This window comes from Ictalurus furcatus, chromosome 21 (assembly GCF_023375685.1).
Source record: "Ictalurus furcatus strain D&B chromosome 21, Billie_1.0, whole genome shotgun sequence".
In the NCBI taxonomy this organism is placed as follows: domain Eukaryota; kingdom Metazoa; phylum Chordata; class Actinopteri; order Siluriformes; family Ictaluridae; genus Ictalurus; species Ictalurus furcatus.
The window spans coordinates 13,067,331-13,139,419 of NC_071275.1; the positions used below are offsets into that span (position 1 = coordinate 13,067,331).

Below are 72,089 nucleotides of genomic sequence, written 5' to 3' on the forward strand. Positions count from 1 at the left end.
GCATGGATGTCATTCTGGTTGCATTGCGACTCCAGGGTTTCCATATACTAAACTACCTGGATGACTGGTTAATTCTAGTGTGATCCAGGGAACTGGTGATTCAACATTGAGATGTTGTTCTCACCCACATGAAGAGCTTGGGGCTCAGGTTGAACCTCAAGAAAAGTATGTTTTCTCCAGTGCAGAGGACAACTTTTCCAGAGGCTATAAGGATTTTACTATGATCAGGGCATTTCTATCCCCAACATGCGTAGGGTCAATCCTATCAACATTGAGCAAGACAAAGCTGGATCTCTGCATCCCCTCCAGTCTCTACGAGAGACTGTCGGGGCTTATGGCAGCAGCAGCCAATGTCATACCATTGGGCCTATTGCACAGGAGACTGTTTCAATGGTGGCTGAAAAGTCAGGGTTTTGTCTGAGATTAATCAGTGTCACGTGGCGATGCCTACGTGCTCTGAGAATTTGGAGGTGTCCCCGGTTTCTAGCCTCGGGTCACACTCTAAGGGCGTCTCCTTATCGCAAGATGGTAATGACAGACACCTCCCTCACAGGATGGGGCACGGTCTCTGGAGCGGCCCTCATCTGGAGTGGCATATAAATCACCTAGAAATGCCGTGTTTCTAGCACTGAAATTCTTTCTTCATCAACTGAGAGTTCACCATTTGTTAGGTGTGACAGACAACACAGCAGTGGGCTCATACATCAACCACCAGGGAGGACTATGTTCGCACCCTCTGCTGAGGCAGGCACAACTAATTTTTCTCTGGGCAGAGGGAAAGTTTTTGTCAGTGAGTGCTATGTACATTCTGGGCAACTGGAATGTGGGGGCAAACATCTTGTTGAGGCAGGGGCTGAGGCCCAGGGATTGGTGGCTCCATCCACAAGTGGTGGAGTCCATATGGCGGAGGTTCGGCCAAGCAGAAGTAGATGTGTTCGCCTCCGAGGAGACAACACACTGTCTGCTGTGGTTTTCCCTCACCCCTCCCACACCACTGGGGCTGGACGCCATGGTGTACATGTGGTCGAGGTTACATCTGTACCTTTTTCCAAATCGCTCTGCTCCCACAAGTTCTCGTGAGAGTTCGCCAAGACTGTCTATGTCTGCTGCTAGTAGCATCTTATTAGCCAGCTTGAATATGGTTCTCAGAGATAATATCCCTTCTGGATGGCACTCCTTGGGAGATTCCCATCCACAGGGATCTATTGTTTCAAGCCAGAGGGCTGATTTATTACCCTCGGCCAGAACTATGGAAACTGTGGGTCTGGCCTCTGAAGGGCACCAGTTCATAGATTTTGGTAGAGACCATGTTGAATGCTAGAGCACCATCCACAAGGAAATTGTATGCATTCAAGTGGCAACTTCTTGTGGTGTGAGGAACGTCAGCTAGACCCAGTGAAATCAACAATGGCGATTTTGCTGTGTACCTTCCTGGGACCTTTCTGTGGTCCTGGAAAGTTTGTCAGGTGCCCCATTTGAGCCCTTAGAGTCAGCCTCAGAGAAGCTTCTGACTCTAAAGGTAGCTTTTCTGCTGGCCCTGACATCTCTCAAGTGAGTAGGAGATCTACAAGCTCTCTCTGTTGCCCCTTCCTGCCTTGACTTTACCCCTGGATTAGCCAAGGCATTCCTATATCCTAGGGTGGATTATATTCCTAAAGTGCCTACGTCTGCAGGCCAGCCAGTAGTGTTGCAGGCTTTCTGCCCTCCTCCGTTCCTCACACCAGAACAAGAGAAATTGCACCTACTGTGTTCAGTAAGGGCTCTCTATACTGACGTCCACCGCTCCGGCCAGTGGCATAAGTCGGACCAGCTGCTGGTCTGCTTTGGCGGCGACAGTAGAGGTGATGCTGTGTCGAAGCAATGCATCTCTAATTGGATAGTGGGAGCAATCTCTATCACATATGAGGCTCGTTGTCTCGCTACGCTTCTGGGCATAAGGGCTCATTCCACTAGAGGGGTCGCCTCCTCGAAGGCTTTTTCCAAAGGGGTACCCTTACAGGATGTGTGTGCTGCTACGTGGTGGTCTACGCCACACACATTCATTCAATATTACAGCCTGGATATACAGTCCACACCAGGGTTAAGTGTCTTGCAGTGACCCTCGGGCACGGATTTTTTTTTTTCAGGCCATACCCTCAGTATGACGGAGTGGGTATTGTCATTCCCACAGCGTGGAGCTCACGCAATGTTGTTCCCTCTGAAAGGGAATGTCTGGGTTATGCACGTAGCCCTGTTCCCTGAGAAGGGAACGAGGCGTTATGTGGCTTTGTCATACTGGGGCATGCCTGTGAATTGCGTCTTCGCTTAACATAATAGAGGCTGATGGTGTGGTTCACAGGTGCCATTTTTATTTCACGTGACATGCTTAATTGCCATGTCACCTGATCATGGCAGGCCTATCAATAAGCATGATGTTACACAAGCTTCAGATATTGGTCACATGCGAGGGCGCTTCCCACAGTGTGGAGCTCACACAATGTCTCATTTCCTTCTCAGGGAACAGGGTTACATGCGTAACCCAGACATTTTTTTTGACATATTTGGACAAGCAAATATTTGATTCTCTTTGAAAAGTGCTTATTAATAAAATATATACACTCTATCAAATGACATGAAATTGACATTTTTTAGTAATTTCACATTTTATATGAACAAAAAACAGATCAATCATATGGAAAGTAATCACTCTTTGCAACTGTAGTGAGCAGAAAAGTGTCTCAACGTTGACAACTACAGACCTGTTTCCCTCCTCCCTTTTCTTTCCAAAACGCTTGAAATAGCTGTTTTCAATCAACTCTCCAATTTTCTCACACAGAACAACCTCCTGGACACCAAGTAGTCTGGCTTCAAGAGCAATCACTCCACGGAGACTGCTCTGCTTTCCGTCACTGAAGCCTTACGACTAGCAAGAGCAACCCCTAGATCATCTGTCCTCATCCTGATTCAGAATGCAGCAGCATGCCTTGTCTTCAACCATCTCAAGAGAACCCATGTCACACCCCTCTTCATCTCCCTCCACTTGCTTCCTGTAGCCGACCGCATCAAATTCAAGGCCTTGATGCTCACCTACAAGACCTTGTCTGGAACAGCACCCTCCTACCTCAACTCTCTCCTGAAGGCTTATGTTCCCTCACGCAATCTGCGATCAATCAACGACCAACACTTAGTAATCCCTACTCAGCGCGGCTCAAGGTCCCTTTCAAGAACATTCAAACTAACTGTTCCTCAGTGGTGGAATGAACTTCCAACCTCAATCCGGACCGCAGAATCTCTCACCATCTTCAAAAAACAGCTAAAGACCCACCTCTTCCGTGAACACCCAACCAACCCATAACCCATTAAAAAAACAACAACAAAAAAACAATTTTACTCTGGCACTTACACCTCTACTCTACACACTTTGCTTCTTCTGGAACTCAATTAGTGGATCTTGTATGGTAGCACTACTTGTATTGTTCTCTGCTTGATATATCACTTTGCTTGTATTTTCGCATTTGTAAGTTGCTTTGGATAAAAGTGTCTGCTAAATGAATAAACGTAAATGTAACATGCACAAAACACCAACCTTGAGATGGATGGGCTACAACAGCAGAAGACCACATTGGGTTTGACTCCTGTCAGCCAAAATCAGGAATCCATGGACACAGGCTCATTGAAACTGGATAGTTTAGTAAGAACTGTATACATATTTACAAAAAGCACTGTAATATCTTACTAGTATAAAATAACACATGAATCACAATAATTGATTCAATGCAAGCTTTTAGTGTGAGTTAATTCAGTGGTGGAGGTGGTTGAATCAGTGTAAGCTAGTAGAGCTAACTGTGGGGCCTCAGTGGTTAAGGCTTTGAATCACAGATTAGAAGGTCTGGCTTGAAATCCCAGCACAACCAAACTGCCATGGTTGGGTGCTTGAGCAAGACTCTTAACCTTCAGCTCAGTTGTATCCTGCATCAATTATAAGTTGGTTTTCTTTTTAAAGTATCAGCCAAATGAGCAAATGTACTGGATTATGTATTATTTTACACAAGGTAAGATATTAGTACTTTATTGTAAACATGTTTACAGTTACTTCCCATCATATCTGAACAATTCATGCCTCATGTGTTACATATATTTCCACCGGCAGTGGCCAAACAGTCTGCTGATTGGACAGTGAGAGACCAGGATATGGAAAGAGGAGATGATGATGAACAAATCTCTGACACTTGCCAGGTTTCTCTGTTATGCCATTTAAATGGTGTCTTTAATAGACAGCATGAGGAGGTGTGAGGCTAGCGTGCTTAGGAGCGTTCAGTGTAATATCATGATAGTGTGGTTATGCATGTTAAATATAAATTATATGAAATATAATTGACAGTACAGAAGTGATGAGTTTTCATATTATTTTGCATTAAAATTAAGTTCTTTTAATGGGTTGGTCCATTGTCCTACTTGACAGCTTGGTAAACTCAGTACTAAACAAATACATTAGTAAACAACCGACTGAACTGCTTAGTAAAAAGCAGGTGATAATTTTATTATATGTTCGCTTTAACACAATCTCTTGATATAAAATAATCAACAGTAATCATATTTTATTTTGAACATTCCGCATTGTATGTAAAGGTAAAAAAAAAAAAACATTATAAACACAGGTAAAGTGTCCTTCACAACAAGATTTGTGTACGTTTCAGATAAATAACTTTAAAATAATAATATAATATAACAAAATATAATCTACAACACAGCATTTTCTCCCTATCCCAGTCCAATATTACTTTACCTTGAGATAATTAAAATACTTAAAATATTACTTTTGTGTGTGTGTGTGTGTGTGTGTGTGTGTGTGTGTGTGTGTGTGTTTGTGTGTCTGTGTGTGTGTGATCCATTTAACATCTCATGCTTGAAACATCCTTTAACATTAGTCATCTATTATCATTTATGAAAAATGTACATTTTAGTGTTCCACAACATTCACTCAAGCCTGTTACATGAACACATTCATTCCTTTGAAATGATTGGAATATTCCACAAGTCACATGTTCAACAGGAAGTTGCATCATCCAAATTTCCTGAAGATCTAAAGAAAGAGAACTGTTTTGTTATATCATTCTTTTTTCTTTATTTTTTTACTGTAATAGTGACTGATGAAGTGACTTTAAACCCTGTAACCCAAAGGACAGCCTGAAACTAAATTAAAGAAAACGAATATTAAGTAAGTCTTTAGAATGTATTTAATGTCATCTTGCTGATAGCATGTATACATCTACTTGTATTTGCTAATTCATTGCTAAAAAAAAACAACCTTTGCCCCTGTTACTCATTTAAAAGCAAAATTTAGCAATTATTGCCAGAAAGGAAAACTAAATAATAATATTTTCTTTGCCTGAAATGTATTATTTATTTATTTTTTACAGTAATGCTATCTCAGATTCAGTGTTGAAAGAGTTACAAGCACCCCAATCAGGGAATCACGCTAATGAAAAGCAGTGAGTATTTTTTTTCCCCATGAGGATTGCCTGCATACATTTATTAAATGGGCTGCTTGTCATGATAATAGATAAAACAAGAGAGAACAGAGTTGTCCTTTTTTTAAAAAAATAATTCATGCGTAAAATATTTTGCGAAAGAAGGAATATACATAACAACCCACCAGTTGTTTTCTTTAGAAATGTATAATCCTGTCTTCTTGTTGTAGATTGTTGGTCTTTGAACAAACAAACAAAAAAAGCAATTAAAGTGCTGGAAAGGCTTTACATACGGCTAAAATCCACAACGACTCAGAATGAATTACTGTATAAATCTCTGCAAAAATATTGCCTTTCCATTCTACTTCATCTGTAAGTATGCTGATTGATATTCTGTGCATGGCACCACAAAACAAGCAGAAAAGGGAAATCTCACCCGTTGCTGCTTGCAGTAGAAGAGGACAGTGATGAACAGTAGTAATAAGCAAGCAGATGTAATCAGGAACATTGTGTATATAGAGAGATGTATACATTGGAACGCTTTTTCCCCAGAGTGTCTCTTTACAAGATCTTTGGATCTCTGATCTGACCTGTCTTCAGTGCCTTTTTGACATCTGGAATCTGAGAAAGACCAAGAGGTTTTATCTATTTGTTTCCTACATGGAAGTACAACTCTACCAGAAAGGTATCCAAACTTTAGAAAGCTAAGGGTCCTTAAGGAATGCTTTTTTCCTTTTGACTAAGATTCTAAGAGAAGAAGTATATGTCATGTTCAGTTGTATATTTTGTGTTTTAACCATGCACGCTAACAAAAATATTCTTTAAAGGTTCTTTGGAGGTCTCTCTGGAAGAAATTCTAAGTAGAATCCAACACATATCAGGAAAGGTTCCAAGCAAAACATCTTACATAATGTGTTTGGTGCATCTATACAAGTGTTTCTTGTTTTGTTCCTTTCAGGGAACAGTGATAGGCTCTTTTTCCCTTTCAGAAAAAGTTTCAAGTAGAACTTCTTTATGAAGCAAAGAACCCTTAACTATCCAAGGATGAATCGACTTTAAAGAGTGTAGATTTAACATAGCTCATGTTGATCTGAAGAATATCTGTGTCTAATAGCTGTGCCTGTAACTGACCACTTAAAAAGGATTGCTGTCTTGAACATACTGAATGGGTTAGTTATGGCAAATGTTAAATAAACCTCACCATTGCAGTTTGATTCCTTGCTGTTGATGATTTTAAACACATTCCCTGGTACGGACTTGTCTATGTAACGATGCATCTGGAGGTGTGTAGGACTGTTCTGTTCAACATTTTCAACAGTAGGTTTTTCTGTTTCTTCAGGTGTGATGTGAAAGAGTTTGACCTTCTTATTCTTCCTAATTCCTGTGGTTTCAGTAATCCAACTCCAGAGAAGTTCAGAGTAGGAATCAGACAGCATTCCTTGCTCTCTGGTATCTAAAGACCTCTTGGCAAGTCCTAGTACTGGGTCCCTTTCAGCGCTCCCTTTTAGTGGTGCATTTCTTTTTTCAGAGGGCTGTGATGTTGCTGATTGAAGAAGAGTTCTTTTTGGCATGCTTGGTAAATCACTTGAGGATGCAGTGGGAGAGGACACAACTGATTGTGGCTCACTTCCCAAAGCTACATAAGAATCATTGCTGTTATCTATCAAATTTGGAGTGGTGGAAGTAATGAAGTTTGCAGAACGTTGTTCGATAAAGAGTTCATTTTTAGTGTACAGCCCAGTAAAAGGATCATGACCTGATGAAATTGCAGAAATCTGATTCTGAACTGAGTTTGGTGCTTCATCTTTGACTGCAGGTTCAGGTGCTCTAGATCCTTCATTCTTGTTCCTGAAGATATATGCACCTGATTTGGTGTGGGGAGATGCAGGTGATGCAGTTGGAGTAGATCTGGTGAACATAAATGACTTCAAAGGGTGACGGCAAGAGCACTGGCACTCTGGGGTACCTAAAACCAAACAAAAAGACTGTGTTATGTGTGCATATCTTTGTCTGGTATTATATGCCAGTTACTTTAAATAACAGAATCATAAAATGGTAAATGGCGCACTTATATAGCGCTTTTATCCAAAACGCTTTACACTGTATCTCATTCACCCATTCACACACCACTGGTAGCAGAGCTGCCATGCAAGGTGCTAACTTGTCATTGGGAGCAACTTGGGGTTCAGTGTCTTGCCAAAGGACACTTCGGCATGTGGAGTCATGTGGGCCAGGAATCGAACCGCCAACCCTAGGATTAGTGGACAACCTGCTCTACCACCTGAGCCACAGCCGCCATCATAGGCAATGTTATAGGAAATGTGTTTATTTATTTAATGTGATGTCATAAACTAACACAATGCAGCATGTCTACCAATAAAGTATTTGGATTGTTTATTCAATTTGGATCGTGCTTATCCAGGTTACCTGTCGTTTGGGTGTGAAGTGCAGTGGTGGATTCTGGAAAGTTATTTGCGTATTCATCCTCACAGTTCCAGTTCACAGGTTTGTCATTTTTACTCATCAGCCTTTTGTACATCTGAAATACCTCCTCTGTTTTTTGTAGACCCTCCCTGGGCAAAGATATGTACAGTCTTTCAAACTGCACTGGATTTTCCTGAGTAGAGTACAAAAGAGCAATTCAGTTATGAGTTTCACTTAAAGATAATAAATACAGAGCTTTAAAAGCTTGTTTGGAGCCCATGCTTAAGGGCATAAACCTGGAATCTGGAAAGGCACCAAATGCTCTGTTAATATCTTTGGCCTAACCTATCTGTAGTCAAAGTTTATTTAAGCTACTCTATTTTTGTGAACCGTTTTGGTGAATAACCCTATGTCAAAATTTCCAGTTATTACAAGTCATATTGCTCCCATGAAATCCACAAATATAAATTAGCATTTCAAATGGATTTTTAACAAATATTTACCGATTTTCAGTATTATCATACTTTGAGATCAAATAATTGAAAAAAACAGTAACATTTTACTAAAGGGTGCTGTTCATAATGCTACAGTAACAACTACCTAAACCATTTATGACATTTGACATAAACCTACACAAACATTTATAAATGTTTATTCAAATTAGTGTCAGCCAACACTGCTTCCCCTCAATTTTGGAGTCAAGTTTACATAAAACTTCAGTTAAGCAATAGATTTTTGTTGACAATATGGCACTATGGCACTTGAATAAAAAAATAATAATTATAACTCATAAATCATAAACACCCTGACCCACAACAGCAAGCCACATTCAGCCTAGAAAGTATTATATCACAGAAAGTATCAATATGTGTCAATATGACATGACACAGGCAGTCGATCAGATATGTGATACAAACAAAGACCACGTTCATTAAAATGTGATGCATTTACGTGATGCATGCGATTAGCATTTTATCTGTGATGTGAATTCGAGGGACATAGTGGTAGGGTGATGGTGACACCCCAGGTACGTTACCCATTAGTAAAATGTTACCAAAAACATTACCACAAAGCAGCTTTACAGAAATCCAGATGTAGTTTTATACTGTATTTAGATCCCTAATTAGCAAATGAGAGGTAACACTGGCAAGGGGAAAAAAAATCCCTGACATGACATGCAGAAGAAAGATAGGGTAAGAGGAGCATGTTATATGATCAAAACTTTTCTTATTACTTCATCCATGCAATCTATAACATTTGACATTCCGTTGATTATTTGAAAATTATGTTTATAATATCTTGATATTTCCTATTAATTTGCCAGAGGCAGTTTCACAAATCTCAGGGATCCTTTAAGTGAAATTTCATATTAAAACATTTATCTTACAATGAAATATTTAGAAGCAATCAAATTTAAATATTACCTCAAGTTCTTCGTTGATAGGAGGGATGCATTTCTCAGAATAAATGTTGTAGATCAAGTCCTTTAGTGAGCTTGTGTAGTGATAGTTATCAGAACCCTTTTCATATGTGAAGTGTGTGTTCAAAAGGTCCAGGATGTGAGGGAATGCTGCTTTAATGTAACAGACTTCACTCTGCAAAGATAAAATAAGAATATGGAAGAGATTTGATTATTTCTTACTCACTACCGTTTGCTGTCCACCAATCTACTATATTAAAGGTTTAAAAATTCTTAAAATCATCTTTTTACTTAGGTTCCACTATGGGCTTCAGGTTCCACTATGAAATTTCCTTCTAAAGGCAAACAATAATGCTGTTAACACTTTGCTTGTCATTGCATTGTCATTCCTTTTAAATATTAAATTTTTATATAGTAGGCTATGCTTTTAGACTTTAAAAGGCTTTGGAACAGGCAGGTTTTAAGTATTAGGATTGTTTTCCTAGGACTGTTTTTACTGTAGTTGTTGTCAATAATATAATTTGTAATGAAAATTATTGGAATAAATTAGAAAAGTATGCAAACTAGAAGCATTTTCATTAGTGGTCTCAGACTTTTGGACCCCCAATGTAATGTATATACAGGTTTTACAGTAACCATCAGGCAAGTGAAAGCTCCCTGCCCAAAGAGCCCAGTGGTTACCATAAAACCCTATATATATGTGCACTACATTTTACACAAGTGATTTATGAAAGGCCAATGTCAAAAATGTACTGAGATTTTTGTCTTTAAATAAAACAAAGAATAGAAAAGCTAATGATGAACATGACAAACATACCAGGTTCTGGCGTTTGGTAAACCTATAGGTTATAGAGCAGCCATTTTGGACTTGGTTTATAATCTGAAATTGAAAAATTAGAACAGATATTTAAATACTGGCTGTAGCACACATTCTCAGTTTCTCACAAGGTCAGTGTCCTAGACACATATTAAGTTTAGTTCCACACTCATTTAACTACAAATCATTCATTACATGCTATATAAATTTTACGCTAGTATCATTTTTAATTACATACTATTCATACATTAGAAAATAAATGTTGGTCCTTATAGATCTATAATGTTATAATATAAAACAAATTAAGATTTTATAAAAGCCTTACCAGTTTTCTTAAAATCAGGAGATGTTCCTCAGTCACAGAATGTACACATGGACCAGGTACAGCACCAGAGGCCAAGTGCAAGCACAGGACAAGGCAGGAGCACAGATGCCTTATCTTCAGTCACATATAAAACAATCACATGTGGATGCATTGGAACTTTAACTGTCTTTTCTTTTTGTATATACAGATTGAACAAATTGCTTCAGTCAAGGATTCAAAGTCTGTTTGCTATGTGTTTACTACTTTCAGCAGAACATGGTGAATTAAAAAGCCAAAGCATGGTGTCAAAAAAGCCAAAGCACTCTTTTAAAAGACTCTCTTTTTTTGTCCATGATCAGTGACTTGGACAGAGGTTTTGAGGGGGAAAAAAACTACATTGTATTATTAAATATACATAAAATCATTAAAAATAAAATAAAATCATTAAACATAAAATATATTTTATTTAGGTATATCTCATTACAATTTGTAATTATTGTAAGCCAATATTATTAAAAAAAAATTTTGGTAGAGTAACACAATACCAGTTTGTTAAACCAACACTCCACCATAACCACTGGTGGTCTCAATATCCTGATTCCTAAACAAGCAATTATGAAAACAATATCATGCCTTTGGATGTTTACATTATCCTGCTTTTTCTATGCTTGTTTTTTTTCTTCTTCTTTTTATTGTGATTGTGGAGTATGCCTAATAATGTTCCCCTTTATCCAGTTACCGTCTGCACCATGTAATGAGTTCTTCCATTCCAAACTTGGTAAAGCATATCTTCAGTGACTCACTTTGCGCACAGGGGGATTGTTATGCTGGAACTACTGCATAAGCTACCGCATACAAAGACATGCTATACAATTGTGTGCTTCCAACTTTGTGGCAACAGTTTGGGGAAGATCCACATATGAGAGTAATGGTCAGGTGTCCACATACATTTGTTCACATAGTGTATAACTGCACTTACTCATATTTTGCTCTTGCATCATGATGACAAAAGTAGGGGTCTTTGTCTGTTTAAACACATTCTGCATTGTCAAGTCTTTCTGCATTTATCAGGTCCTGACTTGGACTGTTTATCTGATATGCACTAGATGTTTAATGGACTTTAGTAAATTATTTGAATGTAGGTTGCACTTCTGCTTCAACTAAATGTGTATTTTTGGCCATAGACCCTCAGCATTTACATTTCATGATTGTTACATTATAGTTATAAGCGGGTGTTATATATTTATAATATACATTTTGCACTTATAGCCTACTGTTTTCCTTTGTAGAGGGTAGAGGCATTATGTTCTACTGGAATATACCATAAAGTAATACATTATCATTTTAATATTTTAATAATCGTAAGGCTTTCCAGGTCTTTTTCTAGGTCTAATCTGGAAAAACTTTTGCAATATCACAGTCTAAAACTGGATTTAAAGAGAAGCAAATTAGTAAATGAATCACATGTAAATGAATCATACGTAAATGAATCACATGAAAATGAATCACTTGAATATGAATCACACGAAAATGAATCACATGTAAATGAATCATACGTAAATGAATCACATGTAAATGAATCACGTGTAAATGAATCATATGAAAATGAATAAATAAATTAAAGACGAAAAAAAAAAATTATCGTAAGGCTGATTTGCACCAACACATTAGAATTACTTCTGCACTGAGCCATCTCTTGTGCATGTCTTACTTAAAACATGTTTATTTTACTGTGCATTCTAAAATTGGAGACCAGTTTCCAACATGAAGGGGAACTGCATAACTGTAACAGGTTTCATTTACTGGACTGTTGCATAAAATTGTAACTAATGCCAAAAGAATGAGTCCCATTTTTATTGGTCAAGATTTTCAGACCACATTCTTCTCTGCTTACTGGTGTAGTGTTACTTGAGTTTAGTATACTGACACTAAAGAATGTGTGGGCTGAACACATGTTCTGAGAGTTCTGAGAGTGAAATAGCAGTGAATATTTGCTTGTTCTAACCTTTAACTTTGCATCCTGCATATCTCTCTCTCTCTCTCTCTCTCTCTCTCTCTTTCCTATCTTATATTCAGTCAAAAATGATCCCTTTCTTTGGAAACAATCCATTATGAATTCTGTTTAAATTAAAATGTATTTGAATTTGGTGAAGAATTGGTTAAAAGTAGGTGGAATTACTTACATTAATAGTGTAATAGGTGCTAGAAATGAATGTCATAATCTTTCTATCTTAAACTTTGAGATTTTTAAAACATATATAACAGTCTTGAAAGAAAGGCATATGCTCTATATTCATTATAGAATTAACAATATTCAATATACATTGAGAGGAATATTAAATTACATAGAGCATAAAAACTTTTCTGGTCCAACATACAGTATATAACACACCATTATAGAGTAACGTTTCAACTGTAAACTTACCTTGGCCTTGTGGGCTGTTGTGTGTGTGTTCATCTGGCTAGCTTAGGCAAGGAGAAATGAGCAAAGTCCACATTTAGATACATTGGAGTTCCTTTGCATTTCTTCTTTGTCTGGGAGAAAAAAGCAAGTCACAGTTAGGATCCTCACAGCTAAAAAAGATTTTGTTAAATAATTTCAGTTATTTAACAAGTCTAAACAATGTTATATATTTTATAAATTATAAAGAGTGCATCTTCACCTGAAAGGATGAATATGTGAAAAGACTTGTGCTCCCTGCAGCACTAGTAAACTATGTGCTGCTGAGTCCCTCCCACCCTCCTCTTTTCTTGACATCATGTATTTTACGAGAAATCATTCTCTGCAGGAAATTCACACTGATGGATAACATTTTTAATGCAATGAATTAGTGCTGAAGTGACTAAGCAAAAATCAGTGCAAACCTTTGGGAGACCCAGAGTATCACAAATGTGAAAATAAATAAAGAAATAAATAAATAATTCACACTGCAGGAATAATATCTCTTTCTGTTTTAATGCATATTTGTAACAGAGAGGAAACTGAAGAGCAGCTGATACAATAAAAGAGATTTATCCAGACTTTTTTTTTTTTTTCCAAGAAATATCATTATGGATGGCTGGGTTCAGAGGACAAGCAAAAAAAAAAAAAAAAAAAAAAAAAAAAAAAAATATATATATATATATATATATATATATATATATATATATATATATATATATATATATATACACCAAGTGTTAAAAGGATACTCAGTATGATCATATTATGAATAAGAGTCCTGGGATGATTACAGAAGAGTCTTATTAATTACAGCATCAGTTCTTAGATGCAAGGATCAGCTATCCAGGTAACATTATATACTGAAGCAAGCGAGAGATGTGGGAATATATAGTTTTTAGGAAGTGCAGACATTTAGGATGTTCATGTGTGAACATACACAACAACAAAAAGTGAGTCACAAGTACAGACGCTCCAAGCACAAGTAGAGCATCAGGATGAATCCGGCCAATCCGGAGGGTGAGAGTCTGGGTGACGCTGGGCATGAAATAAGGCAGGGGTTCCCAAACAACCCAAAATGGACCTTATGAATTTTCTGCAACCCCAAGCCTTGACCACACTGCTTTTTTTAATTCCAGATTTGAAATTTATGGCTAGTGTAACATTTGAACATTTTATTGTTACTAACATGCATATGTGTAATGTAAGAGACAAAAAAAAAAAAAAGAATATCCCTTGGACTTACTTACCAGTCTGTGGGAAGTGTATTATTATAGGAAAATAATCCATACCAGGGTGGTGATACGGCCCAACAGAAGTAGAGTGGTTTAGCGATTTCATGCAATAATGTTTTTCATGAAGCAAAAAGTTTTGCGAAAGCTTATGACAAAGCTGATTGTTCTCATAAGCTATGTCTCAAATCATAAACTTTGACCTTACTGTACATTCAACATATTTAGTAATCTAGATGATCTAGAAGTCTGGTACATACAACTGCAATTCCAAAAAAGTCGGGACACTGTGTAAAATGTAAATAAAAACAGAATACGATGATTTGCAAATCTCATAAACCACAAGTTATTAACAATAGAACATAGAAAATGTTTAAACTGAGTAAATGTACCATTTTAAGAAAAAAAAAAAAAAAAACAAGATAGTTTTGAATTTGATGGCCACAACATGTCTCAAAAAAGCTGGGACACAGCAACAAAAGGCTGGAAAAGTAAGTGTTGCTAAAAAGAAACAGCTTGAGCTTAATTGGCAACAGGTCAGTAACATGATTGGGTATAAAAAGAGTATCTTAGTTTGTAAATCAAACAATTCCACCTAGGGTCATGACCCCTAGTTTGGGAAAACCTGAAATAAGACCATAAAGATTTCACTCCAGGTCCACAATTGTTTTTTGTCCAGTCATGCTCAATATGAGCTCTGCTGGTCAAAAATGAAGAAACAAAATGGATTCAATCCTACTGTAAACATTTTCACAGTAATGGAGAAAATAAGGAGTATTGCATAAGGAAACACAGATATTTAATAGGAGATATGTCACATCTCTCTGGGAAAAGATGAATACACACTGGAGCAGCTCATAACAAAGGTCGGTTACCAGTAGGTCTTCCTGTAAGGGAAGGGCTTCACACACACACACACACACACACACACACACACACACACAAATTTTCTCAAGAGTTTGGAACAATTGACTCAAATTTTTCCAGATGAGAGAATCATTGTTCCAGTGTTGCTGAAAGAGAAAGAAGGACCACGCCTATCGAGTCATGTGCTTATTCAGTGTAAAAGACTTCAGAGATAGATGATTTAATCTCATATCTATTCACATGATTCTGAACATCAACTCTCTTAACAGGCAGCCAGTGACATGATATTTATTCATTGTCTCAAGTTTAGGGAGCCTACACAGTTGAGGAATGGGGTCATATTAGTAGTCGCTTTTTTCAGCTGAAATTAGTGATGCATTTATTATTAGACACGCAGTCCAAGATCCTTATGAGATGATTCATTCAGCACATTAGCACTTTATTGGGTTTTCATTAAATGCACTTAGTTGGAACTCATTGAATATGGATGGAAATTGTTAAAATTGTTCTGTAATAAGTTCCACCACAACATTATACATTATTAAACTTCAAGAGATAGAGAAAAAAGATTTAGTTGGTTAGTAAATGACTGTTTAACAGGAATGAACTTTTCTTGCAGACATTCCATGATATTTAATGTAGCAATGAAGATATGAAGATTAGAAAGCATGATGTGGGATTCATCAATAACTAAACATTTGAAAACACTGACAAATTGCTGTGGTAAAAGCAGAATCACACATTTAATACTTTGCTGTTATACACCAATCAGACATAACATTAAAACCACAGACAGGTGAAGTGAGTAACATTGATTATCACATTGCAATGGTATCTGTCAAGGGGTGGGAAGACTTGGTCAGAGCGTCTCCAAAACAGCAGATCTTGTGGAGTGTTCCTGGTATGCAGTGGTTAGTACCCATCAAAAGTGGTCCAAGGAAGGACAACTGGTGAACCAGCAACAGGGTCAAAGGTGGCCAAGGCTCACTGATGCATGTAGGGAGTGAAGGCTAGCCCGTCTGGTCTGATTTCACAGAAGAGCTATTGTAGCACAAATTGCTGAAAAAGTTAATGCTGGCTATGATAGAAAGGTGTCACACATTACAGCTTGCTGTGTTTGTGGCTGTGTAGCGGTAGATCACTGCTGACCTCTGTCCACCACTGAAAGCTCCTACAATGGGCACATGAGCATCAGAACTGGACCATGGAGCAATGAAGAAGGTGGCCTGGTCTGATGAATCACGTTTTCTTTTACATCATGTGGATGGCCGGGTGCGTGTGTGTCGCTTACCTGGGGAAGAGATGGCAGCAGGATGAACTATGGGAAGAAATATCACCAATTTGTAACTGTTACAGGTAATATGGTTCCTTTAAGTTTTTTTAACATGGGAAAGTCTTCACTGCAGAGGGCTTTGTGCAGTTTTTGGTAACATGACAAGCTGCATTTTTTTTTTGTCTTATTAAAGTTAGGAGAGGGAACAAATGTTTATAATGGCTTTAACATAAGTGTGTCACGAGTTCCTGTTTAAGCAGCGCGCTGTGGCGCATGTGAGCGCGCGTGCACGAGCAGGTGCGCGAGCACCTGCTTTTCCCTTGTGGACAATCGTGACATTTCGACACGTGCATTTGTTTATGTTTCTGTTATGTCTCCTCCCCGTTCTGTCATTGGCTATTGTTTCACGTGTGTCTGAATTGCCCTCAGCCGTCAGCTATTACGACGCTGAGTAGGTTTGTATAAATACCGCGCGCCTCACAGCACACAGCGCGGAATATTGAATGAGTTAGTCACTTAGTTTAGAGGCCTCACGATAGAGAACCATAGTCTTAGTTCATGTCATGGTTCAGGTTCAGGTTCGTTAGTTAGTTTTGTTCACGCTGGTTTCTCCGCTACCAGTCCCGCGCTGTTGTTCATGTTTCTTGTTTTATTCCTCGACACTGTATTTCCGTGACCGCGACCTTGATTCCTGCCTCGCCCCTTTATGCCTGTTTGCCGATCGCCTGAACTTTTCATGTTACTGGATTACGTTTGTGGGTCACGTTTTGGGTTTGTCTGCCTGTCTCTCTCTTAAATAAAACTGTTCATACTGCACTTGCATCCTACCTTATCTCCGTTACCTCACGATACGTGACAGTGATAACAGGAATTAACTTGTTTCAAAGACATTCCATAACATTAAAAGTAACAGAATATGGATAAAATGTACATGTCATTGTTTAATAAATAGAATATATTATCATTAATAAACTACTGTGCATAAAACACTTCTGGATATGCTGCTTTTGGAAAATAATTTCAGGTGGTAACAGTAACTCCACGTCACATCAGGCCACATTGCACCAACCCGTCATTGATTATTTTCTTACAACAGCACTCCCCATCATGCTTTATTCCTAATGCATCAAATTTACTTGTAGAAGAGTTCAGTCAGTGAGCTCCTGTTTACTTTTTTACACTCTTCGAAAAAAGGTTCCAACTAGCACTTTAATGGTTCTTCAGTTTGTCTCTTTTGGGTACAGTTCAAGTATCTGTGAAGATCTCTACAAACCTTTTAGAAAAGGTTTCAATTAGCATCCATTTAGAAAGCTAGAAGGAATAGCTAATCAAATAAGTCTTAAGGAATATATTTTGTAGAATTAAGCTGGGTGTTGGAGAGAGGTGTAGGATGAACGTGAATACTCAAAGTGTGTTTTATAGGGTTAGTCTGAGAATAGTACATTACACAGGTGAGAAAACAGACTGCTAACAACAGAGCAATACAGACTTTATGAAGAAACTAAACAAATAGAACAGTGTCAAAACTGAGACTAGAAAAGGAGAAGCTGAGAAGTGTTTACACATACAATTTTTCACCCAAATCACTGGGGAAACAAAGTAGAATAAAATGTATTATCCCAAAGTCAAAATAAGGCAGTTTATTTGAACAGTAACTACCATATTTCAGGATCTATTTATTATCAATTTAGTCTCTGGCAATCATATACATACAACATAATGAGTATATACTGTAGCATGAAATTCATTTTACAGCTTCAAATGGGTTTACAGTAAATGTTAAAAGATGGGAGTGTGCTAGAACATGAGCTGACACCATCGGCTGCTTTCCCAGAATCAATAAATGGTTGTATGACTAATGTTAAAGTCATGTGCAGTGTCACTCTGAAAATTTGTGCTCTTACAACTATGTGCTACAAAATCACTAGAACTAATTTGAGTACAGGTTCACTTTGCTAGTTTACATTAGATGAACACTATTAATTAAATGCTGGTGATTTTTTTTGTGGTTACACTGTTTCAAAGTTTCATATTAGTTCACATCCTTATTTTATATCTATTAAATATATTTTTTAAATTAAATATTATTTCTAATAAAGCACAATTCAATACCTTTAATGTAATAATTATTCTGAAATGCTCTGAAAAAGAAAAAAAACTGAATATTTATGCAGAGTTGATTTGAATCCTGCTTATTATTGTTTTGTAAATAATGAATAATTAGCCTACATACTGTGCATTACATTGAATGGGATGATTGTGTTTTTGCATTGGATTTCTAGCACACAGATGTTCTTTCAGTATCAAGCTAGGATCTTTATAGAGGAATGTATTTGGTAAGAGAGCAAGCATGGCACCACCATTCTCCATTTCACATTTCACTTGCTTTTCAGAACCAGTGCAAAAAGTTAACTATATGCTGATAATATTATTATCATAATTATTAACAAATTCTTTTAAGTCTTTTAAGTAAATCTCTACTAATTTTTACTGTTGTTAAAATAGGGTAAGATTTTCCATCCTATGTTATAGTTCTATCCCAAACACACCTCCACCCTTTTGAGTGTAAAAACAGTGTTTTCCAATCTTATTTACTGTCTTATTTACTAGAACAGGACTATGAAATTCACTCCTTTACAGGGTCAGTAAACTTTCTATAGGCTTAAATTCTTAAGACCTCATTTATAAACATTGTGTATGCACAACACATGTCTTGAAATTTTTATATGCCAATTGTCATGTACACAATGCGGTCTATAAAACCGTGGGGCCAAATGGTGGCTTGTAGTCTTAAGTGAGTGATAACAGCTATTTTAAGTGATTTTTAAAACAAAACTTTTAACAAAAATTCCTATATAACCTAAATGTAAAGAAAAAAATCAGAGCACAGCCTTGTCTCTCCAGTTCTATGTTGCCTAAAAATAACAACCAGAGCAGGTCATGAGGCTTTTGCGCATATTTGCAAACAAAGCAAGACCCAGATGACATATATTACTGTAGCCTCATGGCCATAAAACACAAACCTCAAGAAATGAACTCAATATACTTAACTTAATCCAGGTTAAAGTGTAAACTTAACCTCATGAAACTTTTTGTTTCCATGCAACTTTTTTGATGTTTAAAGTCATTGCAGAGTTTCCACAGATATCAGGGGCTGCTACTTACAGATACCAAGAAGGAATTAAAATGCATATTACATTGGTCTCTTAAGATTTATAATGTTGGGAAAATTATACACTAACCAAAATGAGTTACTGTATCTATGCCTACATTCACACCACTAATTTTCTCATTCTCATTCTCATTCTGGTCCATCCCTCTTTGTCACATACACCCACACACCTGCAGTCTACATATTTGTGGCTGCAGTTTCAGAGTAACCCATACAGTCTTTCTTTTTTATAATATGACTCAGAAACAGGATGTTTTGGCAAATCTTCATCAGCTCTGCTAGCTAAGTGATTCTGAGGGTGTAGGAGGTGAAATTGGGATGTTAAAGACACTAAAATCACAGAACCTAAAAGATTAGTGTTTGTCATGCATAACTCCTTATATATCACCTTTAATAGCAATGAACATATGAAGCTGTAAGTAAAATAGCTCATCTACACCCACAGCAACACTGCTGGTGTCTCCTCCTACAGCCTTGGAAGCATCTGTCTTCCATAGCTATTTCTCTGGAAAATTTATGAACCATTCCTATGTACCTTATCATAAAGTTGAGGCCAAAAGGTTACATACAACTAGGTGAAATACATTAAAACCCAATTTTTCACAACTCCACACATTCCATGTTATCATACATTTCTTGTTTTAAGTCAGTTAGAGTATCTTTTTTTAGAATAATTTTTTAAATGACCTCTTATGGAAATAGAAAAGTTTCTATCTCCATAAGAGGTCATTAAAAATTATAGCAAAGAGAAAGATTTTTTTCAGCTTTTATTCACTGAAAATCAGATTTTCAGTGGGTCAAATGTTTACATATACTTTGTTAGTATTTGGTGGCAATACATAATTTGAATCAAATGGTTTGGGGTACCTTTCCACAAATTTCTCACAATACTTTGCTGGAATTTTTGCCCATTCCTCCTGACAGAACTGATGCAACTCAATCAGTTTTGTGGGCCTCCTTACTCACTCACATTTTTTGTAGTCTATGGGAGTCATGTTAGGCAGGGCTGGAAATTTGGGGACAAGAGAGGGCGGGATGGGACCACAGGGGGACTGAGTCAGGGGATGAATTTCAAGGGGGATGGCAATCCAGTTCAAACTGGCTGCATTTTTGGGGGGAAATGAAGAGGGTTTCCATCTTTTATCCACTCAAAAGCCGATGCATAAACGTAACTCACATAAGTGTAGCAGGGATATTCTGTGTGTTGTTGCACAATGCTGACTTTAGTGATTGTCCATAATACCTACAGGCTGCAGGCAATGAGAATGTTTCTCTATCAGCACGCATCCTCACAGGACAAATCAGACTGCCTCAGGTAACTTAATGGAGCCGAAAACCAGAAAGAGTTACTTTAACAGATGCGATAATAGAAACTTTGATATGGATAAAGCTGCGTGCACATACCTGAAATGATCCAGATTTAATCTATTTTGAATGCTCTTATTTATCTTAATTTGTTTTGACTGTCATAGCTTCCTAAGTATTCTATCCACAGTTACGGTGTCTTCCAATAATATTGGCACCCTTGGTAAATATGAGCAAAGAAGGCTGCGGAAAATTGTCTTTGTTCCAAAATTCACAAAAAATACTCTGCTCTCATGAATATCAAACAATTGCAAACAAAACACAGGTTTATCAAAAAAAAAAAAAAACTTTGTTAAATATAGGTGTGCAACAATTATTGGCACCCCTTTTCATATGAGAAAAATATATTTGAAGTATATTCCCATTGATATTTTACATTTTTTTAGTATACCTGGGTGACTAGGAACAGGAAATTATTCAAGCATGATTTCCTGTTTCACAGGGGTATAAATACAAAGTAACACATAGGCCAAATTCCCTTAGTCATTCATAAAGATGGGTAACGCCAAGGAATATAGCTGTGATGTGCAGCAAAAGATTATTGAGGTTCACAAAATGGGAAGTGTCTATAAGAAAATAGCACATGCATTAAAAATGGCCATTTCCAAAATTAGGGCAATAATTAAGAAGTTCCAGTCAACTGGAAATGTTATGTATCAACCTGGAATTGGACGTGTGTCTATATTGTCTCAATGCACTGTGAAGAGGATAGTTCGAGTGGTCCAAAAATCTCCAAGGATCACAGCTGGAGAATTGCAGAAGTTAGTTGTGTCTTAGGGTCAGAAAGTCTCCAAAACTACAATCCGAAGTCCCCTACATCACCACAAGTTATTTGGAAGGGTTTCAAGAAGAAAGCCTCTACTCTCATCCAAAACAAACTCAGCATTTTCAGTTTGCAAGACATTACTGGAACTTCAAATGGGATCGGGTTCTATGGTCAGACGAAACCAAAATACAGCTTTTTGGCAATAAACACCAAAGGTGGTTTTGGAGCACACAGAGAGTTAGCCATATGGAAAAGTACCTCATGCCCACGGTTAAATTTGGTGGTGGCTCTTTAATGTTTTGGGGCTGTTTTTCTGCCAGAGGACCTGGACATTTTGTTAGGATACATGGACTCTATCAAATATCAACAGCTATTTAAATGAAAAACTGACTGCGTCTGACAGAAAGCTTAAAATAGGCCGTGGTTGGATCTTCCAGCAAGAGAATGATCCAAAACATACATCAAAATCAACAAAAAATGGATTGCTGACCACAAAGGTCCTGCCATGGCCATCCCACTCCCCTGACTTCAAACCCATAGAAAACCTGTGGGGTGAACTGAAGAGGAGAGTCCACCAACGTTTTTGAAGGTCTGGAGAGATTCTGTATGGAGGAATGGTCTCAGATCCCTTGCAATGTATTCTCCAACCTCATCAGGCATTATAGGAGAAGACTCAGAGCTGTTATTTTGACAAAGGGAGGTAGCAAAAAGTATTGACTAAAGGGGTGTCAATAATTGTTGCACACCCATATTTAACAAATATATTTTTAAACCTGTGTTTTGTTTACAATTGTTTGATATACATGAGAGCAGAGTATTTTTGTGAATTTTTTAACAAAAGATCAAAAGTTTAAACAGCAAAGTCAATGTTTCACAGCAGCCTTATTTGCTTATATTTACCAAGGGTGTCAATATTACTGGAGGGCACTGTATGTTAGCCTACATATTTATTATAAATAGAAACTTGGTCAGTAGTAAGAGATATGTAATGTTTGTAAAGTGTTTTAGCTGCCATTTATGCAGATTTTTGAGCCACTATGGGCTTTTACTGTACCACTTTCATTTTTTTATTGTGTTATTGCACCAACACGGGCTGTCACTCTTATTTTTGTTGATAGTCATAAAAAACAAGAAAGAGAGAGAATAGTTTGAAGGGGAGAAAGAAAGTCACTTGAGCAGGATGAAAAAGGGTCATGATATGGAAGATGAAGATGAATGAATGGTGTTTGTGTGAAGTTTTAACTTCAGTCTGACTTTTTTTTATGTTTGTTTTCAGGCCACTGATATGTAGGACTCTCAATTGTGGCTGTAAGTACTTTGGAACCTGATGCCTCCAACTCCTACACCAACTCCTTTGTTGTCGTGTTAAGGTTCAGTTTAACCTTTCTGACCAAAGTTCTTTCATCCTTGGGAATTAATTTGTGCCTCTTTCCTTAACAATGCAGTATTTATGTGTTCCCAAGATTTTAAAATTTTCATCCTGTACAATGAACACTGAATGTCTAAACCTTTCAGCAACTGGTGTGTCAATTTCAAGCTCCACTCTAATGGCATCTACTCAACATATACAATCTCATATGTTTGAATCAGCATTTAATCCTGAAACAAAAGGATAAGACAAGGATGTATACATAATCTTACAGTTGGTCTTTCATCACTGTAATTGTATAAAACATGTGACAAAGCATCCCTGAAAGATGACAACTTCAAAACTAGGCTACTGCTAGAAATATGACATTTCAAAGCTGTTAAAAATATATTTTTAAATAGGCAAATATATGTGCTGTAAGCCATTTCCTTCCTCAGTAGCTCCACTATAGACAGCAGTTGCAGAATTAATCATTTTAATATTTAAATGTGTTCATGGTAGTAAGCTGATTTTTCAGCCTAGTTTCCATTTGAATTATATATGTAACTCGACGAGGCGGTGTATGTAACCCACCTTGTATTAAAGGTTTAACAGGATTAAATCACATATAATAAAGTTGTAAAGAAAGAGAAATGAAGAAGGAGTTCCGCTCCGTTAGCTTTTCCCTAAGCTGACTCTGACTCTGCATTCAGCTGTACAAAACATTTAGCCATGGAATGTGTGATGTCCTAAACACACAGATTAATGAGGACAGCTGAAGAGGACAGAAAAGGAGGAGGGAGGTGGAAGAGAGAGAGCTGCTCCTCTTCAGCTCACTCTGTCTGACTCACTTTGTGTGTGTTTGTATATGTGGGTATGTGTGGTGATAGGTAAGGTCAGGAAAAGTCTGTTTCATACAGGGATGTGAGATGCCAGTAAAATGTTAGCAGTAAAAGATTTATTTATTTATTTATTTATTTTTGCCAAGATGCTGGTGGTCAGTGTGACCAAATCAGTTCGAGTGACCTTATTTTTACTTTTACAATATAACAATCCATGTATTTTAACCCTGTACAAAGTTGAAATCAGACATTTAGAAACTGTGTAAAGCATTATCCACTCATTCTAGCTTGTGGTATTTATCATTCTGGGGACATTTCTGAATTTTCAGGTGGTGCTTAGAAATGCCAGAATTGCAACATGTCTTACTGCTCAGGTAAATATGCCAACAAACAAACAAACAAACAACAAAAATGCATGTGATTATCCACAAGGAAACTCCACTCACCAGAAACAAAATATTTTCTTTTTCAAAACAAGTACAACCTAGAGCGCAAATCCCAACAGTTAATTAGAAAACCAGACAGGTTTTGTAGCAAAGGACAAATTATGGAAAAGGCTGTAGAATTAGTGACAGCTGAGCAAACAAACAATTGAAGTTACATGACCTGTCCCCTCTTCACCCATCTGTCTATTAGGCTCCAGTAGACCTGCACCCGACTCTGAGACATTCTGCTGACCACCAGTACTCGGAGACCAGCTTTCTTTATAGCCGTCTACACACGCCAACATCAAGACTCTATGCATATAAGGTATGGTATATGTTTTGTCTCACTTTCCCTCCCCGTTTTTCACTGAAGGCTAATATTTAATCACATATTCGTCTGGGTGTTGCTGCTGGTGGATTACATTTCCTTACGATTTTATGATTTTATGTAAAGCTCCAGTCTGATATACTAAAACTAGTGGGATTTTGAATTTTAAACATAATGTTCTATTGAACAAATCAGGGCTGAATATCCTGGATGCATTTCCATAAAACACCAAGCTATATCAAATTATGTGTCAAAGCTTGTCTTTTTCTGCTTTAAACAAAGCTGTAAGATTTATTACTTTTATTGCATTTTGTTGTACATCTTGTCATACCATACATTCATTTTTGTTGCTTTTCATTTGCAATTTTAGTATCCGCAAAGCTTTACTAGACGACTCTTTGAAAAAAAATATGAAAACCTGTTTTATCTGATCAAATGTAAAGATTTCAAGCCATTTACCAAAATGACACAATGTCCTTGTATGGATGTGGACTCAAATTTGTAAACATATTATTATTTTATTATTTGATGTTTAGACTTTAGGGAAATTCCTTCAACAACATCTTAAACAAACAAACAAACAAACAAACAAAAACCCTGCTTTGCACATTCTCTGCTCTACACAGACACAGCTGCGTCAGCCAACAAAGCAAACACTGTTTCTGCATTCTTTACAAAGATGCCTTTAGATCTCAAGCAGTTAATTAGGCCTGTTAATAAGCTTTACTATACAATCGTACACTTCAGTTTTTTAGTTTGCAGTTCTCGAACATTCAGTCATATGTGTATGTGGTGTTAGGAGATATGAAAAGTCATAGGAAGTGTACACAACAATTTGTAAATACTGGAACTAGCAAGGATCATGTAGTTGGAACTAGCAAGGATCATGTAGTTATTCAGTTTCATAGAAATGTGGTTGTGAGAAAAATAAGAAACATTTAGCCACAACCTAACCCAAATCTTAACCTTCCCAAACTTTTTTTTTAATGAAATGAGTCATGCACATTGTTAGAAAATTGTACACTGTTGCTAAAAAAAAAAACTCACTGGCTTGACAAATATTGGCTTGACAATTATTTGTGTCACGATTTCCCCTCAAGTTATGCTCAGAAACCCGAAGCGCAAGCTCATTGCGCAAGCCCGATGCACAAGCTCTTAGCTAACGCACACTTTTGGGTCTTCAGTGACACTGACTTTGTTTACTTTGGACACGTGCTTTTGTTATGGTTTATGTCCTGCCTCCGCCCCTGTATTGTCATTGGTTGTTTATCGGATGTTTATCATTGTTTTCAGTTGTCTTGCGTTTCACCCCTGATTACGTTTGTCATTTAAACTCCTCATGTCTTTTTGCACTTCGCATAGTATTGAGTGTTATCAGCTTATCAAGCAGCTGTTCCTTGTTTCTTGTTTTCTTGATTTATGTTCATTGACCTTGTTTCTCATTTCTCATTCTTGATTTTAGCCTTGCCCAGTTTATGCCTGTTTGTAGATCGCCTGACCCATTGCCTGTGCTTGACCACACTCTTGTCTCATGATTTGGATTTGTCTGCCTGCTTCTCTCAAATAAAAGTCTTTAACTGCACTTGCATCCATCCTAACCTTCATTACGTAGAATTCATGACATTTGGCATTCAGGATACATGCATTTAGAGTATGCAATGGAGAACATATTCACTAATCATCAGAGAGGAACTTATTCTCAGTAGGAAACAGTGAAATAGGAAATTACGATAAAATACACTTGCTTTGGTGTAACATTGTCTAAGTACCTACTAGTTAAAATGAAACTGATAGTTAATGAAATTTAAGATATTTGATGATTAATTATAAAGGTTTAGAACAGAGGAGAGGACACAGATTAGCTACATTTCTCCTACTTTAAATAAAAGCATGCCTTCATAATTGCTTGTTTGTATAAATTCATCCTTGCAAACTGCTAATAAATGTTCCTGGTAAGATGTAGAATAGAATTAATGGTTGTATTTTTTTATATCTAATTTACATAAAAATTATTATAATCCCTTAGACTTTCTATGAATGGCATGTACTGTAACATCTGGCTGGAAATACAGGCACTAGATGTAATTTGAAGGTTATTCTTCATCTATCCCTCAGATGGCACTGTATGTAGTGGTTGCTGTGGCCCTGCTTGGCTCCTGTTGGGCAGCTCCTCCAGTTGATTCTGATCCGGCGAATTATGATGTGGATTTGGACATGTGGGACCTAAACAACTATGGAGAAACCTATGAGTATGAGGACTTGGATGAGGAAGCTGGGAATGCAGGGATTTCGGTTAGTGTATAAAACAGTGGCTTGAAATTAAACAATAATTATAACATGGCAGGAGACAAACAACTACCTTTTCCAGTATTTGAACTTTTGAAGTGAATTATTTTCTGTTCTAAATAACCCATTTTAAATGAAAGCACTTAATATGGCAATATAGCAATACCACATTTTTAAAACATGAAAATTTATGTTCCTAGCTTCTGTGATGAATGTGAGGATTTCCCCCCCCCCAAAACAACACACACACACACACACACACACACACACACACACACACACACACATACACTTTTGACTATATATAATATATATACTCAACAATTTGAGTGAAAATTAGAATCTTTGAAATATTTACATTAATTTCATGTAATTTTCATGAGTTTCTCAGTATTTGTTTTGTCCCCTTTTATTCCTTTAATGACATTGTGTACTCGAGTTGGCATGGACTCCGTAAGTTTGTTTTCTGAACATAATAATGTAATAAAGTGGAATGATGCAGGAAAAAAGTATTGAACATGTTAAAAAAAGCAGCTCTCCAAGGCAAGGTAAGGCAAGGAACCACCGGAAATCCGTAAGTAATTATACCTCCTATGTGTGCAAATTAATATCAGCTGAGTTAGTAAATTGATGATCTATAAAAAGGCTTTTTGTTACCAAGGTGTCACACAAGAAATATCTAATGATGGATAAAACCAAAGAGCTGTCCCAAGACCTTCGGAACCTTATTGTTGCAAAACATATTGATGGAATCAGATATAGACATATTTCAAAACTTCTGAATCCTCTAGTAAGCACCATTGGGGCCATAATCCGCAAGTGGAAGCAGCATCACTCCATCATCAACTGGCAATGCACAGGAACTCCTTGCAAGATTTCTGACCAGGGAGTCAGAAGAATAGTCAGAAGAGTAGCCCAAGAGCCAAGGACCACTCAGAAAGAGCTCCAGAAACACTTGGAGGCAGCAGGTGCCATTGTCACAGAGAAAACAATAGGCAATGCACTCCACTGCTCACGCTCACCCCGCAAGACTCCATTACTAAAGAAAAGGCATGTCGAAGCTTGTTTAAAATTTGCTACAACTCATTTGGACAAGCCTCTGAAAAACTGGGAGTGTGTAGTCTGGTCAGACGAGAGCAAAATTTAACTTTTTGGCTGTCAAACTATACACCATGTTTGGAGAAGAAATGGCACTGCACATCACCCTATAAACACTACACCAGCAGTGAAGTTTGGAGGTGGAGGCATCATGGTGTGGGGCTGTTTTTCATCACATAGTACTGGCAGACTTCATATAATTGAAGGAACGATGAATGGGGCCCTTTACCGGACGTTTCTTGAGAAGAATCTGCTGCCATCCACCAAGATGATGAAGATGGGACGTGGGTAGACCTTCCAGCAGGACAACGATCCAAAGCACACAGCAAAGCAAACTCTCAATTGGTTTCAGAGAAAAAAAATCAAGGTGTTCAAATGGCCCAGTCAATCACCTGACTTGAATCCAATTGAACAAGATTTAAAGACAATATGTTTAGAAGAATGGGCCAAAATCACACCCGAATACTGCGGCCAATTAATTTCTTTATACAGGAAGCGTCTTGAAGCTGTCATTACAGACAAAGGTTTCTCCACTAAGTATTAAATACGTTTCAGTTAGTGTGTTTAATAATTTTTGCTGTGTCATTCCACTTTATTACACATAACTTCATTTACGGACTTTAATGTTGTGAATTCTTTATATTTCCAGATTTCTTGAGTTATATATACTGAATACTGATGTCTGGTGAAAATTTCATGTGCATAGCCTCATTGGAAATATTTTTGCTGAAAAAAATGTTGATGCGTCCAATACTTATTTCTCCCACTGTATGATTTTGTGTCTGCTTCAAGAAATATTCTTTATATTTCTAATAAATGAGATATTATATTAGAAATTATTCATGCTTGCTAAATACATTGCACTGATATAAAGGTAAAGGACATGACCTGGGTCAGTGGGTCATCTATTGCTTAACATTTAGCAGTACAGTAGGTAACATGTTGCTTTTCTTTAAGTATGACTCAAAAAAAAAAACCATTAATCTTCTCCAGTTTGAAGTCGGGACCATGGCTCCTCCTGCAACCATTACTCATCTACCTCCTGCAGTTATTCCTGAAGACAAAACAGAGGAAGTGACACTTTTACCACAGACCACCAAGCCCACAGTCCATCCTACTCTGGACTTCAAGGGCCCTGGACTTTTTGGCCCTGACACTGGCCTGGGTGAGTGGAACATATGACAGACATCACATACATAAACAGCCCTGAACAAAAAAATAATAATTTTGTGAATCTTACACCCTCTAGTGATGAAAACTGTTATTACAATGTCATATTCCTCTGCAGGGATGCCCACCTGCCTGCTGTGTGTGTGCCTCAGCGGCAGTGTGTATTGTGACGATGCTGATTTGATCGAGATCCCCCCTCTGCCCAAAGGCACCACATACTTCTATGCCCGCTTTAACAAAATTGCTGCAGTCAAAGCAAAGGACTTTCTTAACCTGAGTAAGATGGTGAAACTAAGTATTTCTGTGCAGCCAATACTGTGCATTAGTAGAAACTCATTATTTATTAGAAAATGCTTAAAGGTAAGTACATAAGTCTAAAGCAGGTAGTTAATATGTAGCAATTTGAAAATGCATAAGAATTGTACCAAAATCCTTAATTAGTACTTAAGAGCATTTCCTGATTAGAAGTGGATTTGACCTTGCTGTGACCTTGACCCATGACCTAGTGGCAGAAACATTAAAATGTAATGGACTAAGATTATGTAAAATTTCATTTGACAAAGTTTGTAGTAAATCTGTGTTATTTAAAAGATTTTTTAATATTTATTAGAGAAGTTGGGGTAAATGCATAAGGTTTTTAACTTAAGAAATAATTTTTCAGTAGTAGTGTTTCACTTTTAACAGCTGTGTATGACAACAATGAGTTACCCAGGAGCAATAATCCACATTTTTCTACTATTCTTAGATCAGTTGAAACGAATTGACCTAACAGGGAATCAAATCTCCGAGTTGGATGAGGACACCTTCCGCACTCTCCCACAGCTCCAGGACCTATTTTTAGCTGACAACAGAATCCCGTCTCTGCCTGAGCTTCCAGCCACTATGAGGCACATCGATGTTCGCAATAACCATCTGACGAGTGCCGGCATGCACAGAGAAGGCTTTAAGGGAAGTAGTGAATGCTATAAGGGTAACAGTCCATATAGGGACACAAAACTACTCAGACCACATGAGGAGAAGATTGTATCAAAGCAAAATTACTTTACTTTATAGGCTGTATTGTATTTTATTTGATTTTTTCTATTATGTTTTGTAGTATCTTCTATTCTTCTCTCAAAACAAGTCAAATTTTTATTTCATCCTCTTCATCCGCTTTAATAGGAACTATTAATAGCAATAGGACCTGTACACCTGTTCACTAATGCAATTATCCAATCAGCCAATCATGTGGCAGCAGAGCAATGCATAAAGCCATGCATAAAGTCATGCAGATAAAGGTAGAGCTTCATTTAATATTCAAATCAAGCTGACAAAAAGGCTACAATAACTCAAATAACTACTTTTTAGATTATTAGGTATGCTTACTGTCCCGTGATGGATAAGACTGTGTACTTTGCATAAAAGAAAGCCTATTCATGGTAAGCTTGAGTAAACAAATATATTTTCAGCCTAGATTTAAACACTGAGACTGTATCTGAGTCCCGAACACTAATTGCAAGGCTGTTCCATAACTGTAGGGCTTTGTAAGAGAAAGCTCTTCCCCCTGCTGTAGCCTACACTATTCAAGGTACCAACAAATAGCCTGCACCTTTTGATCAAAGTAGGCATGGCAGATCATAGAAGACCAAAAGTTCGCTTAGGTACTGTGGCATGAGACCGTTTAGTGCTTTATAGGTCAGTAGTATTTTATAATCAATGCGTAATCAATGAGTGCATCCAGGGCTCGGTGCTTCTTGATGTCTCTGACGGACAAATGTACTGATATGAATCTACATCTGCTCATTCTGATTTACATTTGCAAATTACATGTTACACTAAACCAGTGGCTTAGTGGTTAGCACATTTGCCTCGCACCTCCGAACTTGGGAGTTGGAATCCTACCTCAGCCCTGTGTGCACAGAGTTTGCATGTTCTCTCTGTGCTTCGAGGGTTTCCCAGTCCAAAGACAAGCTGATTGGCATTTCTAAATTTTCTGTAGTGTGTGAATAGGTGTGTGATTGTTCCCTGTGATGGGTTGGCACCCTCTCTGGTGTGTTCTCCGCCTTGTCCAGGATCAGGGTGCTTTGTATAAAACAATATGTAAATACAAATATAAATAAACTGTATTAAAATAAAGTGCATCACAGTATGATAGATACACAGAGCAGTATGCACTAATTACTCCAAATAACAGGAGCAGAATAAGGATAAACTAGATGGCATAGTGTGCAATGCTGAGCAGGCTGACTCTGCAGTTACACATGATCTTAAACTATCACATGTCGTACCATATGAGCATGTAGCAGCATATAAGATAAACAAGCATCATTTGGAGAGACAAATAATACAGTCCCAATTCAGAAAGCATTTTAATTTTGCAACAAAATGCAACAGTGTATTATGAAATAGCAGTACTGATCTGGATGCTGTTGTACCTTTGACTAGAGTGTATATAGTTAAAAACTTTGCAACATTTTGAATGGGAAGTTCAAACCACAATTGGGGCAGTGGTAGCTCAGTGGTTAAGCTTCTGTGCTACTAAAAGTGCTGGAGTGTTTAGTGGTTGTAAGACCTTTATGCTTTATTTGTTTGGTGTGTTGAGAAGTAGCTAAAGTCAACTTAATTGTCATAGGTTGTAGAAAGACTACAAACTGCCTTTGTAAACGTACTTCTACTGTAGTAATAATTCACTTAAGTAAAAGTAAAAGTAGTGATCAAGAAAAGTACACAAGTAAGAGTAAATAAGCCATCTAGTGAAATATTACTTTATAAATAACATTTTATATTTCTAAAATGAACACAGCTAATCTGAAAAAATGTTTTCTGTTCCAGTCCAACCATAACAAAACCTTGAGCGAGCTAATGGTGAAATGTTTCACTTAATTTCTTCAGTAGGCTTTTTCTTTATTATGTGAATTTTACTAGGTATCTCACCAGTTTTAGATATTTCCACACTGCTGCAAGTGATTGTTTTTTGCTGTCTAGTAAAAGTACTATATTTCAGCTATGTTATATAAAACCAAGTAGGCCAAACATATCTGTGTGTATTCTTTGAACAATTATGTGAGCTAACCAAGTGAGCTATGCTGAAGTGAACATTGCCTCAATTATAAACAGTATATAAAGAAAGATAACATTAGCTAGCTAGTTAACTTACCCCATATTAATTCATACATATTTCTAGCTACATCGTTTCTAGATGTGATTCCCATTATGCATAATCCTCAGCATTACCTACAGGCTGTAGCATTTAAGTTAATACAAAGTTTTGATACTGTAACATCAAAGGATCTGGCTAACTAGGCTACCTCACTCAGCCAGCTAATGGCATACCCGCTGAGCTGTGAAATGCTGATAGCCCAGCAAGTATTGGTTGGATGGTGGCAAAGATGGTAATAGGTTCAAGAGCTGGTGAAAGAGCTGCTGAGACAGGTTGGAGGCACAATGGACATGTTAGTGTAGTGGACTCAGCTACGCCATGCTGCCACTGTTGGGCTCTTCATCTCAACCTTGTTAAATCATTTAACTGTTTCAGTAAAGATTGACAGAATATTAAACAATCAGCACAAAACCGTATCAGTTTTATGACAATTTTGCCACCATGGAATCATGCTACACCCTGTCACACTTCCTTCACCTGATTTTCTGAATTCCTCAACAGGAAATGAAAGACTTGCAGTTCCTGTACCTGTCAGACAATCAACTAGACTACGTTCCTGTCCCACTTCCTGATAGTCTACGAGTGCTTCACCTGCAGGTTCACTACTCATGCATTATTTTATTTAAAGTGCTTATTCTCTGGATTTACAAACTCTGAAGAATGCAAAACAAAATAAATAATATTACAAGTGTGTCAAAGGATTGCTAACTCTCATACCTTTGCTTTGAAATTCACATTAAGGACTACTGCCTCACAATCCCCAAAACCATGCCAAATCATAAAACGGCCCAAATTAAACCACTCCCTATTGACACTAATTATACATCATGGAGAACTTAAAAGAATAAGGCTCATATGAAAGAGTACAGATTGACTTACTATCTTTGAAAGCACCAACCAAATTCTGTTCTTGCTTATCAGGGAAAATATGTTACAACCATGGATTATGCAGCAGTGAACTGCAGTGAACTCTCCATTATAAAATGTCAAATGGATGTAAAATGGATGAACAAATAAATACACAATGCATCATTAGGCACCAATCTGAAGGGGACTTCAGTTGCATTGATTTTGAAACATTAAAATCAATTATCATTAACAGTGTTAAGTATGAATGTTAAAGTCAAACATCCTGACTATTCAATAAGGCCAATATATATATATATGTTATACACTGTATAATCCACAGTTACTGTAAATGACAGTGACAGTAGCTTGGAAGAAAGCAAGGCATAGTCTGCAATACAGTCAGTAGCCAACTTGCTAATAATGTGAAATGAATGATACTATAAACACTGTACTATTCTATCTACAGCAGCTGTCACATTTACATTTACATTTACATGTATTCATTTAGCAGATGCCTTTAGCCAAAGCAACTTACAAATGAGAAAATACAAGCAAAAAACATTTGTTTTAAACAATTAAACCATACAAACCATAAAAATTAACATAAGGGAATGTAGTATTGAGTATTTTAGAAATATATTTCAAATATATCATTTTAATATGTATATAATTTCAGTCCTAACATCCTCTCATATCCTGTTCAGAACAACAACATCCAGAGCTTGAATGAAGACACATTCTGCAACAGTCACGACCTAAGCTATGTACGCAAGGCTCTGGAAGACATTAGATTGGATGGCAACCCAGTGGATGTGAACCAGTATGCTCAGGCTTATGTCTGCCTGCCAAGAGTGCCTGTGGGAAACTCACACTGAGTATTAGGAGGGCATATGGCTATTCGAATGGTTCTGCTTCAGTAGATTCAGGTATTAGGAGAGTCACTGTATTAGATAATATAGCACATGTAAGTCTTGGCACTAACTGACCAATCTTTTATTCAAATGGCCACTCAAAATGGACAAAGCATGTATAGAAAATACTTTTTTTTTTTTTTAGACTATTTACAGTATTTCCTTTTGCTCATTTATTTAAAAAAAAAAAAAAAAAAAAAAAAAACCTGAGCTCCTTAAGTATCCTTTAGTAATCGACCTGATGTCTTGAAATAGCTTACCTGAACCCAATCTGCCTTATGCCATTTTTGGTCACATAATATGTCTGAATTACTTGAATTGCTGCTGAACACTTAAAATTAGAAATTTTAAATATTTTTTCTTTGGTCTGAAATTGCATTTTCATTTTTGTTTAAATGTGTAACATTTATGGTCTAGAGGTTAAATTGTGATACGACCATAAATGTTACAGAAACATGTTCTAACAGAAACATAAATGTTACAGAAAAATGTTACTCATCCTAGAGTCTAGGATGAGTGTGTTAATAAAGCTTCAGTTTCTACCTCAGAATGCTAACCTACTAATGACCACACGGTGGCGTTCAGCTTCTTTTTTGATGGTATTCCTGATGAGCAAGCACCCTTTGCTCAGTCTCCACACATGGATCACACTATATATCACATCATTTTACTATGCAATATCACACATATCTTTCTGGACTGTTTTGAAAGGCATATAACCAAAGTCACAGTTCTATACCCTCTTCTGGACTATGTATCCGTGAATCATATATATTGGAGACCGAGTTGCAGGTTACGTCTATTTTAAAAAAAATTCCTCATGTAGTGTAGGTGAATGCAAGGGTTTACTTAGCAACTCTCAAAAATTTATCGTATGACATTCACATATGCACATAACATACATGTGAAGCAAGTTGTCTCCATCTCCATCTGTCTCCATCCAATTTGTCTCCATCTGTACATGTCTGACAAATTACAGGAGGTTATTCTTTTATAAAATAGGATAAACTCTAATAAAATGATATATAATGTAGAATCGAGTGGGGATTATTCAGATTATTCATTATGCAGTCCTCCCTAATTTTAAACTAATCACAGTATGAGATGAACACAGACTCTGGATCTAATGTAAGGTTGTAGAAAGACTGATGTTAGCATATCATTTGGTGTAGCCAAAACATTTTCTTCTGCGACATAATATATGGCAGAGTCAGAATTTGTTGTCAACTACATGGATCCATGGATCCAACCTGCCTTGTGTCAAATGATCATGTGGAGAAAAAAATTCTTGGCACAAATTGGGCCCCTTAATACCAATCCAGCATCATTTGAATTCCACAGCTATATCTGAGTATTGTTTCTGAACACATACACATTCCTTTATGGCCACAATTTACCCATCTTATAATGGCTTCTTCCAGCATGATAATGTGTCATGTCACAAAGCACAAAGACAATGAGTTCAATGTACTTCAGTGGCCTCTCCAGTCAGCAGCTATGAATCCAATAATACACCTTTGGGATGTGGTTGAATGGGAGATTCACAGCATTAATGTGTAGCTGAAAAAATCTCCAGCTATTACATGATGCAGAATTTAATAGTTATGTTTCCTGCACTTTGTGGAATCCAAGCCATGAAGAACAGAGACTGATGATGTTCTTAATAAAGTGGCTGGTTTACAGTAAAACAAAATAGCATTCTCCAAGGCCTTGGTGCAATATGTTAAAGGAAATTACAACAGTGAATAACCAGATAGTAGTGCAAATCTGGAAAGTTACATTGCAAACAGACAACAAAATACAAGACAATAAATAGACATTGTACAACACAATATTCATACAATACCTACAGTAAACAACAATGCAGTGACAGTGTGTGATGACCACAACTAGCAGCATAGAAGCATAGAGTGTTATGAGTAACATGTCCATTCACAGTTAATACATCCATCCATCCATTTTTCATACTACTTATCCTACACAGGGTTACAGGGGATCCTGAAGCCTATCCCGGGGAACCCGAGGCACAAGTTGGGGTACACCCTGGCACCTGGACACAGTGCCAACCTATCACAGGGCACAATCGTACACACATTCACACACTACAGACAACTTGGAAATGCCAATCAGCCTTCAACATGTGTCTTTGGACTGGGAAGGAAGTCTCCGAAGCACAGGAAGAGCATGCAAACTCCACGCACACAGGGCAGAGGTGGGTTTCAAACCTCCAGTCATGAAGGTGCAAGGCAAACATGCTAACCACCAAGCCACCTTCCCCACAGGTAATACATATCATAGGTAATACTGGCACATTGCAAAATAACATATCTATGTGCATGTGTAATATGTAATAACATATCTATGTTACATGTGTAATATTGAATAAAATATAGTGTGGATATGACAGGATATATGAATAGTTTGCCAGATGGGTGTTTATGCCCCATTAATTCTATGGGAATTATAGAATTTCTGGGAATTTGGACAGTATGGGCTAATGAGATCTGCTCTGTTTATGCTTTGTTTAAGCTAATCCTAATTATAGTAACAAACCCTCAATGAGTTTTTCCATACTGACATGCATTATAATTGTTAGATTATTATGATTAGATCCAGGGTTGGGGGTTTGATTCCCGTCTCTGCCCTGTGTGGGCATCATAGTTTGCATGTTCTCCCCATGCTTCGGGTGGTTTCTCCAGGTACTCTGGTTTCCTCCCCTATCCAAAGACATGTGCTGACTGGCATTTCCAAATAGTTCATAGTGTGTGAATTTGTGTGCGATTGTGCCCCGTGATGGGCTGCCGCCCTGACCAGGGTGTCCACCAGTTCATGCCCCAAGTTCCCTGGGATAAGCTCCAGGCTCCCCGCGACCCTGTGTAGGACAAGCAGTACAGAAAATAGATGGATGGATTAGACTGATATTACTATAATGATCTAGGACTAAAAAACTGTCCAAATATGTCCTGGTCTGTTTATGCTAAGCTTAATGCAGTGATAGTTCAGTGTTTTGGAAAACCAGTACTTAATGTTATATCATTGCAAAAGACAAAATGCTGAAGTGTCCCTTCAGCAGTGAACTAATGTAAAGATTCTACTAATTGCAACAAAAATAACATGTATTCACACTATTTTTCTAAACTTGAAGGTTATCTTGGGAATTAAGTTTATAAACTGTAACATTTTACATGAAGTTTCCCTTGACTGACATTATTTAACACATTAGTTAACACGAACACACTGTGAACAAAAATTTTCATACTGTCAATGAAGGGTGGCACAGTGACAGTGGGCACTATCACCCATTCCAGAGTCCTGTCTGTTCACCTTACTGTCTGTGTGGGTTTTGCCTTTGTTCTACAGTGTCCTCCCACAAACATACAGGTAGGTGGTCTGGCTACACTAACGCGCCCTAAGTGTGTCCATGATGCATTTGCTTTTATTGTATCTATAATAATGGGACTTGTATGGTGGATTCTCCACATAATATGTGCCTAACAATAAACACATTTTAAAACATGCTGTTATTTAACAAATAAAACATAACATTGTTTATATGGTGAAGCTTTCTGAAAGGAGATATTTATATAACACCTACAGTGCTGTGAAAATGTATTTTCTTTTGTTTTTGTGTATACCTCATACTAACTTGTTTCAGAAATTAAAATACAATCTAAGATAAAACACAAAATGCAGTTTTTAAATGATAATGTTATTTATTGAATCAAAAAATTATCCAGTACCAACTGGGCCTGTGTGAAAATTTATTTGCCCCTGTAATTACTAATTACCCAAATCTATGAAACTGCATTCAAAATGGGGTTCAGCTGGACTAGACACAAACAGGCATGATAACGGCAAATCAGTTCAATCAAATCAACACTTAAATAGAACTTCTTTAACAACGTGAACAGTTGGTTAAAAGGTTTTATTCAGTAACACACTATGCCAAATTTGAAGGAAATTCCAGAAATGGTGAGGAAGAAGGTGATTGAAATACATCAGTCTGGGAAGAGTTACAAAGCCATTTCAAAGGCTCTGGAACTCCAAAGAACCACAGTGAGAGTTGCTATCGCCAAATGGAAAAACTTGAACTTGAACCTTCCCAGAAGTGGCCGAACTTCCTATAAGAGCACAGCAACTACTCATCCAGGAAGTCACAAAAGTGCCAAGGATAATATCAAAGGACCTACAGGCTTCTCTTGCATCAATAAAGGTCACTGTTCATGACTCCACTATCAGAAAGACACTGGGCAAAAATGGCATTAATGGAAGTGTGGCAAGGTGAAAACCATTGCTAACCCAGAAGAACATTAAAACTCATCTGAATTTTGCCAAAACAGGCCGTGATGATACTCAAACCTTTTGGGAGAATATTCTGTGGATTGATGAGTTGAAAGTGGAACTGTTTGGAATACAGGGGTCCCGTTACATCTGGCATAAACCAAACACAGAATTCCACAAAAAGAACCTCATACCTACAGTCAAGCATGGTGGTGGCAGTGTGGTGGTGTGTGGATGGGTTGCTGCTTCAGGGCCTGGTGAACTTGCAATAATTGAGGGAAACATGAATTCTGCTCCCTACCAGAAAATCCTAAAGGATAATGTCCGGTCTTCAGTCTGTAAGTTTAAACTCAATGCAACTGGATTATGCAGCAAGACAATGATCCAAAGCATATGTGTAAATCTCCAGTTATTGGAAGCGTTTGGTTGCAGTTTGACGCATAATTAAACATAATGGAGTTTAAGATGGATGCAATTGCAGATAAGGGCTTTTTTAAAGAGAGGCAGGCAAACAAATCCAAATCGTGAAACAAAAGCGTGGTCAGAAAAAGGCAATGGGTCAGGCGATCTTCAAACGGGCATTAAACAGGCAAGGCAAAAGCACGTAACAAGAAACAAGATCAAAGACTATGAAACAAAATGAGGAACAGGGTACAAACACTTGGTACAATGATAACATTCAATACTTCGCGAAGTACATAGATACATGAGGGTTTAAATAACAAATGTAATCAGGGGTGAAAATAAAGGGGCGGAGACAGGACAAAAATCACAGATGCACGTGTCAAATGTAAACAAAGTCAAGATCACTGAAAACCCAGAAGCGTGCACTCGCACATCGAGCTCGTGCATCGAGCTCGCGCTTGTGTGCTACAGCGTGCTACTTAGCTCGAAGGGAAATCGTGACACAGTTATTGTTGCTAAAGGTTGCACAACCTGATTTTAATTTTAAGAGGGCAGTTAGTTTTTCACATTGATGATAGGTCTTGGACAACTTTTTTTGCTTTAGTAAAAAAATTTATAAATAAAAACTGTATTGTGTGTTTACTCAGATTGCCTTTGTTTTATGTTGTATTTCATTTGAAGATTTTTATATATATATATATATATATATATATATATATATATATATATATATATATATATATATATATATGTATACATATATATAACATGTAACATATACACAAAAACAGAAGATATCAGGATGGGGCAAGTACTTGTTTACAGCACTCTAGGGAAGTCTCTAGTGTCAGCTGACTTTTTAAAAATTGTATTAACATCAACAGAGACAAAAACAGAGGCTGGTGAGGGGAACAACTGCTTGTAGCTGCTAAAGTATAATGTATGTGAAAACAGGAAGTAGCCTGTTTTGCAGAAATTGCATATTAAGTACATATTATTTGTTTAAAAATGTATATGTTCATTAATGCATTTGAAAAAATGTAAAAAAAAATTGCTGTGCTACAAGAAAAATAAAACACTTCAACACATACTGTTCACGTTGGGCCACATCACACTGCCCTGTTGTTGATTATTTTCCTGTAACAGCATGGCCTGTCATGTTTTATTCCTTACTTAATGCTGAAATACATGGTTTGTTAATGTTAATTAATGAATTAAATAATGTAAGAAAACTGAATTTTCATGTAAAACATTACTGTATAAACTGTAAAGTATGTTCAACCAGAATTCATACTTAAGAACTAGACAGGTTTTCATTACACACTACTTTATGTATTTCTTCAGAAATTTGCTTGCTGCAATCTGTGCCCAAAATATACAAAATGTGGCAACTTTTTGCAACTTAACAATAAACATCAGTAGTCCGTGGCATACCACCTGCAAAAATAGATGCCATGTGATGCCATTGCTTGTCTTTACACAAAGATTGCACAAAGTTTGATGTTCCTGTTCTGGGCTTGCACCAAACCCCATGAAAGGAGTAGCAGTGGAAACAGTGCGTCTTATTCTGGTGCACTTCTGGCTCCATTCCATTGCTCAGAGTTCTGCACTTCATCAGTTGATGAGAGAATGAGACGTGCTTAGCAGTGCTTAAAATGTCCTGCTAAGGACTAGACTTATGGCTCAGCATGATCCCTGCCTTATTTTCTCTTTCCTCCTTTTTGTGTTTTCCCTTTGTTCTGACCCATCCTTCTGTATTCACTTCAGTAAAGAATCATATCCTCTTTGAACATAACTCACCTGCTGAAGATAAAGCTAAGAAAGGGAATCTCTGTCTAGAAACCCACAGTCTAGCTCCAGGGGAGAAGTTGGGGGATGTCGGCCCTTGACATGTTTGACTAATTGGTACATAAAGATGTTGAGTGCAGGGGTAGCAAAGGGAAAGAAAAAAAGGGAGCTTTGGATGGAAATGGGAGCTACAGAAGATAGCGAAGTGCGACAGCAGATTCTTGTTCCAAACCCTGGCATAAGCCTAGGGTTTCTGTCTCTGGATTTATTAATATTGTGTTCATTTTTGTCTCAAAAATCTTGTCACGCTTCTATAGATTCTACATTCATTTCTTCACTTACACTCCTCTCCCCTCTCTCTCACATCCTCTCTCTACTTGTCTGTCTCTTTCTTATTCCCTCCCTCTCTGTCTCTCTCACTCTTTAGCATTCCTCAGTGGTCCCTGTTTCAGTCTTGCTCATCATCCTAATACCCAACTCTGCATCTAATTCCCAATTTATCTGTTTCTCTCTCACACTCTCCCTTTCTGCATTCCTCCCTTTCTCCCATGAAGGTGACCTTGCGTTCTGCTTGCATTTTACCAATTGATCACATTGCTGGAAGAACCTGGGGGCTTCCCTCCCACATGACCAGGCGAGGGAGGGGCGGCACATAGGTGCATATGGTGTGGGGGTGTAGTGCAGCACACTGTGTATGTGTGTGTGTGTGTGTGTAGCCAAACTAGCAAACAGGAACACATAAAACCTGCATCCATCCACCTCTCAGTGATCCCAGCTGCCCTAAGCTATCGAATAACTCAGTCAAGCCTCCTCCTGAGCAACACACACCCCGACCTTGTACACCCACACACAATGACAAATTACATCCTCAAGCATGCAAATTTGCATCTTAGCAACACTCTATGCATTTTAACTAAACTGGTTAGTGTTAACCCTAGCCCAAAAACATGACACCCTGCTGGTATGCGCCTTCTTCATCCATTTTTCCACTGTGACCTATATTTGCTATATAAACATCACAATGCAATTTGTCATACTGCTATTTGTTCATTTTTTTTTCTGTAATTTTTTATATACTGTATGAGGAATTTATATTTATATATATATATATATATATATATATATATATATATATATATATATATATATATATATGGCCACTTTAATAGAAACACCTGTGCCCCTGCTCATTCATGCAATTGTCCAATCAGTCAATAATGAGCAGAATGGGAAAACAGTGATCTCAGTGATTCTAACTGTGGCATGGTTTTTGGTGCTCATTTGAGTATTTCAGAAACTGCTGATCTCCTGAGATTTTCTTCTCTAGAGTTTACACAGAATGTTGTGAAAGACAAAACCATTCAGGGAGCATCAGTTCTGCAGATGGAAAAACCTTGTTTATGAGAGAGATCAGCGGAGAATGGTCAAACCAGTTTGAGCTGACAGAAAGTGTACTTAAGGTCACTGTCTCAAATGACCACTCTTTACAACCATGGTGAGCAGAAAAGCATGGACTACAGTGGCCTAAGACCACTCCAGTTCCACTCCTCTCAGCCCAAAACAGCAATCCATGGCTATAGTAGGCACAGAAACCTGGACAGGTGAAGATTGGAATGTTGCATGGTGAGAGAGAGAGAGAGAGAGAGAGAGAGAGAGATAAAAGAAGACATTTGTACTGCTGCAGAGGAAAGAATAGAAGATAGGCAAAAGTAGAAAAGTAACAAAATAATGAATGTGAGCAGAGAGAGAAAAGGAGAGCAGAGTCATGGATACACTGCAGGCATAATGTGTGGGTGGGTGAGAGGCACAGGCATGTGCATGCATTGACGATCAATAGCGGACAGCATTATGGACAGAGAGAGCAATGTGATGGAAGGAAAACATGTGTTAGTGAATAAACAGCATTTGAGGAACATAAAGCCAGGAAAGTTCATTAAAATTCTGCAGGAATTGAATTTAAGACAATCTCTCATTAAAATTCTACACACCTTCTTTCATTATATGGACTGTTCATGTTCATTAGCACATATACTAATAAATATTACATTTGAAGCCACAGGAGTTGCTCTGATCTGATAAATGAAAGTGATTCATATTGTGTTTTGTCAGATTAGCATTTGTTTTCTTTAGTGGTCACATTAAATTGCAACACAAAGAGACAGATAGGGCATTTTTTATTACCCCAAACATTCACTAGTCATAACAAGTGCAATCATTTTAAAAGAATCATGACAAGTCCAGCTGAGGAGTCACATCTGACAAAGCCAATAGGCAGGCTTGTGTGCTTTGTAAGAGTCTTGTGCTTATAAAACAGAGAGAAATATAATGCAGGGCTGTGGCCTAGCATGGATCACTCTGGAATCAGTAAGAATCCCCAAGCTCTCTCTTCCTTTTGTGGAAGAGGTATGCAGAGAGAGAAAAGGGGTTTCTTGAGTCAACCGTTATAAACCACTATTCTGTTCTCAAGAGACCTATAAAATGTTTGGGGGGGGGGGGGGGGAGTCTACTCCAGAAACCGGCTGCACTCTCAGCTGTGGCTGGCCAAGTATGAAAGATTTATTTTATAAGTCACAGTGGCAGTTGATGTTTGCAATCGGATTAGCTATTTAAGGGAAGGATTGCTTAGCAAAGTGATCGTCTGATGGTACTTCACCATGGCACTCTCATACTTTGACAGATAATGTACAAGTTTGTGCTTCACTGTTATGATTAGAAAGATGCCTCTAATGCTTTTGTTACCTAATGAAATAATGAAGACCAGATGAGGTGTTAGATGGGTAATGGCTTTTAGAGCACTGTGAAAGGAAAGGAAAAAAAAAAACAACTGCATGGGAGAACATGCTAAAAGGCTAGAATGAGGTTATAAATAATAATTTTCTTCAAAGGATTTTATATAAATGGCTGTTCAGACCCTGTTTTATTAGATGGCACTTTCAAAGTCTCACTCACCTAGATATATACTGTATAATTATTTAAGCAAGAACAACAAAGTAAGTTTATGGTTTATTTGACATTTGTAAATACTGACAGAAAATACTGCATCCTTAGGACAATATTCATGCATAATACAAGCATCTGTGAAGGTGACTTTCTAATGTCTTAGATGAAATGACTGATGGAATATTTACTGCCAATGCAATGTTCAGTGGTAATAACTAGATTAGTTATATTTTAATATCAGTTAGCTAGCTAGTTGAGGCAAAATCAAGTAAGTTAGGTAACGTGCTAACACTAACTAGCTAACACTATTAAACAATGAGATGGTGTGATGCTGTTACCATCCCAAAGGTGATTATTTTCCAATAACTGCACATTCCGAGGTGTTTTACTCCTTAGCAATAATTCCTTTATAGTTTTGATTAATGTTATGGAATATATGTAAAACAAGTTAGTTTAATGTATGTTATAGCAGCTATAAGCAGTCATTCCCTCACCAGTCTGTCTTTTTCTGCCTTGTAAGACAACAGTTGTAGCTTGTTACATTATCCCTCTGTCCTGAGGACCTTCCAGTGTCAGAAAACTCACAGAAAAGCTACAGTTTGTAATTTTTACAGTTTGTACAGTTTGCTGACACACCTTCCAAAAATGCTAAATAAACATCTCACAGAAAACTTCACCATCACAACAAGTACATGTTTTTAATCCAGTTGATACTGTAGAAACAGTAACGTATTTGAATGAGTAAAGATTTGAACAGCACTCCGGTATGACAGCATTTTAGTTCTTTATATCAGTAATGAATGTATGTATGTAATGTAATTAAATCATTTCATACAAGATAACGATGCTAGTGACATATGTAACTGTGGTTCTATGAACACCAGATAACTTTCAACTGGGCTTGATTTTTATCAATCAGAAATAAGGGTGTGGTACATCAGTTGTAAGAACAGAGCTGATCAGATACTTTACAGTGTGTGAGTGTTTCGAGTGTGCTTAAATAGGTGATTGAGTCCAGACGTGTGTGATCAGTAATCTGGTGACTGTGGGTGTGTCTGAATCAGCTCCCTAATTCAGTACTCGGGGCACTGATCAGGGACTCGGCCATTTAAAGGTCTTAATCGCAAAATCCTTCCAGGAAGGAACATTCACTCCCTAAAAAATCCCATAATGCACCGCAAAAACCAGGGCTCATCGATGCTCAATATGTTCCCTTACTGGAAATGACATCATATTTTCTGAAGCCTCTCAGCTCTAAAAAAAAATCTGGGGATGAACTCTCAGCCGAATTTGTCTACAAATGTAATTAGCTTGTTATCTTTGTTGTAGCTCTCAAATGATTACTTACGTTAATGTTTTTTAACTTAATTTGGCATTCTATATATGGTTTATTTGAATCTAACGACTACTATGGGTTAGGGCTAGGGCTATGACGTACTCTGACGTGCTTGATGTACTATGACGTACTATGAGATTAAGAGCAAATTGCTCTTTAAGAAATCATTGCTCTGACTGGATTTTTGCACAGACCACATTAAAAACACGTTTTGACATATTTTAAATGGACATACATTCCCATCATTCTTAATAATTGAGTCAAAACTGATTCGGGTGTCTTATGTACTGCAGTAAAAGGAATTGCTTGTGCTTGAAATCTTTGCATTCCCTGCTGATGAGCGCTGCTGCCAGTGAGTATCAGGGCTACCAACTAAGGAAACGTTAATAAGGGCGACAGATTGAGGCTTACTCCAAGTAAGTAAATTTGATCATTAGCGAAGCAGCTAATTACAGCTACATCTGTGTAGTGCATACAAAAAGAGATACAAAAGTCATTACAGTAAGTCTGATATTTCTATCACCTAGCTCTCCCAGTGAGGATAATAAGTTATAGTCACCAAGAAAAGCTGCAAGGCTGATGGGAGTGGGATGAGACCATGTGTTCATCCTTCACTGCAAGCTCTTACCCTGTCCATCATTGGAAAAGGACCACTATGGGCCAGATTATTATTTGGAAAGTGGACTATTCTGAGCACCACAGTGATACTGACATCATAGTGGTCTGTTACTGGTAGTAGATGTGTATTAGGCACAGTATCCTGTGGTAAGATACTGACACTAATCAACAGAAGATGATAAGTAACACAAACATTGTGGATGAAGTGATGCAAACAAGTCAGATTCTTTACCATATCATCCTTTTTCTTGGCTGCCTTTGGAGGAGAAACTAATAGTAGATACTTTTAAAAGACTAAAAGTACTTAGATTAAGGACAAAACCATAGATTTTGTGGTTTGTTTGTTTTTTTAAATGAAAAAGTAAAAAAAAAAATGTTTACCATATTTGGTATTCAGAGGAAACACAATATGACCCCTAATGGACCCTAAATAAAGACAACGGATTATGTATTTTCTGCAACCCTCAAGTATTGGCATTTTGGTTTCTCCTTACTATTTACCATCATGCTTCTAAACCCATATTCTGTATTTGTTTAGACCTATGTTCATGGGTTTTTTTCTTGACTTCTGTTGTTCCACTGAGTCAGTGTCACTTAATGTTGTCGATGAACTAGCAAGGTTAGATGGATGGAGACATTTGTTCATATTTTATTGCTGAACTCCTACACTTAACTGAAATGTGGCATGTCTGAATGTGTATCCTAATCTGCTGACTGTTGTTGTGTCTCAATCAGCTCCCTAGTTCAGTAGTCAGGGCACTGATCAAGCTGACAGTGACTATGTTTACATGGACAGCAATAATCTAATTATTGACCTTATTCTGAATAAGACAATACTGTGATTAAGGTGTTTACATGAGTCGCTTTTAGAATATTCCTTTCATGTTCCCGTGTTACATGTTATAGAACATAGATCGATTAATGGTACAAGTCATTACGTCCCCACGACACGCCATCCAATGTTCCCTCCAGAATTTCACGTATCAGCATATTCGTTATGGAACCATATACGGTTTTGAGTGTTTCCTTTTTTAATTATTGTTGAGTTCAGGGGTTATTTTATTTTATTATGTTATTTACATTATTTTATTTAAGTGTAGTTAGTTATTTGTCATGCTATAGGTGCAAATAGATGACTGCTTGAAGCCATGGGCTGCATCCGAAACCACATATTTACCTACTATATAGTAGCTGAGATACATGTATTTCACCTACTATATACTGTAGTAGGTAAGTATACGATTTTGGATGCAGCCCATGGCTTCAAGCCCTGCTGTGTGTGTATGTGTCCTGTTGGAAAATGTGGTGAAAAATCCCACACATGTGATTAAGGTGTGTGTCTATAATGATAGTTGAGTATTTAGCTGGATTAAGGTAATCAAAAACCGTTGTTTACATCCGGCTAAAGTCATACTCGAAGTAAACACAAATCTAATTAAGACATGTGGAGTATTCCTATTTTAGTCGCATTATTTACGTGCATTATAGACACGTACACACCTTAATCACACGTGTGGGAGTTTTTACCACATTTTGTGACAGGACACATACACACACAGCAGTGGTCAGCCGTTTGACGGCAAACAAGACAGCATTGCTGCGTCCAAAACCGCATACTTACCTACTACAGTATATAGTAGGTGAAATACATGTATTTTGGTTACTATATAATAGTTTAATATGTGGTTTTGGATGCAGCCCATGGCTTCAAGCAGTCATCTATTTGCACATATAGCATGACAAATAATTAATTACACTTTCGTAAAATTAAAAATTAAACGCTCAAAAGTGTATACGGTACCATACCGAAGACAAACTGTATGTTGATACATGAAATTCTGGAGGGAACGTTGGACGGCGTGGCATGGTGACGTTATGACGTGCCATTAATCGATCTATATGACCTTCTATATGGTTTGTTTGTTTCTAACGACTACTATAGGTTAGGGTTAAGGCTATGACGTACTATGACATGCATGGCGGACTATTCTTATTATTCCATCAGTGAGACAATGTTAGGGTTGAGCAATAATGCTCTCAAGCCTAACAGTTTTATTGTCAAACTATTGATAGATAGATCCCTCCCATCTAATATTATGACCAGGTGTCATTTCTAAAGAGTGTTCTTTTTCTAGCTGTTGGCAAAAATTGATTTAACTGTAATATAATTCCAAAACTTTCAAAATACTTAATTTTCTAATCTTTGCCTTGGAGTGCATGTAGATTGTAAGACCTGCCAAATATTCAACTAACAGAGAAAAGACTTAAAGCATAAACAAATATAGCTTTAACACCATACCAGACCAGCCCACCAAACCACAGCCACAGTTTGTTAAAGGTCACACACACTAGAGTATTAACTACACATTTATCACTGTTTGGTGCAGATAATTATCCTGCCACTGATTATACAGTCAGTATAAAGTGTGAACAATACCTTAGCTAGACCTAACCTGACTGTTTTTGACAGTTTGTCCTGGACTTGGATTTCAGATTTGTATTTCTGTTTGGTAATGCTTTTCTGTTTTTTGGTTGTTTGTTTGTTTGTTTTTTGGAATTTGGACTTCGCATTGTGCTACAATGGATGGACCCTTTTTTGTACTCACATGTGCATCTAAATATCCCTGATGAATATGAATATTAAATGCCCTTAAATGGGATATGCCAAATCCAACACAACAGGGGTTAATTCTTAATTCTCCCATTTACAATGTTATTAATAAATCATATTAATAAATGCAGTGTTCAGGTTCTAAAATATTGTTGGCACGAAAACATGTCCAGTATATTCAGTCCTCTGAAGAGCTGTAAGTTCATAGCAGAGCATTCATCAACAGATATGACTCCTGTCACTGAGGAACACATCTAATTGAAGCCATCCATCCTTCAGTAGGGGGACCAGGCAGATGAAGGAGCTGTTCCAGGAAAAAAATAACCATGCCTCATCAGAGAGTGCTAGCTGGAGGCTGCTAGTCATGCTGTTGGAACAGCATAGCCAGAATGGTGTATCACACAGACAGGCCTGTCTATGTGGGGCTTGAAAATGGAACAGAACTATCTTTGATTTTTAATTCTTGTTTGTGTATTTGTGTATTATAATTAGTGTGTGATCTGCAGGTTATGTGTGCATGTTGATGCCTCTGCTTAGGTTAAGACATTACATGCAGTTATAGGAGAATAATCAATGACAGGGTTGTATGATGTGGCCTAATGTGAGGCTGAGTTACTGTTCCCACTTCAAATTGAATTATTTCCATAACCAGAATGTCTGGAATTGTTTTATTCCTCATATACCCCAGCAATTTGTCAATGATTAAGTTTTTTATTTATTAAAGAAAGACATGTTGTACTTTTAACTATTTTTAATTACATCTAATGTTGTTGAAAGTCCATGAGACAAGTTATCATTTATCTTATAGAAACTATACGCATTCAGTCCCTCACTATTCTTTCTCTCTCTCTCTCTCTCTCTCTTGTTAGTTAAGTTAAGCAGATTTAAAAAAAAAAAAAAAAAAAAAACAACAAAAAAACAGATGTTATGTTGACTGAAAAAAACAGAATGTCCAAAGTCCTCTGTCCTAAAGATGTGGCAGAAAATGTATTGACCATTACAGTTAAGTGCTGACACTGGAGACTCCTTCCATAAATGCTAAATAAGCGTATACTTACAGAGAGTTTCACCATATCAACAATTAGACATCTTTGTTATATAGAACATTGTTTATTAATAGTATGTAGATCATCTACCATACAAGTCTGGGTGTATGAGCTGTTACTAGAGAAACAATAAAGTTTTAGAAGGAGCACACAAATATAAACCTACTGTGTGGTTTGAACTGCAACTGGCACTATTGGGAGAGCTGCAGTGATAGAAAATAAATGAACTTCTGACCAATCTGATTTGAGACTTCAGCATTTCTTTGGTATAATGAAAAGTATTCAGTTGCATGTATTATTGTAATCTCAACATGCTGGTCAATATACTGTATATATATTGTTGCATATTCTTTGTGGGAAATTGTGTGATGTTTAATATTACAAGCTTTTTTTTTCTAAAAAGAGAAATTCACATTCCTAGAAATGACTATAGGACAAACAATCTTTTGGCAGCTGAGGCAAGTGTTTGAAGCCAACTAACCCCGAGGGGAAAAGAAACTCTTTTGTTTCATAATGGGCTGCGTGTTTATTTTGATGTGTCTTCCTTGTAGAAGTCTCCCCATTTTAATAGCAGTAAGCTGATGAGCAAACAGCAGCATGCCTGAAGCAGAGAGCAAGGCCATGCACCATGGGATGTCTTTTTTTCATCTTTGGTTCTAAAGAATCTCTCCTCATTATTGTATCACTTAGGTCATGCTGGAAATAGCTGCAAAAAGGGATGATTAGATCAATGACATGCCACAACAGTGCAACACAGACCTTAGCGAAAAGTGTAAGGTACAACACTATGATGTTCAAAAAATTGTTCAAAAGATTTGCTGAAGGTTGAGGGTGTTAGATTATTATGTAAGATTCAGTAGAAAATCTAGAGCTTCCATTCACAAGTATTGAGAAAAAAAAAAACATGTCCAAATAGCATCTCTTTAAAAAATAAGCTGGTTGGATCATTAAGGAACTAAGTAATAACTAATGTGTATTTTTTGCTCACTTGCTGAGTGGAAAGATGTTTTTCCTATGACATGAGCACCCTATTCCAACCTAGAAATAAAAGCAGCCTTCCCTTACTCCCATTGCCCACTTCCACTTCGGAAAATCCTAGCTAACTTATCATTTTCCAATAGTCCTGCTTTAGCTCATGGAAGGTAGAGTCTTCTGATTTCCATGACATAAAATTTCCCAGGTGAAAGTGCCATTTGGAAACTGACTGAAGTGTTGGATGCAGTTATATTGACCCACAGGGGGCAGCAGCGAGCAAGGCGCATACAGAACAGGCATCTCATCGACATTCGGACAGCACACTCTGTAAATAAGCAGTCTGGTGACTGGGGACTCTCTGGTCATGATCTCCTCTGGAGTGACAGGGACACGGGTATGTGGTATCGGAAATGTTGTCATACACTCTTTCATACAGTGACGCAAGAAGAGGAAGAAACTACTTGAACATTTTTCCTCTCTCTCTTCACCTGCATTTACTGTTCAATTAAAAATGATGCTTTAATCAATACTATTTTATCCAAACATAATGCTTAACTCAGTTTCTCTAACCCTTGTGCATCCATTCTGACATTTTTGTCCTTATATATATATATATATAATTTTGTCTGTGTTAATGCAAGCAGCATAAATTTAGCAAAAGGTGTGCATTTTTATTGGAATTTTAATATTTCACTCTCATTTGCTTTCATGAATCTATTTTAAACTAAGTACACAAAATAGTTACACTAAGGACCTTAAAGATGAAAATCTCCCCATTGAAACCCATTGAAACTATAATATTTAATATTTAACGTTTAAGCATAAAATCATGCATTCTGTGTTAATAGGCTTTTATTTTGTTGGTTTGAATATTTCAAAACATTGAATTTTTAAAATAATTTCTGAAATGTGTACTATTTTCTCAGGTTTAGCCTATGGGGAAAATACATGCTTTTCCTTTTTTCTTATTCTGCTGTATAGAGCACTGCAGACTAACTGAATAAATTATGCTGCTATAATTGTGTGGGTGTGTTAGAATAGATATCAGAGTTGTGGTTTATATGTGTGTACTTAAAATTTTGTGTGCATATGAACAGTTTGAAAGAAAGAAATTAAATTGTATGGGAAATCACAAATCCCACCCCATGTATATGAGTCAAAGAAATTTACTGAGCTTTGATGATCTTTGCATTTTGTAAAGAAACTGGCATTTAAAGGGCTACAATTCTGAAAATGACTGAATGTTTGGTAGTTATGATTAGAATTGATGCTGGAAAAAAAAAAAAAAAAAAAAAAAGGACATTTTTGTCCTTTATGGACCTGAGTGGTAGGGTTTTTAAAAAAAAATTATTTTATCTGACACTGCATAAAAATATGAATGCATCAAAATTAATGTTGTTAATCATTGACATATAAAAGACTGTAATAATCAAAGAAAAAATTCTGCTTAGTATTTAGTATATGGAAAATAATTACTATTTTTCTTTTTTCTTTTTTCATAACCTTTAAACCAGCATTTAAAGGGTTACAATTCTGAAAATGAATGAATGTTTGGTAATTATGATTAGAATTGATGCTGGTAAAACAAAATTGACATTAGTGAAAGTGGAAAAAAAAAATTAATATATAATATTTTTGACACTCTTTAGGACATGGACATTTTTGTCTTCTATGGACCTATGTGTAACTTTTTTTTAATTGACGTACAAGGGCTAATGAACATGGAGGAAAATCATTTAAAAAATCATGTTTATGTTCTAAAACTGAAACTATATAGAGGCCTGAGAGTAAGCTGAAATAAACTGGTCTTGGTAAATATAAAACAAAATAGTTTTCTTAGTTCCTATCACATTTCATCTATTGTTTGCACTTCCACCTACACACACACACACACACACACACACACACACACACACACACACACACACACACAGGCCATCAGAAAGATCCCAAAACATTTTTTGTTCGTTTCTCTAAATATTGTTATTGCTAGTAATTGAGATTGCTCTGAAATAAAAAGGGATGGCCTGGATCAGTGGACAGTGCATTTAGCATGACAGATGCCTTGCTATCCGCCCCTTGCTCAGTTGTTGGTGTCTTTGTTATCTGATAAAAATAATTAGCTGTTTATCGTGCTATTAGCTCTCATGTTTTCATTCATAAGTTTAATTACAAATTCAGCAAAGAGTTTATGCATATGAGCAAGAGTCACTTATAGATAATGAATTAGGAAGGTGCTGCGGCTCAGTCAAAATTTCCTTTCTTGCTACAGTCAATAGGCGTATTATACACTATTCAGGACGATTCGTGAAACACACACACATAGACACACACACACACATTGGCATTCTTTTCCTAATTCTTCAATTTCATATGTTCAATCTTTCAATCTCTTATATATTCCAGTTATTACCCCTCTCTCTCTCGCTCTCTCTCTCGCTCTCTCTCTCTCTCACACACACACGCACACAAAATTACACGGTCATCCTCACTCCTTCTCCCTGGCCATGGTAAAGCCTCGAAGTGATTAAGAGCCTAATGGAGTGCACTCTTTAAAGAACAAAGCATTATCAATCAGAAGTGCCATATATTTCAGTCCTGCAAGCACATCATTCAAACACAGCTGCCTCCCTGTAGTGTATTGCTGATATCAGCCACTGTGTGTGTGTGTGTGTGTGTGTGTGTGTGTGTGTGTGTGCAGTTTTTCCCATATCCCAGCATGTTGATTAAACCGACTACTCACCTTCTCCTCCTCCATTCACACCAGTTCTTTATGCTATGCATGTCACGCACATCTCCCTCCTTGAACCTTTTCCCTGGCACTTTGCGTTCTGCTTGATCTCATTATCCTACCAATGCGTAGCCATTGATCTGCTAAGTATGCTGGCTGCACAAAGGTCAGACAGTGGATGAAGGCTGTGACAGGTAGAGCTTCTACTGACAGGCTCTTCTGATTGACAGAGTGTATGTGTGTGTGTGTGTGTGTGTGTGTGTGTGTGTGTACTGCTTAGAAAAGGCACCTTTAACATTTTAAATGGTCTAAACAGCTTCCATATCCAGACTTCTATCCTTAGGGCAACAATTACAAGAATGAAAAACGGCCAGCTGGACATAAAATTTGCAATGGAGTCTAGATATTGCAGTGTTCTTAGGGCTGCCTTTTATAGAAACTGGTAACACTTGACTTAAAGTCACTGTTCATAGGGCTTCATGGCAGTTTTACAAGCCCTTAATGACAACTAACAAACCTATATAAACATTTATAAAAAGCATTTCAAAATGCTCCCACTGCCATACAGCTTTTTTTTGTTAGCTTTGATGTCAAGATGTCATAACCGCCACGTGAAGTAACACAGATTTTTGTGCCAGGTTGTGTCATGACACTTCACACTGATCACACTGATATGACATTATATATATATATATATATATATATATATATATATATATATAATATGCATAAATATACACACACACACAGAAAAAGCTTGTAACCCTTCACTCAAGGGTAAGAGAAAATATAGTTAAAACATAGTTATATAGTCATAGGTAATATGGCTTCTGTGTAATGGCTGTCAATGTTAAAATCTTCAGTACGTAACACTGTTATGTGTCATGTTTATGTTAACAACTGAGCACTGAGTTCAGGAGATATTGTACAGCTTTTGGAAGTGCCAGAAGTACCTGAGCTACAACTCACTCATGACAGTTTACAAAAGTCAACATGGAAATTGTTAGTACACAACCTTATATCAACGAAAGACTGTGTCAGGTCTATGAGTCAGGTGCTATGTCAACTTGACATAAAAATGATCAACACTATGCTTACATAAAGTGTTACTAATTTTCCAACATAGATGTGCGTAGATCCACTTCTTTACCAAGTATAAACTGCCCAGTTTTGGTGAGTCTCAGGTGCCCATTGTAGCATCAGGTTCCTGTTATCGGCTAGATCTGCTCATCTCTTGGTATAGGCTTTCTGCTCACCATGAGTGTAAAGAGTGGCCATCTGAGCTACTGTAGCCTTCCTGTCAGCATGTGTTTTTGTTTAACTGAAGCTCTTGGCCTATATCTCCTTGAATTATGCACTGACTGCATTAAGCACATGACTGGATGATTGGATAATTACATGAATGAGCAGGGGTACAGGGATTCCTATTAAAGTGACCAGCAAGTATATATTGGGTATTGTATAGCTATAAAACCATGATGGATTTAATCAGTGACATCAGTGGGGCAGCAGTAACCTAGTAGAAAACAGAACATGGGGGTCATGTGGGCTCTTTCTGATTTGTTCCATGCTTCATGCAGAAACACACTTTCCTCACAGCTGTAAAATGTGCTGCATTGTGTTTCTGTGCTGAGTTGATTTCCTAGAATAAAGATTGCTTATTTGAACCAGGCTTCCCTTTCTCGCAAATGGCAACGCTAATTTTATTTTTGTGGCGCTAGATGTCCTGGTGATGATTCCTGGAAATAGAGTCAGTAGACTATGGGTTTTGAATGCAGTTAAGGAGATAAGTTACTGTAATGTACATTAATGAATCTCTCTTTTGAACTGTCCCTCAGAAAGTGCTTATAGATGAATGTTTTGTTGCAGTTAGCTGTGAAGAGGCATGATTAATTATGAAAAGAAAATGATAAACTATTTGAGATACAGCCCTAATGTTTTCAATGTTCTTCTGTCCTTAGAATAAAGACATGGTGTGTATATTGGCTGTCCAGGATACTTATGCTGCGAGCCTCTGCTCCTTCCATGAAGATACTGAGTATTTTTTCTTTTTAAATAGACCTTTCAGATGTCAGGACTTAAGAGATTCCATTCTACACTTAATAAGTAATTGACCACATTTTATGTAAAGGTTGAAAACTGACAAAGTCTAGATTTAAATGGAAATTATGTGGGTATTCAGGTTTTTTTTTTAATGCAGTCAAATAGGGAACCTCTTACAGTGGTCCTATTCTGCCAGGATAATCAATTCATTATTAGCATTAAAGATGTTATTTTCCACCCATTCAGGACATCACTGCTGGCACTCCATGTTCCTATACCCTTTTCTTTTGTCAAAATGTCAAGACTGACCATTTAATGTTGCCATTTGCCATTTTAAACCATTTAAATGGAATCCAATGGAATCCAATTTAAACCATCTAACTTAAAATTAGTAATCAGATTATCTGACCTGACCTATCACCATGGAGGCCGTGTTCCATCGTAGCTCCACCCTGAGATGGGCTTCGAGGCATCCATGTACCTCTGAACCACTGGTCACCAACCCACTTCCTTGTGATCTACAGATCTACAGGCTTCATTTCCAACCACAATCTAGCAGACCTGTTTTAGTTGATCAAGAACTTCTTAAGGCAATGATTAGATGGTCAGATGGGTACAATTATGGTTGGCACTAAAGTCTTCAGGAAGGTAGATCTCCAGGAAGAGGGTTGGTAACGAATGCTCTAAACTGTTGCAAATATTAATGGACTCTCTCATCTTCACTGGTTCTCTCTAGGGCCCTGCGGTTGTTCTGTAAATCATTTAAAAACATAACCATACTTTGTTCTATAAATTTATGTCCACATCAGTAAAAGAAGCTGACTTGTTTTGATATTGTTCATCTCTCAGTAGAAACATATTGTTTGTACATGAATGTATGATTTAGGATGCATTTCTAGCATATGTCAAGGGTAAATGCTAACCATACATCTTAAGTGCATCAGTACCTTCAACCATGTTGATCCTATTCCATTTGATTCACCTACCATGGGGTATATTTACATAGAAATCACATCTTTTTTTATGGCTCTCCTTTTCAGCATTATCCCTGGAGTCTAGATGTTTCAATTTCTCAGTAGTTGTGGATTGTAATAACTGGAATGGGGTAACTATTAGCACTTTCACAGACATTTCATATACAGAATAAAAATGGCACAGTTACTTCAAAGTGACATAATTCCAGCAATATAATCAAAGCCTGGTATTATATATAGCACAATAAATATAACCATAATATAGAACCCAATATACTGTATAAATATATTATTATACACAAGTATATTATAACAGTAATAGTATCTACGCGATACACACAGTGGTACAGTGCTCCCAGCTGCAGGATCCCAGGTTCATGACCTCAGTTTTGTGTCTATGTAGAGTTTCTCTCTCTGTGTTCTCCCTGTGGGTTTCCTCCAGGTTCTCCAGTTTCGACCCACCTCTTAAAAACATAGGTGGACTGGCTAAGATAAATTGGCCCTAGATCTGAAGGTGTCTGTGAATGGGTGTGTGTGTGTGTGGTTCCCTGTAATGGACAGGTGTCCTATGCAGGGTGTATTCCAGCCTCATGCCTAGTGTTCCTGGGATACAATCCATGACCCTGACCAAGATTAATGAAAGTGAGTAAGTAATAACATTTACTTAACATAGAAGCTTCAATTGATATATACAGCATGACTGATTGAGACATGCACGTTTTGTAGAGGTTTACCATTAAAGAATTTTATTTATTTAAACTTTTAAACAAGAATTTACCTTCATTATCGTAATTATTACCAGTATGCTGCGACCTAACCAGGAATTTCAGAGGAGAATGAGGAAATGTTCTGTACAGTTAAATTGGAAACAGCATGCTTGTGAATGCCAGATAGTATAAGCGGTGATAGTATTAAGAATTCGTCATTTAATAATTTAATTAAAGTACCATCTACCGTCTAACCAATCTTGCCATATTAATAACATTAATAAACTATGTTTATGATAGTTTCACTGAAGCTGATTAAAATTGCATAATAATAAGATTGGGGGACGGGGTTGGGGTATCAGGGGGAATTACATCTTAGCTCATAAAATCAGATCCGCCTTTCTTTTTCTCCTCCTGTAGTAAACCTCCAGTACTTCATTGACTGTTACCTTGATGTCCCTGAACTCAGACAGCAATGTTGGTCTGTTTTCTGCCTGGGTGCTGTGCAATTCTCCCTAGTCTTGTAAAACTTCTCTCCACTTCACCAGTGGATATGGGAGTGTACTATTAAGGCAGAGAAGTTTAAAAATCAACCCCAGCAAGGACCTGACTTCCTTTTTGTGTTGGAAAAAGCAATGTAATATACAGGCCTGGCTTGAAGGTCAGTCCTCCCACCAGCCATGACAGAGGACTCATACACAGCGTATGAGTTTGTTTAATGTCAGTCACATGTTTCTGACACACTCCCTTATATGTCAAGGTCTCATGGATAATCAGCTATACTTCGCAGGCAGAACTCTTGCTAACTCTTGGAAATAATTGATTCATCTGGTTTAATGTTGTTGTTTGTTTTTTTTACCCCAATATAACATTGAGATAATTGTTAAATTACAACTTTTATATAAATCACAGTTTTATAATGCAACTAAGAAACCACAATGAGAGGACAATAAACTTTAAACCCCACTATTTACCACTGATGAAACAATAAACTTTATAGAGCTTGGCAAATTTATTCATTATTTTATTGAGTATTGTTCAGAGCTCTGCCTGTTAAATAAGGTTTTTCAACTCAAATGTGTAACAGTCATAAATGGGGCTGTTTGAATAGAGCATTCGGATAGATTGCATAAGCATCATGCACTGCATTACAGCATTAGCAAATCATCTAGAGTTTTGCCAGTGAACTAATTTGTTTTCTACATGCATCACAGTTACAGTTTCATGAAGTCAGATTAACTATTATAGAGTTTGTATTAATATATTCACTAATTCATATATGTTTTGTTTTGTACATGTTTTGTATTAATATATTCACTGATCAGCCTTATATTTCTAATCAAAATGAAAGCCTATGACATGACAGTGTTTGCAATAGGTGTCATGGCCCCCAGGGGCAATTCCACCTTGGGCCACTAGAGGGGACCCTGACTGTCCTTGCACAACTTCTTCTTCTGTTGTCTCACTGATTTCCTGCTTTACCATGCTCACCTGTTTGTTGTAGCCTTTCATAGGGAACTCAACATTCCGTGAGCTTCACGCTGTGGGAAGCACCTTTGCACGTTACCGATATCTGAAGCTTGTGTAACATGATGCCTATTTATAGTGATAAAAAAATGGCACCTGTGAACCGTGCTGTCAGCCTTATTATCTTCAGCAAGACTGCATGTCGGTCATTTGTGTAACGCTTGCAAAAAGACTCTTCATTTCCTCTCTATCTTTAAAAAAAAAGTGATGTGTCTAGGGATGGAGCACGCCAGGGCAGCCCTCGAGAGGTCTGGCTGTGCTCATTGTGAATGCTTACAATTAGGCAGCTCCGCTCGCATCTCGCTCTCTTCTTGGCCGAAGGGAGTTGGATTTCAGAGCCTCACGGATCTGGCCTGACTGCTGCCTAGGCAACCAGCCAGCTCAGGTACTGGGGATGTCGTATGGATCTGGAAGAGGAGCCAGAGACGAGCGCTGCTCTATGTCTTGCTCTGTCTTCTAGATCCTGCTCTCCAACAGATTTTGGAGTGCACGTCCCGACTTCTCATTACGCTATGGAAAGCCCAAAAAATAATAAATACCCTCTCTGACACTGAGGAGCCAGAATGGGGTGCCATTGCACCAAAAACGGTGAGCATCTCTCAAGAGCTGCTTGAAGTGATTACTAAGGCAGTTGAAAAACTAAATCTAGACTGGCCTGGGGAAGAAGAAGTAACTCATACCAAGCTGTATGAGTACTTTCTCCCCAGTGAAAATAAATCTCCTTTACACTGCAGAAAACTCCCCTTTTTCCAGAAGTGCATGATGAAATATCACACTTCTAGGGAAAACCACACTAGCCATATTTATAACCCCGCAATGTTGGATTACTCGGCCATCATGAGGAATGAACGGCATGTCTATTTACTGTAGCTATGCCAGAGGTGGTGGAGGTCCTTTCGAGCTACCTTTCTCCATCGACGGCAGGTAATTTAGGGGGGTCGACTTAGCCGTCCAAGCCATGTAAGGCCACCTCCTTGTTGGTGGGCAAGGCCTATATGGCAGCAGGTCTCGCTTGTGGGTCTCTGCATACAATGGCAATGTTGCAGGCCTACCAAACAAACCTTCTGAGTGAGCTCGACATACATTCAGCCAGTTCCTTCCTCATTGTGTCAAGTTCGCCCGGGCATCCACAAGTGGAGCCCAGGCCAGTCCTAGTGCGAGGGAGTTACAGAAGGCAAGTGTGGCAGCCCACCTCCCTCTGCAGGCAGCCAGGGGGACCTGGCAGCCACAGTTGCAGCCTGCTAATAGACCTGATCTGAGACTGATCATAAAGGCCAAGCAAACAAAGAAGGAGTGGTCCTGAGGGACCACGGAGGGACATATCAGGTGACGTGAGGTTGTTAGGGCAGTTAGCCCCCAGTACTACTGTAAAGCCTCCCCTAGCCAAGGCTGTCCCAAGTTTTTAGTGTTCTCTGGTCAGCAAGCTGTCTCAGGGCAATGAAAATCTGATGCTTTAACTCCAACAGAATGTGGAAGATTTAATGTCACTGAAAGACCATCTGGCAGTGTGGAAACTACTGCCAAATGTCTCTCCATGGTATCTGTCCACCTTAGAAAAGGGTTACCGGGTCCACTTCAAAGCTTAACCCCCCTGGTTCAGAGGTGTGCTCACCGCAGTAGTAAATACAGAGCAGAGCCTGACGTTAGCACAGGAATTAAGATCCCTCTTGGAAAAAGGGGCCATAGGGGCCACTGTTATTTCCTGGTCCGCAAAAAAGATGGAAGTATGCGGCCAATTTTAGATCTGTGTAATCTGAACTCTTACAGGTTCAAGATGCTGGCACTCAAACTTATCGTTCCACAGATTCAGTTTGAGGACTGGTTTGTGATGATAGATCTAAAAGACACATATTTCCACATAGAAATATTGCCGTCATAGGAAGTTCCTGAGGTTTGCGTTTGGAGGCAATGCATACCAATATCTGGTCCTTCCCTTCGAGCTAGCTTTATCCCCTCGCACCTTCACAAAGTGCATGGATGCTGTTCTGGCTCCTTGCGCCTCCAGGGCATCCATGTACTAAACTACCTGGATGACTGGCTAATTCTAGCGCGATCCAGGGAATCGGCATTTCAACATTGAGATTTTGTTCTCACCCACATGAGGGGCTTGGGGCTCAGGTTGAACCTCAAGAAAAATATGCTTTCTCCAGTGTAGAGGACAACTTTTATATGGGATTCTATTCATTTATATGGGATTCTACTATGATAAGGGCATTTCTATCCCCATCCATAGGGTCAATCCTGTCAACACTGAGCAAGATAAAGCTAGATCTCGGCATCACCTCTGCTGCTTATGGCAGCAGCAGCCAACATCATACCGTTGGGCCTATTGCACATAAGACAGTTTCAGTGGTGGCTGAAAAGTCAGGGGTTTTGTCCGAGGATGAAACCTCTGAGAGTAATCTGTGTCCCTTGGCAATGCCTGAGAATTTGAGAATAGGACACTCTAGGGGTGTCTCCTTATCGCAAGACAGTAATAAAAAATGCCTTCCTCATGGGCATGGGACGCGGTCTTAGATGGCTGTCCAGCTCATGGTCTCTGGAGTGGCCCTCATCTGGAGTGGTATATAAATCGCCTAGAAATGCAGGCCATAGTTCTAGCACTGATATTCTGTCTTCCTCAATTGAGAGAAGTGGTCTCATATATCAACCACCAGGGAGGGTTATGTTCATGCCACCTGTTCAGGGTGGCGTAACTAATTCTTCTCTGGGCAGAGGGAAAGTTATTGTCAGCAAGTGAAATGTACATTCCAGGCAACCAGAATGTGCGAGCAGATATCCTGTCGAGGATTTGAGGCTGTCATCCATATGGCAGAGGTTCAGCCAAGCGGAAGTGAATATGTTCGCCTCCGAGGAGACAACACACTGCCCGCTGTGGTTTGCCCTCACTACTCCCACACCATTCGGGCTGGACGCCATGGTGCACACGTGGCTGAGGTCACATCTGTATGCTTTTCCCCGATCGCTCTGCTCTCACAAGTTCTAGCAAGTGTTCACCAAGACTGTCTATGTCTGCTGCTAGTAGCACCTTATTGGCCAGCTCGAATATGGTTCTCAGAGATAATATCCCTGCTAGAAGGCACTCCTTGGGAGATTCCCGTCTGCAGGGATCAACTGTCTCAAGCCGGAGGGCTGATTTATCACCCTCAGCCAGAACTATGGAAACTGTGGGTCTGGCCCCTGAGGGGCACCAGCTCATAGATTCTAGTCTCACAATTGAGGTTGTAGAGGCCATGTTGAATGCTAGAGCACCAGCCATGAGGAACTTGTATGAGCTGAAGTGGTGACTTTTTGTCTCGTGTTGTGAGGAACATCAGCTAGACCAAGTAAACTGCACAATAGCTACAGTCCTGGAGTTCTTACCAGGGCATTTCTCAGTGGAGTTGGCTCCTTCTACAATCAGGGTCTATGTGGCCACCATTTCAACCAGCCACACCCCTATTGATGGAGCCTCTGTGGGGCAACATGGCCTTCATGGTGTTCCATGATACATTTAATGTTTTGGAAAAAATTTTTATACCTCTCTCCTGATCGATACCTTTCAACAGTGAGACCCTGTACAGGCTTTGTAAGCTGTTTGCAGACAGTGGCTTCAGCAATCAGATGAAACCAAGAAAATGTGGAGAAATCCTACAGAAACAGCTGATTTTTATTTGGCATTAATCAGAATAATTTTATTTATGACAGTTGCATGATAACTACTATTAAACATGAGATTTAATGTGATTGGTTCATTCTGAACATACATCTGCCACATTCCCAATTATAAAAGGGTGTGCAGACGTATGCAACCAGGTTATTGTAAGTTTTTTATTTTTCCTATTTTTTCCTAAAATGTTTCTGAGTGTTTTTCACTTAATTGTTATACATTGTACGTTATACGTTATTGTTAAAAGTTCTGATATGATTTACAGTCAGGTGGCTGTGGCTCAGGTGGTAGCGCGGGTTGTCTATTGTGCTCATAAATTTACATATCCCTTGCAGAATTTGCAAAATGTTTATAATTTTTTTAAGATAAGAGTTATCATTAAAATTTTATTTAGTTTTTTTTATTTAGTACTGCCCTAAATAAGCTATTTTACATAACAGATTTTTACATATAGTTCACAAGACACAATAATAACTGAATTTACACAAATTAACTAGTTAAAAAGTTTACACACATTTGATTCTTAATAATGTGTGTTCTTACCTGGATGATGAACTACTGCTTTTATGTTTAGTGATTGTTGTTCATGAGCCCCTTGTTTGTGCTGAGCAGTTAAACTGCTCACTTGTTCTTCAGAAAAACCTCCAGGTCATGCACATATCTGACCCCATTCCAACAGTGGCTGTATGATGTTGCGGTCCATCTTTTCACAGTTCTGAGTGACAATTGAGACAATTGAGGGTTTCATACACAACTACTGCATTGCAAAAGGTGCAAACATTCACTGATGCTCAAGGAGGCAGCATGATACATTAAGAGCCAGGGGGTTATAAACTTTTGAGCAGGATGATTGGTGTAATTTGTTATTATTTTGTTTAAAGAGCTTTTTTTTCATATAGTACTGCCCTTCAGAAGCTACATATTATATTTACATGTTTCCAGAAGATGAAATAATAACAATTTTACAATAACAAATAAAATAATGAAAGAGGCAGAGACAAAGAAGCTGACACAGAATTATTTCAGCAGCCATTATCTCTCAAATACCATGGTTACTTACCAGTGTTTAAAGTACAGAGGCTTTGTGTATGTTTTACTTCCTCATAACTGAATACCAACTCACACACACACACACACACACACACACACACACACACACGCGCACATTAATAGGTACCATTATACAAATATTGTTATGGTTATGTCATGATTGCGTTATCTCATTCCATTTTTGTTGCTCTTAATTTTAAAAAATCCTTGAATAGCAGTATTTAAATGTTTTCTTTCTGCTTAAATCAATGTCATTCATTTTTCCTGTTTTAAGCACAGTGAAGTGTGAATGTAGACCTAATTTAAACCATTATTTCTGCTAGTTGTCATGGTTTCAACATGATTCAAGATGGTTACATAGCGCCATGAGCATTGATTTAGAACTGTGATGAATTTACACTGAATCTACATTAGAGGCATTTCCTATAAGAAAATAACAGACCTCTGCCGACCAAAGGGAAACGAGTATTTTCTATGGCCATTGTTTAGTACAGTTTATGATTGTTTGGCATGAATATATCATTACATGTACCATAAAAATTTGCATGTGACATAAGCTGCCATTATAGCTACTATCTCAAAAAATTACAGTAATGCTAACATAGCACTCATATCACTTTCCATAAATTTTAATAGTGACTCACTTATGATCATATGCGACGTCTTCCATGACACGTTTTTGACTTGGGTATGTCAGACTTGTGATGTAGGGTTAAGTGGTACCATTTGCATTCATTTATTATGACATGGTTATGGCACAGGATTGAAGTAAAATGCTCACACAATAAAACAAGTAAGAGAATCAGTCTTCAAAAATCATTGATGTTGTGTTTGGTTCCAGATGAGCTGGTTTTAAAAATGTTTGAATTTTCCAACATAACAGTCTGTATGGGTTTACACAGAATGCTGCAAAAAAGTAGAAATTTCTAGCGAGTGGCTGTTCTGCAGGTGGAAACAGACAGACTGATTAATTGACGGTAAGACTATAATAATTTGAATAACCACTCTTTCCAACCATGGTGAGCAGAAAAGCATTTCAGAATGCACATCTGCATGGCACAAGTACATCATATGTTGTTGCTTTAAAAGTCACCAGATCTTAACCCAGTTGAACACTTATGAAAGATTTTGGACTGACATCACCAACACCGACTGAGGACATATCTTTTAGAAGAATACTATTTATCATTCCAGTACAATTCCAGAGACTTGTAAAATTGAAGTCAGGGAAGTTGTTCTGGTGGCTTGTGTTGGCCTGGGACTTTACATTATGTTGTTTTTTTATTTAATTTATCACCCATCTGTTGGTGACAAATTATATTCTAGCTGTTTTATTAACCAAGCCACCAGATAATTCACACATGGACATGGAAATGTTTTGTGAAGTCAAGTGATTTTTTATTAATTTACAATGCAGAAAGGAAAATAATTAACACACAATTCATTTGATGAAATTTGATGAAATTTTTTATGTCATTTGATTGTCATTTGAAACTCTTTTTGTTCTTGTCTCAGTCTCATCAGTACCCTGGTTAGCACATGCAGTACTTTGTCCATGACCAGCTTGTTCTCACCCCTCCCTTGCTGTTTTTATGAAATTTTCTATTAATATGACATGTGCAAGAGCATGTGTCTGAGCAAGGAAAAGCAAAAACAAAATTCCATATTAATTTATATTGTAATTCCTCAACTATGAAAGGAAAATGGGTAGAGCAAAAATCTTTTTTACATAATACTGTGGCAGGGAAAATGGCATTATTTACTTTGTGTCTGTAAAATAATACATGGGGAAAAGATGTGGTAAACTCAAAACCCTCATAGTGAATGTTTGGGGTGTGTATGAACAAAGAGTAATGGGCAAGAAAATGTGTTGGATATGGATGTTAGCAGTTTTCAATTTCTTCTGCCCTGTTTTTTTTCCACCTGACTGGGTTTTTTCTGATGTTAGAAGCACAATATTTGTGGCACTTTATTATTGTGTCTATTGGCAGTATATAAACTTGTTGACAGAGACATGACACATGAAGCAGTTGGTTTGGACACACATTATATTTTGCCTGATGGACTTCATTGTCATGCTGGCTTGAATGTTTTTGGTTCTCATGTTTGGAAACAACAGTATCAGACCTGACATCCCAAGATGTCTTTTTGCTTCCCCTTGGCTTGAGGTAATGATGCAATAAAACACCGCTAGCCAGGACGTAATTATCTTTTCTTCTTTCTTTCTTTTGTTCTCTAGCTGGCATTTGGACAAGGGTGACATTGGAGGCAATATGTTGCTGTGGGTGCCATTGTAGGTGGATTTCGAGAAATTTGGCTATATTCCTGAGGATCCATCTCCAGTCCCTCAGGTCATTTTCAGCTTGCTGATCACTGCCCCAAAACAAATACATGGAAGTCACTGTGAAATGGGAGGACAATGTTTAAAGAGGACTGAGTAGAGAGCCAAACAAAAATTGTGCCACTATTTCATTAGTTACAGACAGAACAGGCTGAACATTTCTAACTTGGCAGATATTATTCATGATCAAAGTATATGTTTCCAGTGTCCAGTCTCATATGACATGTCAATAAGTGTTAATAAATGTGTCATTTCACAATAACATATTAAACATGTGATTGAATCCAAAGTATGAAGGAATGCACAAAATAAAATGTATAAACAAATGAATGTTGGCATTAGTCTTCTAGGTAGGTATGGATTTGTGGCTGTTTGAAGTCAATTCTTGGATAAGAAAATGAGGTACAGTGAGTTCTAACTCCACTGCCAGAAGGTGATTTCCAGGAGATCCACAATTCATAGCAGGGCTTCATCAGTAAGATCAGCCTGGGAGCTTTCCATCACACCCCTCCCCCTAAAACACACAAACACACTCAGTCCTAAGCAACGGGCCTGATGTGGAATTTACAGGCAACACACAGCTGTAGGAGATCACAGGCTCTTGGGAGACCAGGCAAAAATCGTTCCGCATCATCCTTCTGCACTGTGTCAATCAATACAAGACTGAGCCAATCGATGAAGGCGAGGAAGGGCTGCAGGGCTGAAACACTTAGCTAGGATTTTCCGTTTTGTGCTGCATAATGTTCTATTCTTGCGTCAGGTCAGATAAGACCTGACATGTCACTCATATGTATATGTATGTATGTATGTATATATATATATATATATATATATATATATATATATATACACACACACACACACCATCTCAAAAAACTTGAATATCATAGAAAAGTTAGTTTTTTCCCGTAATTTAATTCAAAAAGTGGAACTTTCATATATTCTAGATTCATTACACATAAAGTGAAATATTTCCAGCCTTTTTTCGTTTTAATCTTGATGATTATGATGATTATGGCATACAGCTCTTGGAAATGACATACTGGCAAAATCCAGTATCTCACAAATATTAGAATAAAGAATTTATAATACAGCAAAGTCGAACTGTTTAAAAAAATGCAGACATTTTTACACATTTTTATATAAAAACACCCAAAGAAACTAAATGACGACCTTGGATAGATATTTCTCATTTTGCTGTTGCTTAAGAGCTTTAGCATGAGCATTTAGTTCCATGTATTAGTCATTACAGTGAAATGAAGGAACTCTGGCTCAGCTGCGTATGTGCCCACATCAGATGATCTTGTCTTGCCTGTCATCATGTTGCTTAATTTGTCACAAAGGAAAAGCCAACATACAGTGTGTTACCAAGGTGTTGGGCCACCACAAGCTTCTAGAACAGTATCACATGCATAGATTGGATCCTTGTCCAAGGCTGTGGAACTGTATACTGCAAGGATGAACCCCATTCTTACTGAAAGCTACTCCCTCAATTGTTGTTTTGATGATGGTGGTGGAGAGTGCTGTCTAAAACATTGCTCCAAAATTTCCCTTCGCTCCACAATTGGGTTGAGATCTGGTGATTGTGAATGCCATAGAATAGGATTTACATCAAACCAGACTGGGTTTATTTTCTCAAAATATGTCATATACCGTTGATATGCATTTCTAAAGTTGCATTTCTGTCTGTATGTGTGAGTATGAGAGGTAAAAAACAAAAAAACAAAAAAAAAACCAAGAATTCTGTATGCCCCAAAGCCTCTGACAGACTTTTATTTGTTTGGGCTGTGAGTGTAGTGAGACTGCCTATGCTGGAAGGAGATGACTGATAACGCAGCGGACAAAGGCATGACTAGGCCATGCTGGTCATTCCTCTAGCAAACAAACATCTCCCCATGAGAGTGACAGGAGACCCACTGTTATGACCAAATGGACAAGCAAATACCATTTCCTGGAGGCTGACAGGACAGAAGGTGTGTTGTGGGACATCTGAATCAATCTCATATTTACAGCATTGGTATTGTGTGTTATAATGGGATATGGAGGGTGACTCATCTGACAAATTCCTTTCTTTCCCCCTATGCCTAAAGCTGTGCATTTTAGATGGCAGCAGAGCAGATCCAATTAACATACAAATGGAGATTTGGGCACTTCATCACTCATTGCCATACTCGTTCATCATGCCTTTCCTTGCCACCCGTTCCCAATTTAATTTACTGTTTTTTTAACAAATGCACTGATTCATTATGACTGTGTGTGGAATCAGTTTCTGAAAGTGCAGAAGCTGCACAGACTTAGATTTTGCACTGCTGAATTCCACTGATTGCACATGATCTCATAATCTCAGCTTTTGCTGTACCCTCGAGAAGGTTTATAACATACAGTACTCACTCACTATCTACCTGCAGTTTCAAAACCTCTAAGATCCCCCCTGAAGTCATAAAAATCTGCCTTCCTCATAATTCAACTGGGGAGCACTTGTCAAACAAAAGTGTGTGTTGAGTTATTCATGACTCAAAACATGGAGACAGAGTGAGTGCATGAGAGTGCATGAGAAAGCTTGCAAGCAAAAAAGCCACTGGGATTGGATGGACGTGAGAGGGTGACAGAGAAGTAGTAGTGAAAATGACACAGGGACAGGAGAGTGGTGAGATCTCATACGGAAAATAAATAGTTTGGTAATGTATGGTACACATTATGCTAACTCCTATTAGCAACTTCATTGGTCCTGTAAAGAAAGTGTGAGATTGTCCCAACAGAGTTTAACACAAACCTGATCTCAAGATCAAAAATTTGTGTGAATTTTCATGAGACAATTAAAGGTTAAGGAACAGCATAAGCAGATGCTCATAGTTTGTCATATTTCATTACTGAAATACAGTAATAAAAAAGTATTGTTTCTTAATAATAAAACATTTTTTCTTGTTGCTATATTTATCAAGGAGAATTATGTTAATCTGTTAGTTGAAAGGTTGGAAGCAAACGAAAATCAGACCATGTTGTAATGTAAGTCTGGAATAGGAATTACACTTGTCTGTCTGTCTGTTTTTTAATTTGATTATGTTTACTCAGTCATGGCAGCCATAGTTGTAGTGGGAGAAACTACCTGTGTACAGTGGTGCTTGAAAGTTTGTGAACCCTTTAAAATTTTCTATATTTTTGTATAAATATGCAAAACATCATAACATTTTGAGAGAACCCAATTAAACAAATGAGACAAAAATATTATACATGGTAATTTATTTATTGAGGAAAATTATCCAATATTACATATCTGTGAGCGGCAAAATTATGTGAATCTTTACTTTACTTGTGCAGGTATAACTGCAATTAAACGTTTAAAGTAACTGTTGATCAGTCCTGCACATCGGCTTGAAGGAATTTTAGCCAATTCCTCAGTACAGAACAGCTTTAATTCTGGGATGTTGTTGAGTTTCCTCACATGAACTGCTTCCTTCAGGTCCTTCCACAACATTCTATTGGATTAAGGTCAGGACTTTGACTTGGCCATTCCAAAACATTAACTTTATTCTTCTTTAAGTATTCTTTGGTAGAACGATTTGCACGCTTAGTGTCATTGTCTTGCTGCATGACCCACTTTCTCTTGAGATTCAGTTCATGGACAGGTATCCTGATATTTTCCTTTAGAATTTGCTGGTATAATTCAGAATTCATTGTTCCATCAGTGATAGCAAGTCTTCCAGGCCTAGATGCAGCAAAACAGACCTAAACCATGATACTACCACCACCATGTTCACAGATAGGATAAGGTTCTCCAAACATAACACTTCTCATTTAAACCAAAAATTATATTTTGGTCTCATCTGTCCACAAAACACTTTTTCCATTAGACTTCTAGCTTGTCCATGTGGTCTTTAGCAAACTGCAGAAGGGCAGCAGTGTTCATCTTGGAGAGCAGTGGCTTTCTCCTTGCAACACTGCTATGCACACCATTTTTGTTCAGTGTTCTCCAGAAGGTGGACTCAGGAACATTAACATTAGCCAATGTGAGAGAGGCCTTTAGTTGCTTAGAAGTTACCCTTCTTTGTGACCTTGCAGACAATTACACATCTTGCTCTCGGAGTGATCTTTGTTGGTGGACTACTCCTGGTAGGGTAACAATGGTCTTTAAATTCCTCCATTTTTACACAATCTGTCTGACTGCAGATTGATGGTGTCCAAACTCTTTAGTGATGGTTTTATAACCTTTTCCAGCATGATGAGCATCAACAACTCTTTTTCTGAGAAAAGAGAAATCTCTTTTGTTCATGCCATGAAACACTTCCACAAACATATGTTGTGAAGATCAGACTCTGAGAGATCCCTGTTCTTTAGATAAAAAAGGGTACTTACTCACAAATTTGATTGTCGTCCCATTGATTGAAAACACCTGACTCTAATTTCACCTTCAAATTAACTGCTAATTCTAGAGGTTCACATAATTTTGCCACTCAAAGATATGTATTATTGGATCATTTTCTGCAACAAATAAGTGACCAAGTATAATATTTTTGTTTAATTGGATTCTCTTTATCTACTATTAGAACTTGTTTGAAAGTCTGATGATGTTTTAGGTCATATTTATGCAGATATATATATATATATATATATATATATATATATATATATATATATATATATATATATATATATATAAACTTTCCATCTCCACTGTAGATACCGCGTGTTGTTCCTGTCTTTTTCCTATCCTTTATTCCTCTTAATCCCTCTTTTTTTCTATCATTGCTTTTTTCCTTATTGTTTTCATTTTGGGGGATTAATGGTTTATTACTATCAGTGATATGGATGTCCCCAATATGCCAGTGGCAGGATAGTAATAATAATAAAATAAAATAAAAAGTCAAAAGGAAAAAAAATGTCCTTTTGTAAATGTGTGTGTATAAAGATTTTTATATAACATAATATAAAATTTTAATATTGCAGTGGTGCAGCAGTACTAAACTATTAGACCATGCTCAGTATTTCTGGGATGGGCTCCAGGTCCTCTGTGACCAGGATAAAGCTGTTACTGAGAATGAATGAATGAAAATATTCTCTAGTCAGTTGTCTTTGCTTCATGTGCTGACTAAATAATTTAATCTGAATACCTTCCACTGATCTTTCATTGAGCAAATAACACCATTTTATACTATTTCTATGCATTTGTTCAGCTAAGTTCGAGTGGTATGTAGCTGTAAAAAAATTAATTGTAGAAAATCTATTATTCATATGAAGGCAGTTAATTATGAATGGACATTCACAGCATAGGCCTAATGAAATTCACTTATAGTGGTAATTAATATGAGGGTGCCAATTCTCTTTGATGGTATGCTCTTTTGTGTCAGTGAGGAGTCTTCATGCCTACCAGCTACAACCTCCATCCATCAGCCCTGCTGACATTTACAAAAATGTCATCAGGTACAGTTCAGTGTTTGGCTATCCAAGACTTTTGCTCTTTACTGCTCTTCCATGTTGAACCTACACTGGTACCTTTTTAAAGTTATGATCTTTACATTTTTCAAGTTTTTCTTATAATTTTTATTTTTAAGTCATTCATTACTTTTCTAGATGTTGGTTGCATAGCAAGTCACATGATGTAGAAACAGGAAGTGTCTGTTTAGAAAGCCCTTAAGATATGGAAAGCCTCATTGGGCTAAGCCAGACACATCAATGGTGCCACCATCTTTTTTGAGCAACTTTTCAGAGTGACTCAACTGAGCTAAACTGAATATAACAAAGAACTAGGATTTTTGCCCGTATTTGCCAGAAAGTGTGATGACTCTATGGTATAGTCACAAAGCCAAGACTAACACTAAAGCTCGCCTACAGGAGCTCCACTCATCTCTCACCGAGGCACCCTCATTTGAAAGAGCTTTGGTTATAGGAAACTCTATTCTATGACATAGTGTAGCAATATAGCTTACAACAGGTTATGATCAACAGACTGCTGGAAGGTGAGTATGACTTTTTAGGGTGGGATAGTGTCCAATATAATACATAGTCTTAGAACAGGTCCAGTTAATAAGTGCCAATCTAGAGCTGACCATCTGCTAGCTGCCTTGAGGTATCACTCAGGTTTCTCCATGTTGTGTCAACCTTGATCAACCAGCAAGTTATTCAATAACAACAACAGAAAATGAGCTACCCATCTTTCTTTGTGTCCTGTAATTTGTGCTTTCATTCTTAGAAGTTGACGGTATTTTAATTTTTTGTTTGCATAGGTTATGAACAAAAGTGTATCCTTTGCCAAGTGAATTGTTCATGCTCACACGCGTTGTTAAACTTAGATGTAGCTGTTTAAATAGTTTTGTTTTCATCCTCTGTAGGTGTAGCAAGATCCTGTTATTCTCCAGACAAGTTCATACAAGTATCCTAATTAGAAGTATTGCATTTTTTTCTGGGCAGATAATCCATCCATCCATCTTCTACCGCTTACTCCTTCTTCAGGGTCGCGGGGGGACCTGGAGCCTATCCCAGGGGGCATCGGGCACAAGGCGGGGTACACCCTGGACAGGGTGCCAGTCCATTGCAGGGCACACTCACATACACAATCACACACCCATTTATACACTACAAACACTTTAGACACGCCAATCAGCCTACCATGCATGTCTTTGGACTGGGGGTGGAAACCGGAGTACCCGGAGGAAACCCTCGCAGCACAGGGAGAACATGCAAACTCCGCACACACATGGCCCTGGCGGGAATTGAACCCCGGACCCTGGAGGTGTGAGGCGAACGTGCTGAACATGAAGTGATTATGTGAAAATGGGAAATGCAGTGTAGCATTTTGTTACTGCTACTTTTTTCTGCTACTTGACAGAAAAAAAACGTAGCTTGTTACTTGAAAAGCTACATTATTTTGAAAATAGCTCAGCTACTACCATGCAAATAAAAATAGACTTAAGTTAATAGTGTCATTACTTGTAGTTATCTATTCACCACCACTGGCTACTTCTGTGTACAATTACTTATAAACATAATATTTTGCTTTGTGAATGACACACAGCTTCCAGATGACGGGCACCAGCTTAAAGTAAGGAAAGTGTAAAGGCATTGGACATTAGATGTTCAGTAACTTCCTCCTATTTAGCTCCAACAAGACAAAGGTACTTCTACTAGGACCGCAGGTAGCAACAAG

At 37.7% G+C, this 72,089-nt stretch overlaps 2 protein-coding genes across 2 annotated transcripts; one reads left to right on the plus strand and one right to left on the minus strand.

Moving 5' to 3' along the window:
• Positions 1-4,498: 4,498 nt before the first annotated feature.
• On the minus strand, positions 4,499-13,116 carry csf1a (colony stimulating factor 1a (macrophage)). Its single transcript, XM_053653572.1, has 10 exons — positions 13,079-13,116; positions 12,841-12,950; positions 10,437-10,550; positions 10,112-10,174; positions 9,299-9,469; positions 7,878-8,067; positions 6,652-7,416; positions 5,887-6,071; positions 5,636-5,689; positions 4,499-5,062 (listed from the first exon to the last, which is right to left on the minus strand). Exons 2-9 carry the CDS (start codon positions 12,871-12,873, stop codon positions 5,648-5,650), a joined length of 1,563 nt encoding a protein of 520 aa, XP_053509547.1. The 5' UTR covers positions 12,874-12,950; positions 13,079-13,116; the 3' UTR covers positions 4,499-5,062; positions 5,636-5,647.
• Positions 13,117-23,531: 10,415 nt separating this feature from the next.
• On the plus strand, positions 23,532-34,015 carry optc (opticin). Its single transcript, XM_053652359.1, has 8 exons — positions 23,532-23,552; positions 24,357-24,470; positions 26,589-26,765; positions 28,851-29,022; positions 29,146-29,304; positions 29,773-29,982; positions 32,678-32,763; positions 33,720-34,015. Exons 1-8 carry the CDS (start codon positions 23,532-23,534, stop codon positions 33,888-33,890), a joined length of 1,110 nt encoding a protein of 369 aa, XP_053508334.1. The 3' UTR covers positions 33,891-34,015.
• The last annotated feature ends 38,074 nt before the right edge of the window (positions 34,016-72,089 follow it).

Excerpts from the sequence above, each read along its gene's own strand:
- csf1a (XM_053653572.1), bottom strand. The coding sequence starts at position 12,873 with ATGAACACACACACAACAGCCCACAAGGCCAAG. Across the intron at positions 9,470-10,111 it reads TTACCAAACGCCAGAACCTG|AGTGAAGTCTGTTACATTAA; the intron begins GTATGTTTGTCA and ends TTATCTTTGCAG. Across the intron at positions 5,690-5,886 it reads TCTACTGCAAGCAGCAACGG|ACCAACAATCTACAACAAGA; the intron begins GTGAGATTTCCC and ends GTTTGTTCAAAG.
- optc (XM_053652359.1), top strand. The coding sequence starts at position 23,532 with ATGAAGAAGGAGTTCCGCTCC. Across the intron at positions 24,471-26,588 it reads CAAGACTCTATGCATATAAG|ATGGCACTGTATGTAGTGGT; the intron begins GTATGGTATATG and ends TCTATCCCTCAG. Across the intron at positions 29,983-32,677 it reads AGAAGGCTTTAAGGGAAGTA|ACTTGCAGTTCCTGTACCTG; the intron begins GTGAATGCTATA and ends AGGAAATGAAAG.